This window comes from Phalacrocorax aristotelis, chromosome 2 (assembly GCF_949628215.1).
Source record: "Phalacrocorax aristotelis chromosome 2, bGulAri2.1, whole genome shotgun sequence".
Lineage (NCBI taxonomy): Eukaryota > Metazoa > Chordata > Aves > Suliformes > Phalacrocoracidae > Phalacrocorax > Phalacrocorax aristotelis.
Window position 1 is genome coordinate 17,819,748 of NC_134277.1, and position 71,686 is coordinate 17,891,433.

General features: G+C 45.7%; 1 protein-coding gene and 1 long non-coding RNA gene across 4 annotated transcripts; both read right to left on the reverse strand.

Annotated features, from left to right (window-relative positions):
* Window positions 1–30,740: 30,740 nt before the first annotated feature.
* Window positions 30,741–47,481, reverse strand: LOC142052444 (uncharacterized). 3 transcript variants are annotated; one of them, XR_012658842.1, is made up of 4 exons: window positions 47,112–47,481; window positions 34,176–34,292; window positions 31,200–31,310; window positions 30,741–31,089 (listed from the first exon to the last, which is right to left on the reverse strand). It is a non-coding gene; the product is annotated as an uncharacterized LOC142052444 (long non-coding RNA). The 3 variants fall into 3 exon arrangements; XR_012658841.1 differs by lacking the exon at window positions 47,112–47,481 and adding an exon at window positions 45,462–45,703; XR_012658840.1 differs by lacking the exon at window positions 47,112–47,481 and adding an exon at window positions 43,829–44,912.
* A 2,822-nt stretch (window positions 47,482–50,303) lies between these two features.
* Window positions 50,304–54,978, reverse strand: BAMBI (BMP and activin membrane bound inhibitor). Its single transcript, XM_075082552.1, has 3 exons — window positions 54,642–54,978; window positions 51,553–51,843; window positions 50,304–51,102 (listed from the first exon to the last, which is right to left on the reverse strand). The coding sequence occupies exons 1-3, from the start codon at window positions 54,715–54,717 to the stop codon at window positions 50,684–50,686; spliced, it is 786 nt and encodes a 261-aa protein (XP_074938653.1). The 5' UTR covers window positions 54,718–54,978; the 3' UTR covers window positions 50,304–50,683.
* Window positions 54,979–71,686: the final 16,708 nt, after the last annotated feature.

Below are 71,686 nucleotides of genomic sequence, written 5' to 3' on the forward strand. Positions count from 1 at the left end.
TTTCCCCCTCATCTCTGGGACCTGAGATTCTTGAAGGCCTGTCTTGCTAGTAAAAACTGAGGCAAAGAAGGCATTCAGTATTTCAGCCTTTTCCATGTCCTGCGTAACCAGGTGCCCCATCTTATTCTGCAATGGGCCCACATTTTCCCTAGACTTCATTTTGTCACCTATGTACCTACAGAAGTTCTTCTCATCTTTAGCATCCCTGAGCAGGTTCAATTCCATTTGGGCTTTGGCTTTTCTCACTTCAGCCCTGGACGGTCAGACAATATCTCTGTATTCCTTCCAGGTTACCTGTCCTTGCTTCCACCCTCTGTATGCTTCCTTTGTAATGCAGCAACAAAGGATATTTGTTTTACTCCATGGAATAGTCACTTTCAAAAATGAACCTGAATAAACTCAAGCCATTACTGAGATTGAGAAAATATAAAATGCATTAAGAATTTTTGTAAGAGTAACCACGTTGCTTCTCCAGCCTTCTAGAGAAGGCTAAAAGAGAACTTCAGATGGCCCAGCCCAACCTCCTGTAGGTCAGCATTACACCTGGACTGAAACCAATGTATATACATATACACACATCAAACACATGTATATACACATCAAACTATATAACTAAAACCAAACTATATAATATAAATATCAGGTATTATATAACATCTATAATAAAGGTTTCTCTTTAAAGACTAGTGGGCCCTTTGCTTTGATGACTTAACATATTTCAGAGGGCGTGTATCTGATTCATGATTAAAGCTTATATATTTCTAGCACCAGAAGAAATTAAACCAATTTGCTGATCCTGTAGGTAGTCTGGTGTTATAAAGAACAGTTGTTTCTTTTTACACGGTAAACTCAGTAATCATAGGTGGAGGGGAATCAACCCACATCAAAAAAACAGAACCAGTTTTCCTAAATGAAGTTTTGTAATGTGAAAGAAGTACTTTAAAGAAACTAATGAAGCCTAAATATTGCGTCATAATTTGTCCTACTAATGTTGGTATCATCACTTTAAAATACAGGTTACTATAGATGATATATTTTTCAGACAACCAAAGTAGGGCAAAAGGAGAGTGCCATATAAACCAGACAGGTTTATGTCAGAGTATAATTTCAGCTGCAGCATTTTCTTGCGTAAACCCCAACTTGCAGCATATAGTGCAACTTCTGTGTTTGAAGCTGTCCAACACTGTCAACAAGGCTAATGTAGCCACTTTGATTTTTGTGAAATTCAGAACATACAAGATCAAATACACTCAATAACTGATGCTAAATGTCAATGACATACCAGCAGAAAGGAATTTTTTTCCACATGAATATGGTATGAATGGAATGTGTTGGGAATAATGTCATTGCTCACAACAACAAGCCCTTTACTCAAGAGCACATCTCTTCTAACAAATGTTGAAAGCGGGCAATACAAGGGGCCCCTCTCCCCGTTTCCATGCTTTGCTGCGCAGTCTGTACAGGTACCATCTTTGGGGCATTGGGGTTTTATTTTAGGGCTCTAACACCACAATCCTTCCCTAAAAGCATGTACTAAGTGGTAGGGTTCAGTTCAGAAGGTGCACAGCTCCCAAAAAGACTTGAAGAGAGATCCTAAGTAGCTCCAAAATATGTAAATGTGCCATTCCCATCTACCCATGAATCTGGGACCCAGGTCTTGCCCTCCTTCTCCCTCCAGCCCATGCAGCCTACATCCAGGAGACCTTACCCCACATCATCTCACCACAAATCCCAACCCTGTGCCACCATGCCCTCCACCACCCTTTTATTCCATGTCCCACAGGGCCCTCTGGTGCACTTCACCCTCTTCCAGCACATTGTCTCCTTCCCACACCAAGGGTGCATAAGGAACTGCAGGACAAGTCAGGCACCATGTCTTGTACATCCAGCATTGGATGGATGCAGCTTTTTTAACTTTTTAGAAGTGTAGACCATATTTGACTCCAGCTTGTCCTTCAGACTGATCCTGATATCTAGCACAGCTATCTACAACTTCTCAAATGTATGAGAAAGGCCATTGTCTGTCATTCCTTTCTCATCTGCTCCTGGAAATAACTCTTGACAAAGGTTTTCCAAAGGACTTTATCAACATGCTGCCTGCCCTCACTCTGTGCCAGTGCAGGCCACCTTCACTGTGTGGATGAAGAGAATAGTCAAGAGGAGGTAGAAGAAAGTTCCCCGTTGAATACCCCAAGTTAGTAACCACTCAATAACATGTTTAAGCTTGAAAGAAGTCTGTCATAGATGACAAACTTGCTGTCATTGGTATGTAATCGGTACCTGCTTGCGTTAATGGTTAACAACTTATGTCAAGGTTTTCAAATGCAGTTCGTGATTTTGCATGTTGCTGTTTTCATTTGTTGTGCACAACAGGCTGCTGCTTTGGAAGCCTGCTTTGAAGAACAGTCTCTGAAAAATCAGGCTGACACCAAAAGAAGTGGCTCCCGACATCCTTTTCTGAAAACTTTTGCCTGGCTTTCATAATCCTCACAGGCATCCTGGGCACTTGTGAAAAAAGCTGGAACTGCCTCTTAATAGCCAGGAAGTATTTTAGCATCATTCATCCCTGCCAATACTTGGGTGTGTTTGGAGCAGCAGAAACAGGTCAATGAAATGTGTGCATTGAGCACTGATAGCCAGTGAGGTTTCTAAAAGCATCAGCAGGAAGAACCTGTTCTACAAATGCATGAAGAAAACCAAAAGCCCAACACCACTCACCTCCCATGGGAATTTCACCTATTTACACAGACATTTGGGTCATCTCACTTACAAAGGTACACATCTGACAATGGGCAACAAAATAAGCAGTGAATTTTCAAAGAGAACAACTGCAAGTAAAACTTGCTAGCCGGGGAGATGATTTCTCATCCACTCAGAGTGTTTTTGACAAGAGGAAAAGACCCATCTTCCCCAGACTGCTGCCTCCTTAGTAATCTGACCTGACAGTTACAACCTGCCGCTCAAACCCTCCCGTGTTTTGAATCCAAGCAAAAGCTTTGGCAGCTGTAAACCTAGCACGGGTTCGCTTTAAATGATGAGAGGAAACAGGCTGACAGTGAGCTGATTAGAAAGCTCTTAGAGCCCTCTCGGCTGAGTGGGGAGAAAAGGACAACTTTCTTCATTTGCTGCCAGAGAGGGGACATGGGGGCACCCAGACCCCGGCTTGTACTATCCTCCATGAGATCGTGAGGATGTGGGAAAAGACCGTTTCAGGGAGGCTGAGCTGCCCTCACCAGCCTGTCCCTCCCTGACAGCCTCTGCTCTGAAGATAACGAGGGAGGAAATAACAAAACACTATGGTAAAGACTAGATGAATTTGAAGAGACAACTGCAAGCTGTTTCCTGGCCCCAGCCTTATCTAGAGTCCCAGAAAATAACCCTTTCTTTGTGGTCAATAAATAACCCGTTATGACTGCGGTGAAATATCTGGTTTAATTTCTGCTGCTGTGGGCTGGGTAACAGGACGTGCTTTCCATGAACAGCAGGGCCAACTGTATTTCTAGCTGTGCTTTGGAGCAGAGAGGAAAGGCTCTGTAGAATCCTCTGCCAGGAGCGTGTGAGTTAAGTCAATGCTATTTAAGTCCATTTTAGAAAATGAAGATGCTAGGATGGGAAGAAAGGGTAAAAAGGATGGACTCAAAAAGCCATGTAGAGGTTATTGAATGGACAAAGCAGCAAGCATTAAAAATAATTCAGGCAAAAAATAAAAATAAATACAGGAGGAAATTACTTCATCGCAGCCCACACTTTGTTATCAGTATGAAAGCTCTGGGAGCTGCTTTTCTTTCCAAAACGGCAGCTGATAGCTGATCTAAGCAAAAGGTTGTCAGGGCAGCGAGGGGACAGCTGGGACCCTCAGGGAGAGGACAAACAGAAGATGCACCAGAGCAGCAAGGGTTTAAGGCCACAGACACCCCCGTGGCTGCATGCACTCATCAACAGCACTGACTGTGAGGACAGGTAGCCCCCTTCAATAATCTCTGCAATGAGCCCTTAAAATCCGTCTGAGCTGAAGATGTGTCCTAGCTCAGACATCTTCTCTGACCTGTAGCCCAGCAGTGCCTCTACTTATCGCACTTGAAACTTCAGGGCCCAAACTGCACATTTCACCAGAAAGCCATCACTTGCTGCTCTGCAGCAACGGCCCAGCCGCAGTCCAAGGATGGCAGTTCCCCATGGGCAGCACCTCTAAAGGCTGTGTTTGCACAAACAGGTCAGCAGAGCAGCTTGGTTTCCACTGAAAACTTCTCACAGTTTCAGTTGGTTTTGCATTTTCATTCCGATTTTTATCCAGCTGTAAGAATACAGTGAAACTTGTGTGACAGTCCACCACATTACATCCCTACCTGTCTTAAAGGACCACCCCTAGGGTGCCCTCAAATTTACTAGCTGCAGATCTACTCTATCACTGCAAGAAAACTACATCTGTGAAGCAATCAACATTTTGCTGGTCCCCTGAGCAGTCAAGAAGACAATTTACACTGCAGTTCATTCCTTTTGCTTCATAAAGCAAAAAAAAGAGAAGGAAAAAAATTCTGCTCACTCCCAACTACAAAAACAGTGAGGCAAAATGTAGTTTAGCTGCATGGTGGTACCTATGAAACCAAACATCTTAGATGTAAGTTTGGTTTGGGGTTGGGAATTTTTTTGCCTGTATAGTGAAATAACTGGGAGTAATAGTCATACAATCTTCCTTTGTGTTTCCTGGGGTCTGAAAGACATCTGGGAGGATTATGGGAGGAATACTGTGTGTGGTAACTGTGCTTGGAGCAGCTTCAATTCATGGCTCCATCTGTAACTGCTGCAGTTCATCTGAAGCACATAGTGAAACAGTCCCTGAAGTTGAGTGACACCAATGTTGTGTCTCAGCAGCCAAACTCTATGCTGGGATAGGCTGTGGTCTGCTTTACCTTTCCCTCCCCTTGATCGAGCCCGTCTTAGAATTTCCCAACTCTTTTTATTTATTTGTCCCAGTTAAATTCTGCCTCAGATGGAGACAGCTCTTTCCACACCAGCCCCAAAGCAGAGGGAATCAGGTAAGGAAGGAGTAGGGCTAGGCGCAGCCCCACTAAGATGTCAGCCTCCAAGCCCCACTGTCACCTCCGTGGGACACTGCCAGTGGCTTATTCGCACTCAGGAGCAAAGGTGGCAGCAGCGATGTGCCCTGCTACCAGGCGGTGGGCTGCCCTTTCCAAGACAAGAAGAAGCACTACCAGTCCCTTTTGCAAAGTGTCACAGAGAGGGTGAGCAAGGAAGACACAGCGACACAGCTGTGCCTTGTAGCAGTGATGTGCTTATCCCTTCTCCCAATTTGGCCTTTTCCATATCACAGCCTTACGATACTATTGGAGAAACCTTGTCATAATTTTGTTGAAACACAGCCCTATATCAAGCAGGGATCCTGGAAGAAGTCAAAGAAGGGAAGAAGGATTCACCAGTGTGGACAGACACGTTTTTGCAGAGACAGTGGACCAGTTCTCTACAAAGCATCCAGAGCTTTCTCGGTATTCCTGATCAGCCCCCCTGCCTCCAGCTGACTTCCCATAAAAATGCTGAAGGGTCTTTGATCTCAGGGAACATGTCCTTATGAGAAGGGGAGGGATAAAATCACAGAGGTTGGGCAAACACTTGACAGTAGTTCTTGCAGCTCCTCAAACCCCGGCCAGCCTTTGAGGTCCTGTGCCAGAGATTGCAGATTTGGTTTGATCAGTCATGAGTTGAAAAGGCAGAGCAGAGCTGCACAGGTCAAATCAGATGCTTAACTCTGCTTGCCTTTTGTGATGGGTGGGGAAGTTCAGTAAAAATTAGGATAAGAAAGAAAAACAACAACAAAAAAAGACTAATGAGAAATTCAGTCTCGAAAGCATCAGACTCCCTGTCACACATCGTCTGAGTTTGGATAACAGTTAATGGCTCAGCCAGTTTCCCAACTCAGCCTCATCAAATTCCCTAGAAGTGGCAAAAAATTTAGAAGATAAGTGTTTCATTGGAACACACTATACCCCCAACTTTCCAGCCAACACACACAACACAGTTTTTGCATTTTATAATATATTATTTTTGCTGATGTTAGAACAGAACTCTGACCCTGGAGGGGATAAAACTAGTCCAAATGATAACAGCTTAAATGGCACTAAAAATAAATAAATGTTCAGATACATATTCTTTACTTATGTCTCTGACAGAAATTCCTCTGTGAGAAAAGAATTTCAGGCTGTAACAGAGGAGTCAGACCTTTACTTGTTCCTGCCTTCCCATTGACTCAATGCGTATGGAGCCTTCATGTAATGGTTTTTCCCGCAATGAACCAAACTTACCATAAAATGCCATGGAATCAAAGGGATGGATTCCCCTCCTGCTTACCTCTGCCAGAACACCCCTCATGTTAGCAGCTCTCCGCAGACATACATAAGCAAAAGTAACACAAACTGTCCACTATCAAACCATCCTGCCTGCATGAAAGAGAAAGAGCTTTTCTGTGCATTGGCTCTTGCTATTATCTAAAGCACTGGAGTTATTCTGGAAAAATAAATCAGCTATCAAGAATCTAAGCTGAGGCCTGAATAAATCATTTAAGGCTGATAGGAAGGCAGGGCATGTAAACGGAGAAATGTGTAGTTGAAAAAGTGGTGGCTTGGTTCCCCTCCATCAGCCCGCCTCTCAGGAAGGGTGGGCCAAAATACTGACACTAGGTGCTTAGGAACAAAAGGACAATACTGCATATGGAAACCTGTAGGCAGCAGGTAGCACATAGTAGACTTTATTGTCTATTAGCTAGGAGCCAGAAGAATGTAATGTATAAATAGAAGCAATAACCTGGTGATGGGCAACACCCCAAAAGTTGGGTGGTAATCTCTCCCAAGCAAATATTTCTAGTCAACACAGGCCTTCCCGGGCCGGGCTCTGCAGAAGCCCTGCGAAGGACACATGTCCTATGTCTCAATGCATCTCCTTCCACGGCAAGTGCAGCCCAGGGGCTGATATTCAGCTCTCCATAGAGCCCACCTTGTGGGGAGATGATTCACCATGTGGTTTTTCTGGTAGCTCAGATGAATATGGAAGACAGGGATAAGCTGCTGAGTCTCAGAAAACAGATTAATTTGCAGAAAGGACAAGTAACTATTAACCCCTTTGTTTGAAAGAAGAAATAAAGCAGTAAGCTAGAATGGCGGGGGGCTGTGATGGAGAGGGTGCAACAAAAAATTGCTACAGATTTTATTCACAGGCATCTCTGCTTTATGCGTCCCTGTGTTCTGAGGTGTGGAAATCCTGGGACCATTTGTATGACAGAAGGAAGAAGAGGCAGACAGAGAAGGTGTCATGTTTACTAGGAGGTGCATTTCAGAACCAGTTTGTCAAATATGCTTTGCACCTACATTTAGTCACAGACAAAAGGAAGTCATTCATTCACCAATTTCTGTGGTGAAAACTACTTCAAGATTTATTCCATGCCCATGCGCCAAGCACACTCCTGATACAAACCCACAGTTAAACACCCATGCACACCTCCACACGTGGGGACATCCCATCAGTGACACTAAATAACTTATGAAAATGGTTAGTTATGTTTTATCTGGAACTAAAGCTAAATCTGGAGGTGAAAAGACAATTAAAAAAAAGCCATAATACTGAGACTCCTGGAATAGGAAACATCTGTCTGTGGAGGAGACACTGGGTGCCCTGACGGTGAGCAATGGTAGGAGGAGGTGCGTACCCAAGCCATGGCTCTCTGCAGAGGGCTGGGGACGCAAGTCACCTCACTTGACTTTATATTCTCTCTTCCTTATTGCCCTGGAATACTACATGTGCGTGACTGTATGTACAGTGCTTTACACACTCCACCAGGACTATACACACCCAATAGAAACAGAAAAATGGCTAAAAATGAGAAGGCGCAAGGCAGTTATTCAGGAGTCCCATCAACAAAATCATTATTCAGCACAGAAAAGTGGTTATGGTGTTTGGCCGTGGTGACACATCGGAGCTGGAGGGAGCTGGGGCTTCCAGGTAGGCTACAAAGAAATCTGGTCAGCAATGAATGGATCTTCAGTTTATCACAGGCAAAGGGAGAAATGGTTCAACTGAAGTCCGTAAGGTTTGGAAGGCCGTCAGCTGAAACCGAGGCTTTTCAGAATCTAGTTTTCAGAGGCCCAAAGAACATAAAAGGAAAAAAAAATCATACAGAATAGGCAAAGGAACAAGAACATGATAAAATGAGGGGAGGTTGAAAGCTTAAGCAGAAGGAAATGGGCAAGTTTTATTTTTGGCTGTATGTTTCATTGTAGAAAGCAAACACTACATAACAGGCACACTAGTGCTCAAAAAAACCACATCTCAGAGATACCATTAGCTCAGGACATTCACAGCATATATAAGCTGAAAAAGACAAATATATACTTTGTGTAATCACAGTCCGAGAAAAGACTGCAGAGACCATTACCACACCAAAAGGATAACCCAGCCAACCACAGTCTCATTGGTTATAAAAAACTGCATTCAAGAAAGTCAATTAGGCTCCATAGAGCTCTTGAAATGACAGAAATGACAGGAAAGTGAAAGCATTTCTGAACTGAAGGGCCAAATCCTGTCCCGCCAGTCGCACAACGCAGTGTGAGCTATGCATAATTATCTGAGGACAGAAACATAAAGAACAAGAAAATAATGCTGTTTAAAGCCAGTAATTGTTTCCTATGGCTTCACAGAGCTGTGCTGAATAAAAGGCATTTGTTATAATGACAGTGGGTCACAGAAACCATAGTAAGGGAGGAAAATGCAGGAAGATTATATGTTGCAAGAAGACATAGCTGCAGTAAAGATGGACATAAAAAGCAAAACTGAATAGAGATCTAGAATTTCTAAATTACCCTTGGCCCAAATGTCTGGCTTACCACTGAAATAGTATAATTATAAAGCTGGCATAAAACAGGACATGGATCTAGTTACTAATTTCTTACTAGCAATAGCAGCAAAACAGTTTCTGCCAGTAGCGGGGCTCTTGACAAAAACCTTGTGTCTTCTACGTGATATGACCTATAGGGAAAACTGGTTTTAATCAGGCAAATCTATAAATGGTATGCAGTTGTGGTTGTTTCTCTAAGATGTCAAAAGGAACAAAGGAGAAAGTGGGGGAAAGGGATGGGGGATCTGCACTGTAATTTCTGGTTTAACACTTCTCTTTCTCTGAAATGCAGTGGAATTTGTAAATTTAGGAGATGGCCTTTGTCACACAGGCCAGTGATGGCAGCAGTGTCACCTCATAAGCCAGGTAAAAAAAAAAAAAAAAAACCTCTTCCTAGCAGTATTGTTTTAGCCCCTGTGCTCCACTTAAGTTTTGACTGCAAATACAGGGGTCTTTTCATGGCTGCAGTTCCAAACTCAGTCACTCCGATGTCTGTTCTCCAGCACACACTTTTCCAGCCTAAGCACACAAGCTACACAATTAAAGTCAATGGCACAGCTCCTGTGCCAAGATGTCAAGCATGTGTTCAGGTGTCTCACTGGGTTTGTCCAAAGATCTTGGGCAGGAAATAACCCTAAATAGTTTTCTTTCTCTGTGGTAGGTGTCCATGAAACAGCAATCAGTGGAACGGTGTCAGTGAATTAATATTTAAATGTCTTACACCATATCATAGTATATACACAGTTTAAGGTTGTGTGGAGGTTTTTGTTTAGCCTTTTTACCAGTGAAAAAATGTATTCAACAAAACTGGACTTTTTTGCCATGTTTCTGCTTTGTACTGAGATGTTTGAGCTTTTGACAAAAATCTGAATCCCTGAAAACCTAGCAACTTGGCTGCACTGAGAAGTATACAGATTATGGTTTAAAAAGCTTCTAATCTTCTGATGAAAAGACAAAATTGTGTTCAGAGCCAAATCCCAGTCATTCAACTATTGAGCTGAAGACATTTCCTCAGGCAACACACGGCAACCAGATTACTGTTAGAAAGGCATACCCCCTCTCCCAGCAACCAACCCAGTTTTAACCACAGTTTTGCAAATCTGTGATCTATGCTTGTCTTTAAAATGTTATTTATGTATATGCCTGTATGCATATTGTGCATATATATTTCCCCGTTATTCTGCCTTGGGTATGTTGACGGCCATCCACATGCCCAAGAGCTGCCAGGGTACTTAAGCATTTATGACCTGTGATTCAGAGTGGGTCTGAAGGTCATTAAAGGCTGGGTGAGGAAGCGGTTCATGCAACAGCCAGTTTACCATGATTGATTGTTGTGCTGTAAAATATTATGAAACCTCCCCATTAACTCTTTTTCTCCTCACAGGGCCTACAAGTGGAGGTGAAAGCCATGAGGAGCAGCTGTGCCAGAGCACAGACACAGGCAGCACTTGTCCCTCCAGCTTTTCCAAATGGTTTTCTGAGTAATGTCACAACACTGCTGCAATGTTGGGCACCAAGGGCACCAAGGGCACCAAGGCTGCCAGACAATGACCTTCAAAAGCAAACAAAACCCAGGAGCTGAAAAAATGCTTTTGCTCTCAAAAAAAGCCCACATGCAGCTCCACAGCCATGCAGTAAAAGAGGTCATTGAACTGTGCTTCACTGGGTGATGATCTTGCCAGGTTCATGGACAAAGGTGATCCATGACTACCTTCTCCCTCCTGTGGTGAACAAAACAGACAGAGGGCATTGCAGAGGTTCAGCGGTGATCACCCCATGCTGCCTGCATGTCCCATCCCACTCTGGATAGGGTTATAATTTCGTCAGGACAGATTAATTAATTCCTTCTAGATATTATTGGCAGAGCCTTGCCCCAGTGGTGCCCATGTGCCTGAAGCCTGGGACTGTCCATTTACACTGCATCAAGCCTACTGCCCACTCCATATCATCCTTTCTTCCAAAACCCATGAACCTGTAGCAGGCATGCATCCATAAAACAACAACAACAAAGTAGGTATCTCCCAGCACTCGACACAGATGAGAGAGAGGAATTTGCTTCCATACCTCATCATGAGGCTAGACATAGTATGTCCAGCAATAAAACCTCACACACGTGACCTGTTGCACGTGCCTATTCTCACCACACAACCAGAAGTGCACTGTAATATGATCAAGGGTGTTTGGGTTTTGTTGGCACAATAAATACAGCTGTCTGCATGACCAAGAAAAGGAGGAAGAAGGAAAAAAGGCTCTGGCATAAGTCAAGTACTTCCAAAAGAGAAAGCCCTGCTTGTCTGTTCCTTTCTCGTACCTACCCCAAAATAGAGAAATAGGCAACTCCACGATAACTCCTGAACTGGAGCACAAACAGCAGATCAAGGGCTTGTTTCCTTTATACAGCATCGATCCCTTAATTCTTACTACAATACTCTATCACCAAATCCTGCACACACCTACGATGCAGCAGCCTAACCCTTGACTGGTCCCACTGCAAGTTACTGTCCACCATCAGGCACAGTACTGAAGGAATGAGTGGGTCTACCAAACGAATAAGACCATTTGTGAATAAAAGCAGCAGAATCTAATCTTTAATACAGAGCCCCCAGGTACCATTTTCTCCCTCTCATGAGCTGAATTCTCACGTTTGCAGTCTGTACAAAAAAGGTGTCTTTTCACTCTCTCATTTGTTTGCCAGAGATGTCATTCACATCATCACAAAGACCAGGCTGGGAGTCTTCAAAGGAAAAGGTCTGTTTAAGCAAGAAGACATCTTTTTTTGTCTGATGCCTTCAGAGAAAGTGATTGACATTTTTGGCTTCTGCTTAAAGTGGAACTTCAAATCAGGGAAAAAAGATTATAGAAAACAAACTCAAACCAGTCTGTTTCTAAAAGGTCCTCTTTTTATTTATTAAACAAAGGCAACTTTTTACTTTTACCCAAAACTAATATGGAGTCATTCTGTGTACCAGTAAAACAAATGAGACAAAAAAATACTTTCTGCCAGAGCTGGAAAGTAAATTCAGTTCACCAAGAAAAGTTTGTTTCCACAGGCTTTGAGCCTTTTATAAGTTACATTCAACCTTCCCTCTCCAATTATTATAGACATAAATTACAAGGTGAGCTAAAATATGTAGCCCTTTTTTTAGAGCAAAATGCTGCGGTTAGCTCTCTTGGTTGCTGCTGAAGAATAAATTGTATCATTATAGCCTTCTTCTGGGTCTTGTTATTCTGACTTTTTGACTCTTGCTAGCTGCAGTCTATACAATGCACAACTGTATTTGTTCACAAGGAATGCTTTGGTTCCTTTTGACTTTTTCCTTTCCACTTCCTAATGGTTTACATGTAGAAACAGAGCTTTTGAAAAATTGCCTGACACATACTATGTTTAATGAGTACATTTAAACATACTTTAGCTACAAATCTTATCAGCTGATTACTTAACCTTTGTGGATAGGCTAAATATTTTCTTCGATGCTTAAATAAATATGATACATGGTTCCCGTGGAAAGCCTAATGAGAAGGAAGTTATTGTTAAACTTAAGTCAAGACTTTTCCTTTAATTTATTTTATCAGTATTTTTTCCAAGTGATCAAAGCAAGCAGTTTGTATGGCAAACCTAAGTTGCTAAAAGGAAAATTAAGTACTAAAATATTAATTCTACTGTACTCTATTTGGGGGATGGGAGTTGCATGCCATCTAGAAAGACAGTCAAGGATTTGCTGCATACTATGAAGCACATGGTATGAGGTAAGAAGTCAAAATCCTGCTGTCCCTCAAGGTGGGTTTAAATAATGAAAATTAACTTGTGTGTATGTCTTTCAGATATCAGTAACAATAAAACTTGTATATAAAAAATCCTAGCAGTTGTCCTGGCTCCCATGAATGCCTTATGAACAAAGCCTCACTCAAGAGCATCAGCCTCCATGCATCAGCTTGAGTGGCTGGGAGTGGACAACCAGTGTGCCAGGGTCATGTAAAAGGTACAGGTGCACCTGTGGTCACTCAATAGGCAGAGGCTGCAGCACTTTCAGACACTTCAGATGCAGCGCAGGACCATAGCATCCCTCCTGGTCTGCTGCCCCAGCTTGGAGCAGGGCTCTGGTGCTCCACAGACATGAGAGGCAGGTGCTGCAAGGTGAGGGGCATCCCCTCAGAGCATCCCCTGCCCCACCTCTGAGCATGCCTTGGCAGGGGATGCTCAGACTCAGGTATGTATGACAAATGTGCTCACATATGTACAACACCACATATATCGACATAGTGAATATCCACCTAATGCTCGCAGTAGCAGGAGAGGGGTGGCCCAGGGCTAGCCAGAGAAGGAGGCTCCTTTGGGGCACAGGTCCTTCAGTGGGGGTTCCCAGCCCTGCTCCCCAGTGCACCAGCACAAACTACCAAATCTATCCATGTCATGGATCTTCTTTTCTTCTTGAAATCAAGACACAAGACACAGACAGAAATCACCCAGAAAGTGTGCAGGAGGAAACTTGGGCTTTATTCTGGAATGGAATGAAGGAGAATGTGAAAACTCACTGACATCAAGAAAGAAAGAAGTTGAATAGGTCAAGAAGCAGGGATGTGAGCTTAAGGAAATGGCAAGGCACACAAGAAAAGATAAGGGAGATTGTATAAATAAATAAGCACACAAAAAGGGGCTGAAAGCACAGCGAACAAAGCCTAACTCTTGAGCTCAGGTTCACAGTCCCTTTTCAGCCTGAGAGCCCCTAGAAGATTTCAGAGGAGTGGACCCTTTCAAAAATTTCACATAAGGACGTCGCTGTATAACACCAGCAAACTTGTTTTCCTTTGTTGCCTTTTGCAGATCAAGCAGAGGGGACCTGCAGGCATCCCTGCTCTCTCCCCAGATGCACAGACCCTTGGCTGGAAGGAGTCCTACTTTCATAATCAAAAATTAAAAGAAGCAAAACTGCAAAAAGGAAAATAAATAGTACAAGCAAGTCTGGCTTAACACACCTTTTGTACCCCAATCTGTTAGGAGGAAAGAAAACAGAGGTGACTGAAGTAGTATTAGTTTAGTAAAAGCTAACTGGCAGCTCATGTCACCTCAGCTCAGAAGCTGAAAAATTAATGACTGTACTTACAGTGTTTTAATTACTGTTCTTAACTCCTGAGTGTAAACTTCATCTACCCACAGGGAATCTTCTATTCACTGCTGAAGAGAGCTGTTAGAGGCATGTAATAATCATAGAATAGGTTTGTATGTTTTCCACTGTGGTTGCGTTAATTTGCAGTGACATTTGTTAAATCATGTATTTAGAACCACAATAATTTTTACATCCTGTGTGCCAAAAGCAGATACATACATCGCACCTGAAACTAGGAAGGTAATGCAGGCAGATGTATCCCAGCCACCACTAAGCCTGTATACTCACTGTGTTTTATCATTACACTGAACTTGATCCAAAGAAGTAAATTAGAAGCCAATTCATGTTTATTTATACTGGTCAATTGAAAGACATGGCACAAGAAGAGTCAGCACGGGCTCTACAAACCCACCAGTGCCAGGTGTGTTGGTGGTTTGCTGGGCCATATGTGTGCCTCCACATCTCCTACTCCTTGCATTACCTAAAGTCTGCTCCATGGTCAGTCCAAGGGAAAATACAATATAACAGTCTAATTTGCACTACCCGACTTAGAAAGTATAATGAGGTGCAGAAGTGATTAGTGGGTGGTATTCTGGGCCTTGCATCACTAGTGCTTGATGTTCACCCACATGACAACAGGCCCTTCGTGTGCCTCTGGGAAGAACTGTCAGGCTGGAAACACATACCAAAATTCATTCTGCAATGAGCTTGCAGGCTCCACAGTAGCAATACACTATGGTTCAGGTATATAGAAATCAACATCATGGCCTTAGCAGTGCTGGGATGGGACTCAGGCAGCAGATTTTCATTGCGCCTAATTCGAAACAACCTGAGTTGAAAACCTGTCCCCTTGCAGGCTACAAAAAAGATTATGTGTGCTATAAATGTTTTCCAGGCACCATGGAGTAAATCCCTGGTTTGGAAGTATTTTGAGGGAAGGAACAACTGAAAACATAGAAAGAATCTAAAACTGGAACAAAATGCAGCATAACACTAACAAAGGCAGCTTCTGCCTGTCTACCAGAATACTCTTGTCTGATTTTACAAAGGAGTATGGCGAGATGTCATTTATCTCATTTGATACCCTTCCAGATGGAAACTATTAGTTCAAGTAGAGAAAGTGGGGATTAAGATAAGAATTGCAAAGTGGTTAAGGAATTGGCTAAAGGGGAGGTGACAATGGGTTGAGCTGAAAGGAAGAAAATCACCCACAGAGTTTTGCAAGAGTCAGTGTCAATCCTATTTATTTCTTTAACAATTTTCACACAAAAGTGTGTCTAATGAAACTTTCCGATGACTAAGGTTGGCAGCCTTGTCCATACTGACAAGCAGCAGAATTTTACCTAAGAAAAGCCAAATAGTCCTCAGAAACAATAGACATGTAGTAAAATTTTCCTATATAAGGTAAAAGGGTGTGCACTTAAGAAATCATGAGTAGGAGCTTGTGCTAACCATGTACATGATGACAAGCCAGCAATGTGGTTTGACCACTAGAAAAGGTAAATGTCACCTAGAATGAAGTAAAGAATTTCCACTACAGGAAGGAAAGTATTAATGAAATCAATAAATGCCAGGCACTGACAGGACCTCATCAAGAAGACCATGCCCAGTTTTTGTCACCAAGGCTACGTGTGTGTTACTAAAAGAAAACGTGCCGGGGACTGCTCTCTGGCTCGAAGGCCAAGCAGCATGGCACAGAGCATGGCTAAACCTTAACCCACCTTCTCAAAAGGGTCAGGATCAAACTGCCTTTTATGAATGGTCCCTGGCCTTTGCTAGCTCCAAAACCAAGTCAAGTATTGTCTGGGAGAGTGCTGATTAATACAGGCGAAAACCATGCAGACAGTAAATCATGTTCACATGTCTTTAGCCTAATCCCCTGCTCTGTTTAGTGGACCTACCCCAGTGTGGCCAGGATTTGTGCTGCATTAATGCATGCTGAAGAGGAAGGCTACCAGGATGAGGGGAAAAATGGAGAGCATCTTACAAGAGGATATGAGAAGGACTTGTATAATCTAACAACACAGAGCCTGAGAAGGTAGATGATTGGCATAAATAAGAACTAGGGGAGAAATATTTAAACCAAAAGACAACACTTGCCATGAGTAGATTAAGAGAGGCATAACAAGCTTATCCATTCATCCAGCAGAGCAAAGTGCTGGAGCAGCCTTCCAGAGGAGATAGATTTTAACTTTAAGAAGGAACTTGTAGAGTTTTCTGTGGCAGATATCCAGAGCAATCCAAAGGAATATAAAGGTGTTGCAGCATGTGTCATGATATGTTACAGTCTTGCCTTGCTCCATGGTTTGAACTCTCATTGCCTCTCTCTAATTTTCATACATGCACAAAACAAGTCACCAGTTAGAAATCCTGGTATGTCTCTCAGAGATTGCTGAGACAAGTGAAGGTAAACAAATCCATGTTCGTTCTGCCCAGTTCTGAGTTTGCATCCTTGTACCCATCCCATGCCACTTCTTTACCTAAACACAGACGATTGCAAGCAGAAACACTAGAAAAGAGGTCTTAGCAAGGAGATCCACAAAAGCTTTAGTTGTGACTTGTTGACTTTGTTCAGCTAGTCCAATTTCACTAAAAAGCAATTACATAGGAAGGGGGCCTAGGCCTAGGGAAGCTTATCTTTTTCAGGAAGCATAGCACACATTTTTTTATGACTCTCTCAATGGTAAGTCTAAAACCAGACAAAGATAAAGAGGAGTGGGGGAAGCGGTACCTAATGACTCACACATTAATTCCAGATTTGTCTTGTTTCACTTACATGTAGATACAGCTGCAGAATCTACTCATCAGCTAAGCTGAGCATCTCCTTACATTTCTGGAGGTCATAACCATTAGTTATTCCCCTATCATAATTTAAAGTAGCTGTAAGCTTCTTCTGAGCTGAAATTTGTACATCATCCCCTGCTAAGCTAGCAAACTGACTCTTGGCTTCCAAGTGATGCTCAACCATTCCATGTATGAAAATACATAGAAAAATATAAGGACTACATAATCACCCTGACTGGAAAGCCACAGTCAAAGACCACATGGAGAGCTGGTGGCATATTTTAAGTCTCAGTAGTGTTGTGGTTCCTCAGAAAAACAAAACGTGTGTCATTTCAGCCAGGGGCAGAGCAGGAGACTGGAGCACACTGCCTGGTTGGTCAGCCAGGCATGCACACACAGAGGAACACCTACATCTTAGAGCAGCCACAGGGACTGAGGAAAACCCAGGTACAGCTTCTCTCCCTTCCTCCACCATATCCTGGATGTGTCCTCTCTCTTCAGACTTCTGTGGTGAGAAAATACGTACATAAATCCAGCCTGGAGCTAAAACACTTTCTGCGTTTTCAGAAGTATCACTGAACACAGTATATTCCCATTAAAACAACGTGGTTTCAACAACAACAACAACAAAAGATTCAACAAAAACAAATCCTCTAGCTACTAGACTTTTTTCCATTCACCTATAAAACCCATCAGGGAAAAAAGTTGCTATTTGACATTTAAATAAGAACTCTTCCCCTGTAATGCACTGTGGTGCAGTTACAAGGGCGTAGTCAGACATTTGCTAAGTAGGCTGTAGTTATAATTTTTAATTTCCTAGAGGCAACATTCCCCTTCACCTCCCCCAAACCCAAGTCTCCTATATGGCAGTGTCATGGGCTGTTGCCATGCCACCAGCCGGCCACTGATCTTTTTTGAGAACAAACATGTACTTATTATGAAGATTAAACTGGTGACACCATTTATCCACATGCCAGACACTGAGGGTATAGCATCCCTATGCTGCTTTTGAATGACATTAATCTGACCTGGCCTGACCACACTCTTCACACCAGCACAGTTTCTCCTTAGCCAGAACTGAAGCTCAGATGAATTGCACTTTATTCCCTATAAAGCCTTGAGCCTCCATCTCTCTGCACAGAACTTTCTGAATATTTCCTCTAAGATTACCAAACGTTTCCTTGTTCGCAAGCCACAGAGAAGCTGATGGGAAATGGGGGGGTTGAGGGAATCCCTGTGGCTGCAGCCTCCAGCAGTCTGTAAGGATGACTTCTCACTCTCCTGAGCCTGACTGAAAACATTGCCAGGATGAGAGGTCTCCATCAAGACCAGTGGATTTTGGACCTGCACCTCACAATGTTAACTGTAGAAGAGGAAAGCATTGTTTGACTAACAGAAACAAGCGAAGGAGATAGAAGTGCCCTAACATAAAAAAAAAACATCATCTATAGGAGACCTCATGAGTAGTCTATGTGATGGAGCAGAGCAATGGTTTGAGCAGTTGGCACTCAGGATGAAGTCTCGGGGGGTTAAAACCACCTTTGGAAGGGAGAAAAGACAAGAGATCTGATTATTTTCAGCAGCCCTTCTTGTTCTTGTTCAGTCCTGTTGTCAGGTATGACAACTCCCCACTCCTGGAGGGGAAGCACAAAATCAGAGGCCAGGTGCTCCACTCTCTCCCCTGCCTTCCTGTTGGCCCCTGTCCTCCCCCTCCCCAGCATCCAGCATGTTTCTCCTCGCTGGCATAGGTTTTGCTGGCCACCACCTGGACCTGGTTCCAGTGGCCTCTTTCTCCTTTGTTAGAAGGGCTCCTGGTTCATACCATCTCTTTCTTATCAGCATTTACTGCAACCCATGGGAGACAGAGCAGGAGGAAAAGGGAAGAGGCAACAAGCCAAGTTTTGTAATGCTCAGATGCAGTTTCGTATCCAGGAAATGTGAGATCCTCCAGCCACAGGGATGACAACATCGCAACAGAAGCCATGCATCCTAATACAGATGTTAGACAACATGTTTCTATGACCTAATTTTCCTTCAGTCTTCCCACAAAACCACAAAGAGTAGGGGGAGAAGAGTTAACACAGCCTCTTCTAGATTTCCTTTAACAAATGTGACAACGCATCACTGACTGAGATGCAATTAAAAGTGTGATGAATTGGTCTGAGAAAGCCAGTCCCCGTACCTGTCCTATCTCTACAAGTCCCACAGAGCCTCTCCCATGCTAAAAGCTGTATGGAGAACATTGATTTCCACACAGATCAGAGTCCTGCTAGGCAAACTGGACCTGAAGCGGCAACAGTGGTCCCCAAGTCTGACACTATGTGTCTGCACAAGAATTCACAGGCTAGTTTCTCCTGCCGCCAGGGTGGAAAAGAAGAGACATCTAGCAAAGCCCTGCAGAGAGGAACAATGCGCTCGCCTGGCTGCCCTCCATTGCCTATGCCTTGCCGGAGGAACATGCTTGCTGCCCTCCCCACCAGTCACGTGAAGGAAGGGATGAGCCAGTCCCCAAGGTCCAGCCTTGCATGCAGTATCAACCCCAGGAGTTATTTATAATCCCTTGGGAAGTGACAGGGGACATAGATGTGAATGAGAGGGAGATTCAGACCAGATGTCTGCTGGCCCTTTCCAGCAAGCCTGCATAAATGTGCAGCACAGCTCACAACCAGAGCTGCGTTGTGTCAAACCACTGTGGTTACCCGAGGACCAGTGTGATAGCATCGAGCCGGCAACGAGCAGGGGAAAGGATTCTTGCTTGCTAATTGAATAGGGCCTCAACTGAAGGAGAACAATGCACAGCACTGGGGCGGCAGGGCTGCATTGTGAGAGCCTCTGTGAGGAGCGGCCACTGCTGTCAGTCTCATTGTTCAACACTGTCTCAATCTGCTCCTGGGCCAAAGCTACTCGCTCTTGGCTGGGCTGGCCATACACATCTGTATCCCATAGCTCTGCCAGCCACCTCTACCAAGGGTGGTAAGTCCTCGCCAGTGATGCTGCTGGGCCTGGGTGCTGATGGAGGTAGAGTGCTCCTTCGAGCACAGGATTTGCTCCTTGTGTTTCCGACATCACCAGTGAATCCAAAGTTCTTACCGCAGCCTTATTGTTGCTGTTACTATGAGACCAAGTCCACAATAACTGCATTTTTCCAATGCTGGTTAGAACAGATGCACTTTGCCAGCAAGGGATTTCAGTTTGGTTAAAAAAAAAACACCAACGTTGTATGTGTTAGATTTTGTTCAGTGGAATTAGAGGGAGGCCCTTAGCCGTTGAAATCAGAGTAATGCCACTAAAGTCAACAGAATGCACACTCATTTGAGCAGCTGAATCCTGAACTAGAGTTTTACCAATGGGTGGCTGATCAACATATTAAACCAATCCTAAACTTGAAATCAAGAGACCAGTTCCTTTCTAACAACAGAAAGAAGCAGCATAAAGTAAAAAAGGGAAAGTGGAGGGAGCCAAAGGAGGATAAAGGAGAAGCCTGCTGAAATAGGGGAGCTCGGAACCACTTTCCTAAAACCACCCACAAACAAGGCTAAAGAAACTTCCCTGACATGCAGCTCTATCACTAAGCCCCTTTGCTTTTTTGCTAAATCCTTACCCCTGACCGGTCTCAGCTGGTGAGCATAGGCTCCTTGGGGCTGTCTGGGCTGGCACGAGGTGAGACACAGGATGAAGAGCAATTGCTCAGCTACACTGGCTCAAGACAATGAAGGACTTTATGCACCATTCAGTTACACAAAGCCAGGATCCTGAAGTCTTTTCTAAAGACCTGGCATTTAGCCCATCTGTCACACAGTTTCACGACCTATTGGAAAGCCTAGCACCATGATGAGAGATTCTTCAGATAAAATAAGACATTTAGAAAAATGGAACTGAAAATTCAATAGAATAGGAAATGTTGCAGAGGTTTGGAAAAGTTCCATCTGCTTCATGGTCTTTTCTAAATTTTCATGCAGCTCTGCACTGCCCTGCTAGCCAGATTCAGACACAGAAAAGCCTCCCTAAAAAGGCTAGTTAATTACCAGGAATCTCACAAAGAAATCTGTTTCCCAGCCAGTTTCCAGGTAGTAAAGTTAAATTTCTAAATTTAGTTAGAAATTTATTTAAATTTATGGCAAGGTATGTCTAATTTTGCTTCCTCTTTGAACAAAATAATTTCCTTCCTTAGAGTAGCACTTAACTGTACCCAGGACTAGGCAGATATGACAGTTTTAGCCGAGTCTTGGAATTAATTCAAAGCTCATGTGAAATACAAGAAAGGTCGATAAACAGAGACTAAAAGAATTAAAGAGCTAATGCTCTTTGCAAGGAAGCAACTCTACATTGCAGCCAAAGACTCTGAGGTTCCCCCATCCATACTGGTTATGCAATCTGGTTTGAAGAAACAGACACAGGCTTGGAAGAAGATGGTTTAAATAAAGCAGCCCTTCACTTACAGGTGCTCTTCCTACTCACATTTTGCATCCTCATTACTTAGAGGAAAAGATTGGTTTTGCTGCTGGAGAAACCAAAAGCCCCAGTAGTGCCCAATCCTGTCCCAGCAGGATCAGGAGCAGGTGCCCCCCAGGTGAATGCAGGACTCCTGGGTAGGGGTAACCAGGAGAGAACAGCAGGAGACCCCGCTGCCAGGTGACAGCAAGTCACTCCTTTCACCCCTCATACACGACTGCTCATATTCCTTATTCATTTCCACCCTGACTGTCCAGATCCAAACATTTCCATCCTGGATAGTCTGAGTATCCCCCGGAAAACCTAATCCTCCCGTGTGACCTGCTAGCTCAGCACCTCAGTAATTCCTTAGAGCAGTCAGCTCCATGGGGCCAAGTATCATTTTTGTTCTGAAGCGTTTCCCTATTCATTTTATGGCTGTTGCCCTTTAGTTTAATTGAGTGAAATTGATCTAATGCAAAGAAGCAAAATGGAAGTGAACTAAGAAGGACTCTCAGATTATCTTCTCTACAAATTCATTCTAGTCACCTTTTTGTCTTGTCTTCATTGTTTCACCTCATTTACAAGCAAAAAAGGTAAAAGCCCACGTGTTCCTCTTTCATCCTCTACTCATGTTTAGAAACTGCATTCATCATAATGCTTTGTGAAGTGACCATTCCCATATTCCCTTCCCGCCACCCTCCCCCCCCAGTTGCTTTCTCAGAGGTACATTATACATTCAGGGAATTCAATTACCTTTTTCCTGACTGCCTGTTAGAGCAGTTGTAAACCTAAGTTGTAAAGGGGCACTCTCCAGGCACTGAACCTCAGCCTACTTCGGAGGTGTCACGGACCAAGATGCCACTCCAGGCAGCTCATGCAGCTGCTCCGGGAACCAAGCTGAACTGAGTATGGAGCCAGGGTGGGACGGGCCCATCCGCACCAGCTTGTCAGCTGGGCACAGCTGGCTGAGATGAACAAGCACTATACGTCCAAAAAATGCTGCAAGGGGAACATTTCATCCCAGATTCCTGTTTACTGGTGGTTTACTCCAATCTTTTCCTGACATTACCTCTCTTTTACCTAGCAAATCAAGTAATGAATGGATCTTTCCTGTGTGTAGCCCCATCAGGTATTGCACATCATATACCCTTGTTAAGTTTATTCAGCTTTCCCTTCCGGTCCCATTTGTACTGGTACTTTCCTTCTTGGAATAACAATTATTAAACCACTTGGTGCCTTTCATGGTTAATTATTTCCTTTCCTTAACATAGTCTGCCTTCAAACTGTGGGCTAGGTCTTGAACACACCTCAGCATCCTCATTTTCATTTCCTGTGAGAAATAATGTTGAAGAGTCCTTATTATTGAATTATGGCACCCTTGCATACATTTCTTCTGCAAAGTTTCATCATCTAGTAATTTTTAATGACTGCTATAAGAACATTTTCTGTCTTTTTGACCTGCCTTTCATGCATCTGATGAAGGCAAATTTCCTTGGGCTTGTTACATTTCTCTCATATAAGTTAGTAGGTTACTGGACTGAGTTTCCTGTCATATGACTGAAGCAGGTAGGATAATCCTATTAAAGAAATAACTGCTATGAAATGTGCAAAATTTAAATGTGTTCTTTGGTCCATATTTCATTATTTTTACATATCAAGGACTGTTAAAAACAAACCTGTATTTACAACCCTCCCAAAAGAAGACTATTTTTAAAAGTCTTTACCATATACAGTTTTTCTCTACTTCAAGTCAAAATATTACAAAGAAAAAAACAAATCCTGTCATAAGTTATCTCTGTGAGATACAAGGCAACAGCACATTCCTTAATTTAATAGAATAATATTGATAAGTACTGAGATGGTGTACCTATTTTGTAAAGTTATGCCTAAGGCTTTGTTCCGTTTTAGTTAGATAAAGTGCATTACACTAACATGCTTAAACCAACAGAGCCTGTTTACATTTCCAAGCTGTAGGGAAGAAACTTTAGTAGTGCAGAACACATTTATATAACTGCAGCCCTATTAGTCCCAGAGACACACATAGCACGCTTAAACTAATGCAGAAACTTGTGTAGATGTGACCCGAGCGATCACTACCGCACAAATTTTGACACCAGCATTGCTCTATGTCACAGGAATATAGTGTAAAAGTTACACAGAAAAGCAAAAATTGGGATGAGCCTTTCAGCCCTTGGAAATAACTCTAGATTCTGCTCTAAATTAGCAAGGATGATATGCATATGTTTACTTGCTGCTCTTCATCTTGTTACCTCTTCTCCTGCTGTGTGCTAACATTCGGCTTTCTTCTGTAGGAGCTTCATTTATCACATAAGCCAAGAGGTAATAAGAGCAGAAAAAAAAATGTCCATATAGTCTATAGCCTCTTCAGCAAAACTTCAAGAGACACTGTGCATCATTACCTTTACAAAGAGGAATTTAATGGTATGCTATATCCTTCCCAGGGGATAATCCCATGCCAAGGGCAAAGCTGAAGGTGGCAGAACACCACACCCACCTCTGTTTCTCTGAACAGCAACCACGTGTACTAGCACTTTTCAAAAGGGGGCTGTCTGACAAATGCACTTCTCACCATTGCATTTCTTCAGCTTCTTCATATCAGTATTTCCAAATATGAATTGCAGCTAAAGACTCTCCCAACAGCTACCTCACCTGGCTCCAGGCCTTCACTTGGAAGAAGCTTAGCACCCTTGGGTCCCAGACCCTTCTGACAGTGGACTTTTTTCAGTTTTACTTCACAGACCGTCTCCTTAAAGCCAATGAAAAAAACCCCATGTACTGCACAAAGGACAATGGGATAGGTCAACACAACAGCAGAAAATTCAGCTTTCTTTTCTGAGAGGAAGCAGCTCAAAGAGGTGCCATGTACTGGAGAGGTCATTGGAAAGGAAGGATAAATCTGGCAGTCAGTGTTTGCAGTGATTCTCCACAGTCAAGGGGATGCCTGCCCTTCAAAGGAGGAGGTTGTTTGTAAAGAATCCTGCTAACGACACCTAGGACAATCAGTGCAAACAGGTCTTTCTACTTCTGGGCTCCATGCCACCCGCTCATTCAGCGGTCGGATAGCTGAAGGCAGGGCGCTGGAGGGCGTTGCTGCTTTGGGAGGTTCAGGTGCGAATACACCTCAGGGATAGGAGGGTTTATGCTTAGGGAGAGTGATCCAACCTCTCATTTGAAAAGCATGAATTTAGCAATCCTGGACTCATTGTGGTACTGTATGTTAAGTAATGACTGGCTATAACCCTGAATCCCTTAGGAAGTTTCCCCTCAGACCTCTCTCAATGACAGCTTGCCTGTGTGATAATGAGGTGAAAACTGGATGGTGGTCCACTTCTGCTGCTGAGCTTGTAAAGGCCCAGTGCAATGGGATCCTGACCTGCTTGACTGGCGTTTCCACAACATACGTTCCTGAAAACAGCATCCCTGTCCATGTCCGGTGAGCCTGGTGCTGCACGGATTAGTCACCGTGCTCTCAGCAGGACTGCGTGCTTGTGTGTCTCAAGGGATAGTATTGCCTCCTGATGTTCAGAGCCATGGAATGGTCTCTCCTGTCACTTCATTGCCACTCATATGCCACCTTTTCCTGCTAAATGGTGGGTCTGTGCTGCAGAGTTCAAGTGCTGTTGGTGCCTCATATCAAAGAACTGTATTTGGGCAGCCAAATAAAGGCTTAGAAGACCGACCAGGGATGCTGGTTGTGAGACTTGAGCCTTTGATTTCAGACTCTTAAGGTTGAGGAACTTTGTTTTCGGAGTCAGTAAAGCATTTTGGAGCAAACAGGGCATGGAGCATTTTCCCAATAATGGAGTATAAAGCATCCAAGGTATAGTCATAACAAGAAAGACAAAAGAGTATCTTTGTTAGGATTGGGGTTTTAGGCCTGAATATCAAAATCCTTTGGGGGAAAAAAAGGCAGCATAGCTGCTTTTTGGACCTTCTGGAAGTGTTTTACTGGTGAGAGCAATTCCAGACTCCAGGCTACATCAGAAAATCCTGGCCCTTCAAGTAAGCTAATTGACTTAGTATTTTGGCAATGTGTTTACTCCCCCCTTCCCCTCTTTTACTACCTTTTCTATTTCAGTGCTGTAAAACTCAACTAACTTCTAAAAAACAAATTCACTTTTTTTTCCAGTGTTTGTTAGACCTTCTCCACCTAGTTAATGACTGGCTGGAACAGCAGCAAGGCCAGGAATGCCTCATGCTCTGGGCACTCACTAATTGGGTTGTTAGCAGACTAGAGAGACAGGAGGAGATGGGGGAAAGCACTGCTATTATAAGCCAGGGAGTGTAAAGAAAAAAAAAGTGAAATAAATATAGAATTGTTATGTTAGGGAAATTATGGTTCTTAACGCCCTATTTTTCTAAAAAAAATAGCTCCCTCAGGACATCTTGCAAGCACTGAAAATAAAATAGACCAGAAATATAACTGGCTTTATTTTTTATAGCAAACTCAGAAAAAAAAGATACATTTCCTTTTATAAAACAAATTGTCAGCCCCAACCCTCCTGCCACTTGGCGATGGCAGAGGCCATGAAGACCCTCTTACAGCATCTGGGCTCGGTTTGGGTTAACTGGGAATGCTGACCAGCAGAGCCCTTACAGGTGCAGGTTGTCTGTACACTCTCACCTGTAGTTCAGCATGCTGAGGGACACAATGCAGGGTCCAGCCTGTTATTTTTGTGCTCTTAAGACACAGCAGCATCTTGCAGCTGAAGGACCCATGTTCCTGCATGCTAGCTGCAGCCGCACCAGCATCTGCACATGCAGTTGCAGGAGAAGAGGCTTAAGCTCTTTGAAGAAGGGGCCACAAGAGCCAGCAGAGCAGCAAAAGCCAGAGGTGCAGGGGATGGGTGAGATGGGTGCAAAGCTGCCTTATTTGTGAGCTGCCTGCACAGTCACTGTGGCAGCACATCAGTCACAAGCAGGTGCCATGGGGTCTCTGCTGGCATTTCTGGGGAGACACCAGACAGGACAAGTGTAAAGCTTCAGGATTAAGACGGAGTGACAGACTGGTTCCTGCCAAAAGAAGCACAAGGCACCACGGTGCTGTGGGGCCAGCGGTCGGAGCCACTGAACCCCCTTGCCTGCTGCACCCCCAAGCAAGGGTCTTTCACCCAGAGGGAGCCAGACCTGGGGCAAACCATGCATGGCCACCAAAGCAAAGGCTTCTTCCTCTCCCTCTACTCCTCTTTACCTGGTGCTGGAAGGGCGGTGGGGATCGGGACTTATCTGGTCCCATCCACTCCCCCCAGCCCTCCTGGAGGAGCTGCGTGATGGGCTTTGTGCGCATGTGTCTATAAGCTCATGTGTCTATAGGTGTGTGTGTCTATAGGCTCGTGTGTGTGTATAGGCGTGCGTGTTTATTGCCAGCCCTCCCTGGCCCCTCTACGAGGTGTGAATTTCACCTCAGGTGAATTATTTCTCCAGGGATTACATAACAAAGTGATTGTGAAAATACCATCGGCTGTGTTGTAGAAACTTAACAGAGCCCCTGGAGTCTTTAAATTAAAACATTGCACTCAAGTGCTTTTTGCCGTGTATCTCCTCCTACACACTGCTCATTCTAGTCTGAAAACTAAAAAGGCAGGACAGCTTCCTACAGGCTTTCAAAGAGAAGATCCTACCCTAATTAACTATAATCTTGTTCAGACGGCATTTTCCTTCAAGATTCAAAGACTAGCAGGGGGCTGGGGCTAGGCAGAAAAGGAGATTATTAAAACTTTAATAACATGAGCCTTTGAACCTTCCCAAATTCTTTACAATTTTCTCACATCTCTAACCCAGATGTCTGCATTTAAAAACTGTGCCAACAAACATGAACTTTTTGTTTACACTTTTATATCTTTCAATGAACAGTCTCTTTTAAAACAATAGGAAACATCATGCTTGCAGCTTGCAAAGCAGGATGACAAGGCTAAAGATTAAAAAAAGAGGAAAAAAAAAAAGAAAAAATAAAATACAAAGAGGGTTTCGCAGGCGCTGTTTCCAGAAGGTGAAGCTGTTCCAGGAGGCACGGGCAATGCCTCCACAGAGCTCCAGGCAGAGTTGGAACCGGGTAAGAAATGGTTTTCCTGTTCAGTAAACAATTTTAAGAGTTCAAAAATGTTCTCATGCAGCATCAGAACATAGTTGAGACCTTGGGAAATTTTTCTGAAATAAAAAGTAAAAAAAAACTAACACGAACCTCTGCATACACCCCTTTAAAAAGTGCTTGTAGAAGTTAGCACAGCACAAAGGCTCCTGCGACAAACGTTTCACTGGAGTCATGGTAAGCCCTGAGACGTGATATGGGCAAGTTTCCTTCTCTGTGAGACTTTTATTGCATATCGAGGGAGGAACAGCTTCAACAGCAGAGCTGTAGAGAACCACCTCCAGTGGCCCCAGCATGAAGGACCAGGGCTGCAGCCCCATCCCACCAGGGAGCAATCAGACCCACCCTGTCAGCGGCGTTTCTGCAGAATGACTTTTGTCTGGGCTGGATCTGAGATATTTCCCTGAATAGAATTTAGTCAATATTGGCACACTGCCATCCAAAAGCTTCTGATACAAGGAATAAAAAAGCCCTTCTGCCCAAATGCTCCCCACTGGCTCTGACTGTGGTTCAAGGGAAGGAAAAGATTCTCACTCCAGCTGTAAGGTCCCAAACCTGACCTAATGCTGCAAGATCTTGCCAAACCTTAAAAGAGAAGAGTAAAAATGGCAGTTATCCTGGCAGGCACTGCACTCCCAGCTTTTCCAGAAGCCTGGGAGGGAAAAAAACCTTTTCTTTCTACAAGGATTGCCCTGGGATCCACTAGCCAACAAGTTCAAGTCATCATAATCGCTCCAGCCTTCAAAAATGAGTGGTTGTTCAACACACATATTTGTTACGACTTGCTTCCCAATCCCACAGTAAGAGCAAGGGAATGAGCTATTCAACAGCCCAAAATTCAAGGAAGCCTCTTAACACCATTAGAGCCCTGCTGTTGGGCTGGCTCCAGGTGGCATGGGTCTGCAGGGCTTTGCCGAGAATGTAGCCAACACCTCCAAACCTGGAAAGTGCCTTTTCTTTGGGCCAGGGATGGGAAGTAGGAGCAAGGACCCTGAAACAGGCTCTAAGGACACATCAGGCTGTAGATCCTTCCTGCTTCCCCATGTCCACAGTGGGATGAGCATGGGCAGGCATCCTCCAAACTCCCAACTGGTCACCACACTGCTTCTCTCAGAAACATTTGTTGCTTCACCTTTCATATCTGTTTCTTGTTGTTAGAGGGGCAATGTTTTTAAAACCCATAAGTTCAGAAACGAAAGGGCTCCTTGGCAGAACACATGCCCTGCAGTCACAACTTAATGCCATTTTTGGCCCAGGGAGAGCTGAAATGGCAGAACTTGCCAACACTCCCCCAAAAAAACTTCAAATGGACTTTGAAAAGACCATGCCCACAACCAGACAAACTGTGCGTTCATATATCTCCAGATTGATGATATTTAATCTTTCCTCCCTAACAATCATTTCCCAGCTGTCTCTCTAATCTTAAAGAAGGGAAATTTATTATTTTAACTGTTTCCTTCAGAATATGATTGGTAAAATATATCCGCCAGTTACCTGTAAAAATATCCTTTTGTAATTTCTATGCCAAATAAACCAAACACACTCAGGCTAATCAATGCATCCGAGCAAGACTGAAGTGGCGAAAAAAGGCCACAAGTGTTAACTATGTCCTTTTGGATTTCCTTAAGCAGGTATTATTGAACTGCACATGTACTGGCACCAAGCACTGCAGCAGGGTTTGAAAGAGAAATGTAGTGACTCACATCTCTATGTTTGGACCGTTCTGAGTTCAGATCCCAACATGCAATGCAATAACTCATGGGTGCCAGCTCTAATGTGGAAACACATTTACTAAAACAGTGTCATTGCACTCACCCAGCTACACCCAGGATCCCCAAACCCTGCAGCTCAACTCCTGGCTTCGCTGTGCTGTCCCAAATTGCCCTCCTCAAAGGAGGGATAATAGCACTTCCTTCCTTACGACATGTCTATGAGGATAAAGAAGTTCATGATCCTAATGAAGTGTTCGGTTGCCACAGTGATGGGGCTGTATACATCCCCAAGAGATCATTCTTTCCTTCATGTGCAAGACAAAATATGTTGAGAACCGCAGAACCACCCAGGAGGTCACAGCTGATGAAATGGTCCTTTGTTTATCCACTCACCGCAGGGTTGCCTGCAGTGCAGAGCCAGGTAGCTGGTGCACATGAGGCACAGGGTCCTCGCCACTCTGGTGGTTGCTGAGGTCAGTGGCAGAGGCAGCGTGAAGGTGACCTGAATGATGCTTGAGCTGGAGCCAGCCTGTGAATCAAAGGCAGCCCTTGAGCACAGCAGGGATGGCAGTGTTTGCTCCTGACATAACATGTCCTTTTCTTTTTCACCCCCTGCATCTCCCTTGAATCAAAAGGAGGGAGAATATACCTTTATGCCCATGGCAGGGACGCCAAGCCCCGCTGTTGGTAAAGGACGTGAAGGGCTGGAAAAGTCACAGCAGGAGGATTTGACTGAGAGCAGGAGAAGAGCATTGAAGCAGCCCCTTGTGAAGCCCCTCTGGAGGCATGTGGCCACCCCAGCAGCCTGGGAGCCTGCGAGCTCCCTCAGACCCTTGCCCCACGGGGCAGGAAGGACGGAACTGGGCAACACCCCATGGAGGAGTGCAAGCTAAGGCACCTTTCCATGCACCCACCCAGACAACAGGCCTTAAAGCATGTGGATTTTTTTTTGAGTTTACTGAAGGTAAGGAACTGCCCAAGAAACATTGCTAGAAAGATGTCACTTGGCCTATGTGGCTCTGAGGACATTATATCTGCTTAAAGGAATTCATGGCTGGCAGGGAAAGAAAGGTTTTCCTTTTTTTTCCTTTCTTTTTTTTTTTTATGCTGCTACTGAATATTACATAACTTGGTGCTGAATTTCTTACCTCTGGCTTTCACTTTAAGTGACTCTTCAGGCAACCTCCCAGAAAAAGGAACACTCATTTCTTATATAAAATACATGACCCACTCACACCAGCCTACCCCATTTTGTACCGTATCCCCCTTAGTGTGAGACATTAAGGCATGGACAGGTAATCCAGTCCAAGATTTATTCTGCTCTAATCAGCCCAGGCTTTGAGAATCTCCTTGTGGATTTTAGCCTGTGTTCAGTAGCTTATTGACTGCTGTTTTAATACTGAAGTCTTTCCAACCCAGCTGCAGTAATTACCCCTACGGAGCATGAGGAATCTCAGTTATAAACTAGCTGGCAATCTTGCAAAAATATGTCTCCTAGAGGACTTCAGGAGATTTCTTTCTGAAGTTAACCCTGTTAAATCATTCCTAAGCTGTCTTCAAATAAAGAATGAACCTTCAGAGTAACCCTTGCTTTGGTTTTAAATACTCTTTTTTTCCCTGTAGAAGTCAGCTGATCTTTGGAGCCTCCAAATCTCTCAAAGATCTTTCAGTTAAATACTCTCTAATGTTCTCCTGAAATGATGCAAACATCCAACAGGAAAGCTTAGGAGAGACATTAAGAGCTATTAGACTCTAAGTCAAAGCTTAACACAGTTTGTGCAGAGAATATGTCCTCTTACACTCAGCCAGGCAGAATATTTTCATTCAGTTTATATCAGAGAAGATTTATTGCACAGTAAATATTATATCAAAGCCTTAGCCAGCAGATCCAAATTCAGCTCTTGGCATTCATGTTAGGCCAGAGTTGGTGCAGGTGTACCATTGGGTAGAAATGGCACTGAGCTGTGGAGCCTCTCTGCATTAGCTGCGTAAACCCAGTCTGGCGCAGAAGTGTCTGTGACCCATTTGATGACAACCTAGAAGTAGCTGTAGAAAGGTGTGATGCCTGAAGGGCAAGCAGCCAAGTGACAAAAGCCATGATACAGCTGATACCCTTGTCATCAGAAGAGGGAAAGGGATGGGTGGGGAACACGAACCTGGATGGTAATCTGAGTTGTGCAGTTCTGGAGGCAACTCCGTCCAGGCAACCATTGAAACCCCACTGGTAAGCAAGAGATGATGCTGCCCAAATCTGTGGTGTTCTTTCTCTGCAGAAACAGAGCATTTGGAGTCAAACACTACTTAGAAATGTGCACCAAAGGCCAGCCTGCTGGGGAGATGCAGGACATAAAAGGCAACTAGCGCAGAATATTCCTTCAGCAGTGATTCATACTAATAAGGACTTTTTTAAAAAGTCATTTTTGTTTTGAACAAGTAACTAAAAGTTAAACAGTGTGCCACCTAGTCCCATTGCTGAGTCTAGATCCTGCATGCATGAACTTGGCTAGACTGGGAAGGACCCCTAATCACTCTGGGCTGCGTTCAGGCACCTGGCAGGAGGCAGTGGGGGCTCCAGGGATGCCCATGGAGGGAGAGGCTGCACAGCAGAGGGCTTCACTGCTACAGGCATTCATAAGAATGAGCTGGAGATAAAATGGCTTCTTCCTAGTCAGGCTGCTTTTTAACCTAGTCATGGTGAGTTTGGTCATTTAAGTTTTCAGACTGTCATACAAAGAAATGGAAGCAATTTAAAATTACTCTTTCCATATTTTTCCAAATAAAAAAAAAAAAAAATCTGTATTTTTAAAAACATACCAGTTAGTCACCATTACAGCAAATTCAGTAAGATCAAGACCAAGTAATGTTATTGTCTAATGGGGAGGTAATGTTATTTTCTTTCCCAGTACACTTTCTTAAGCTCAGTTCCACAGCATCCTCCATGAGAACAGCTGCCCTGCCCGAGTTTGGGCAGACTCTGTACGACCTGTGCATTTTTCCCATTGGTGGTGGTGGACTAAATTGAGACCTGTCAGGAAGTCTGCCGATTCTTCCAAAGCAACAAAACTTATCAAACTGCAGGTAAGAGGGATGTAACACTGCAGCCTGAGTACATTCATATCAGTTTCTTTTCATAAGATGGTTGTACTTTAGGTCCATACGGCTCACATCCATTAACTGTGGACTAATAGCACTGAAGGACTAAGAACCATGTGCAAAACCTGGCAACTGCTGTTTCTTTTTCTACCACATTTTAAAAAAAGCATTAGATCACACAGAAAATTAAATTGAAATAAGATAAAAGCTAATCCTAAACTGGCAAAAGCTAGCAAGATGGCTTCGAAGTTGATATGCCATCCTAAACTCCTTATCTTGTGTTAAGCGATTATTCATGTTGCATCTACCAGTGGCGTTAAGCCTAATAAACCTGAACCAGAAATACTATATTTGCATTTGTCCAAAAGGAGCTGAGCTAACCAAGCCAGAGTCCATCCTGCCAGCCCAGGAAGGCACCAGATGTTGCCCTCACACTGAGCACTGTGAGACCAGGACAGCTTTTATCCACCCTGGAGAATGAAGTCAAGGTAGCCCTGGGGCTCCTCACCCCTTGGCTGCCCCACAGGTAGTGCCAGCACCCCATCCTTGGCTCTCAGCAGGGACAGATTAGCTCTTTGGCTCAGTGGGAGAGCTTCGGCCACTGCCAGAGGCCTTGGGAAAAGGAGCAAGCTGTCACAGTACAGCTCTGCTCGTGCTAGAGCCCCCTTCTACCCCACCTGGCAAACTGATTTTGAATCTGGTTTTGAAGTCCATTGGGCTTTTTTGTTGTGTCATGTCAATTTTGAGCCCAGCCTGTTTAGCTGGTTGAGCCGTGGCCTCAGCCCCACAATAACAGGCCAGATCAGCTGGAGCAGGAGCAGAGCTCTGCTCAACCTGCTCTTGGTTTGGTTACATACAAAAGCTGTATATGCTTAAACCAGTCCTCTTCCAGGGATTAAACGGGCAACAGGGACTCTCAGCAAGGGCTGTGGGTAAGAGAGGGGCCCTGCAGAGTTAGACCTTAGTTCCAGCTAGGATGGTCATCATCCCCTGCCATCACCAGGAGGGGATGCAGGAAGGAGTGGACACACAGAGCTCCTGCTCCAGGACAGCCTACCAGCCCCCAGTAATCTGCCACTCACGCGTGTCCTGAGCTGGAGGCAGCGTCCGTTTATTTCAAGGGATTTCTCTTCCACCAGCGTATCTAATCACCGTTTGAGCATGTCTAATCACAACTGTCCCTGCAGCAAGGACCTCCACAGCTTGACTGCTTAATTCATGGAGAACCACCTCCTTGGCCTGCCTTGAACCTGCAGCCTGCTAATGCTAGTACTGGGAGAGACGGGCAGCACCTGGCCATGCTTGTTTCTTCCATGAAAATAAAAAAGAAACCCAGGAAAGCCAAAACCTGAGAGTATTGAAGAGCCTGAGTGTCAGATGAAGAATGCCAAGGGGAATACAAGCCAAAAAGCAGTATCTGGGTTGCTGTTCATGTTGACCCCCTCAGACTGTCAGTCCAGGTCCCAGGGCTGCTTATCTCTACTGGCTGTTGTTCACATGCCTTTCTCCCTCAAAGTGTAGGGAAAATAACACACATATCATAGACCACCACTGAGGGACAGGGCAGCACAGGAGTATTTTTCAGGACCACTAGATCCTGGAATGTTTGAAGGACCGCATGCTTCAGTTATGACCAAGGAGAAATTTCAACATTTTAATAGAAAATGGCCTAATAGCTCTCCTCAGCTGGGAGAGCACACAAGAAAAAATGAAGAACAAATAATAAGGTAGGGTTGATAGAAAAAGGTCCTGAAAGGTGATTAAAGTGTCGTACTTTGTGGGGTGTCCAGCCACAGTTATCAAAGCTCTGTAGCAGGCACTGCTGCTGAGAATATACTAGGGAGGTATGTCACCAAATCAGCCTAGTTAATTATCTTGGCCCTGCAGACGCTTTTCTTCAAAGTCAGGGAGGTTTAATTCAACATGCTAAAAACCCTTTTTATGTCAGAGGACATCTATCCTGACCCGGAGGGATGGTAGGAAGGGCAAAGATATTTTTAAATTAAAAAAAAACCCCACATATACACAAAGGCAAATACCTTCTGAGTGAATTGAGCAGTTCCTAAGAGACATCTTGGAGCAGCAAGGGAGCTGGGTAATCTTTAATAAGGGAATTCTTCAGAGACTGGAGTTTTGCTTTGGTTGCCAGCTGCCTCCTGGGGAGAGAAAACACTACGGAAATGAAATATGACCTTGCATGGTTGTGGCAGAGTATTTCCAGTCCTTTTCCTTGCCCATGTGAGTAACACTTCCTTGTGCAAGGAGCCCCATTTAACGGTTCCGTGTATGCCAGTGCTTCGTCACGGGTGACATTGCTGCGGTCTTTTACTTAACACACACAGACCTGGAAGATCTAACAAAACTATTTATTTTTACCCCTGAGACTTGAAGGTTGCAACAAATCTATAGCATTTGCTCAAGGCATCAGAAATTCTTGCAAGTCTGAATTTTGAGATGACCTTCTGCTGTCTCTCCTCTCCACTCACTCATGGCGTGTCCTCCTAGAGCAAGCATGGAGGGGGAGAAGGGTCTCACCCTGGCCAGCCCATGCCTGTGCCACGGAGCTAACCCAGGCACTGCAGCACACCCTGCCCACCTCTTGCCAGGGCAGCAACGGAACCATGCAGTACCTGGCCCCAGCATGGACAGGAACTCCCACCAGCACACCTCCCTGACTCCCCCCACATGCAGCCATTTGCAGCAATCTGGTTTTCTTTTTTTTCTTTTTTTCAATCATCTTGTCTAAAATAATTAAAGGGGAAAATTATTCCCCAAATAAAAATATCAACAACATCTGAGCTTCCCCACTTTAATCTGCACCCCTCTGCCAGCCAAGACCCTCCTATTAGCACTCTGCCGGTGTGTGATTTTGTTAAATGAATAGCTGATTGTAGAGTAATTACAACCTTCCCTGGGCTGCTGCTTTTTTTACCATTTGTTTTAATTTAAATTCCCACAAATGGTGGGAAGCCCCTTTTTTGTTCCTACGTTGCTCTGCCATGGTCTGTTCATTCCCTGTCACAGTTTTTTTCCCCCTGGTGAAGGGACGGCTGGGTAACTCTTGGGTGTAATCCCTGCCCCAGTCACATGTAATTTGGTACAGAATGAGTAAATGTGCCTGTACGGTCATTTTCATTGCCGTGCAGCAGTCTACCATCGGGATGGCGGCACTGTGATACCGTTACCTGTTTATCTCCTGGAGGTACAAGTACTGCTGGCAAGCCCCTGCCCATAGCTGTTTATATGCAAGGAGCTAATATCATAGCATTACAGTGCCCCTTGGTGAAACTATAATTAGGCAACGGTTTTATTTTACTGCTTGTGAGCACTCCCTGACAGCACAGCCACTGGGTGCTTTCCAAACTGCTACAGTTTCAGGCCCCAACCTGAAATCCTCATTTAGAAGAGGACTTTTACTGCTGCAAATCCCTCAGGTACCTCTCCAAGGCCCTGGCTTGCATGGGGGGTGCCAGGGCACTGTGCTGAACTGGGCAGGCTTGGCAAATGCCAGGGTGAACCTCTCTGCTCCATTGGCTCTGTGATGGCAGGACAAGGCACTGGAGGCATATGGTGATACACGTGGGCTGAGCAGGCAGGGCAGGGGGGTGCAGTGCCCCAGCAGCAGAGGTCCAAGCAGCCTCCTGGCCCCAGGAGTGGTGGGTGCAGAGGCTCAGCATCCAGCAGCACTGGTGTGACGGGTAAGAGCTGCAGGAAAGGACAAGTTGAACAGCAATGCCCTTTTTGTCAGGAAAGCTATTTTAAACCATCTTCTTTGTGGGTAGCCCTTTTGGCTCCCAAGTCTGTCTGAGGCAGAGGTGTAGAAAACGTTGGTGAGCAGAACATCAGAGCAGCACAAAGATGGTCTGTCTGCGTCAGAGCACAGCCTTTCACAGGACTAAGAGGCACACTCATGCTTGCTCATCTAAGACTAAGGGTACAAACACAGCCAAGGCTTCTGCAGCTACCTCAGAGCTCCTGTTATTTAGGGATTTCTTTGGGATTTTTTCTTTTTCCTCCAACACCAGAAACCTCTCTTTTTGCATAGTCTCCATGCAAGCCATGGAAAGCTGCATGGCCCTGGAGGACACCAGCTCACAGGACCCTAATAAAACAGCACTGACTGCTCCAAACAACTGCTTTTAGGGCTACTCCGATGCTAGATGGGCAGACTATAAGCATCTAGGGAGAAGAGTTATTGGCAAGAAGAGAGTCACTAAATCTGTTGTCTACAGTGATAGGGAGAAGGAAAGCCAAGAGCAAGGCAGGGACAGACTGCATCCCCTGGGACCACGGACAGCCCTGTGGTCTCTGGGGTTGCCTAGTCTTGGTGAAGCATTTCTGCATCCTTACTGGGGCTCAAGCCACCAGCTGGGTACCTAACAGCTGCTGGCCAGGGCTGAAGGTCTCTCCTGGCTGGAAGCAAGGGCTGGGAAGTTGGAGGGAAAGGGCAGACCTGAACCCTTGAGCCGCAGGAGGGCTGCAACCCCACAGTGCTGCCCTGGGAGCACAGTTCCCCTCTCCCAGGGGATGCCCACACTTGTCGAACATCTGCTTCCCCATGGCCACACTGGGCACTGTGTGTATTGACACAGGGCTCGGGACCTTCACATGGTTGTTGTCCAGCTTCAGCCACAGTGAACCTTGTGGCAAGCTAACTCCCAGCTTTCAAAAGCCTGCCAGATTGAGTTTCCTTTAAGCATTCACTCGTAGCAGTGACTTACATTTCTGGCATATGGGCAATGTGCCTGGCTGTCCCGATAAAATATGTCTATGCCTTCCCATCTTCAGCAGAGACCAAAGGCATTTTCAGTGTAAGGCAGAGCTGCAGCAACGTCTGCCTAAACTAACATTTCGTTTCCTTGCTACAGCTCACTTCTATTGTCATCACTTTCATGCCTCTAATTAACTTGCATCTGTTTCGTGTTTGAAGTTTATAACACTTGCCCACTTTGGCTACAGTAGTTTATAACCCAACACTAAACATATGTTTATGTTTACTACACACTAGCTCTGAATCCTTTGACTTGGCATTGTATCAGTTCATTATGCTATTAATGGAGAGTCTTTGAGACAGGGCTGAAGTCTTTAGTGGTAATAAATTGGGGAATCATTTGGAGATGGTTGAAGAGAGGTAGCCAGTGAGGACATGCCTGGCCTGATGTCCAGAGGTGTTGAGCACTTGCCACCCACCCTGTAACCACTGGGATTTTTAGCACCTCCAAACGCTTTCAGCAAAACTGTTGTGTGGATCTCAAAGGAAAGACTTAAATCCTGTGCCATCTTGCCTCCAGAGACCCCCAGCACGTCCTACCTACCTTTAAACTAAGTGCCCATTGACTTTGCATTAGGGCTAATGAGATCTTCAAAAGGGCTACAGATGGCCGGGGGGAGGGTGGGTGTTTGTGTAATGTACCATATTACATATATAATGTATAGTATATTGCTGAGTAATACTTAACACCTGCTGTAGCTGTAAGGTAACAGGCTGGTGTCCTGGCACAAGCTGAGGTGAATATTAAGGTCCAGTTGGCAATTTAGACCAGTTTCACATTCATTAGCAACAGCACAGCTACTTGTGTTTTCTACCAGACATGATAAATCATGCCAATGTCTGGGTGAAGTAAGCACACCGCCTCTTCATAGCCTGAGCCATTAAGGTGATGCCTAGATAAATGTGTTTATTTTTCATACAGATAACAGGATGCTCCTTAGAGCTAATAAGTATTTACTTTCTCTTGCATTGCTATTATCTCCCTCATTGAGAACTGTAATTGGCATCACTGATCGTTTGTGTAGTTTGCCTTCTAATTTTTTTGTGTGTGCTATGGTTCACTCAAGCTGCAATGTTCATTAAGTCAATGCAGGAAAAGCTATGTTTGATCTCTGCCTTTATACTGCTTGGACTGATCTACCAGGGAGCTGTGCATAAGCTGCTCCTGTGACACAGCACAATACTTCACATTGTACATACAATTCAAAAGGGACAACCATACATTTTCCATCCAACAAAACACCCTCCCTGCTAATATTATCATCAAATACTTGAATTAGCTGCTCCCACTTCTCTCATGGTTTCATGATGGGGATAGACAGCCAAATCCTGAGGATCTTACTGGGGCAAGCTTCTATCACCAAACCAAAGGGCAGGTGGCATGCAGCTCCTGTCTGGGGACCCAGAGATGAAAGGACCTTCCCCTCTCTCTCCCTCTGCACAGGCACTGCTCTCAAGAGGTGGTTTCACACCAGACATTTTCTGCAAGCATGTGATCTCTGGCTGCCAATTAAAAATGTCACAAGAGTCTTCCTGTTATTGACTCCGTACAGCAAGGATTAAATAAAACCACAGCCATGACACATAAGGAAATGCCTACTCGTAGAGCTTGAGATGCAGAGATTGGTGTTGCCTTGCTGAAGTCAATGCCATAAAGCTGGTTTGCTGCAACACGCATCTGACCAAGCATCTCCAGGACAGCTGTTCTTCCTGTTCAGGAGAAAGCATCAGTTTACATTCATCTGCAGTCATCTACTTTTTTCAGATAGCAAGGGCTGCACAAATAATAGATTTACAATAATAAAATCTGTACAGCAAATTGACCTGGAAAGTAAAATCATTTGCATAGCTTTTATTTTTTTTCTGTCTTCTGTACACCCATATAGGTGTGAGCACACACTGACAGGCACACTGTGAAGAGCCTCTGCTTTCCGAACAGTCTCTGAGGAGAAAAGCCATCCCCAGCACAACAGCCATTGTAGAAGGACCTCAGCACCCTCAGAGTGTGGCTGGAAGGAACATCAGCTCCTTCAGCATCCCCCTGTAGAAAAGGCCATCAAAAATAGGAGACCAGGCCAGCCATGGCATACGTAGCTAAGGATGATCCAACCCAAACCAATGAAGCTTTGCTTCCCCTCTGTACTGGGCTGCGTGTGCCTTACACCTGACTGCTCTTCAGTAAGAAGCAAGCTGGAAGAGAGTCACCCCAGTTTTTGCTATGTCCACCTGCACTACTTCCTAACCTGTTAGAAATCTGGAATAGGGAAATACTCCTTAGTTCTTTTGTTTTGCTTTTCTCTCATCTCGTTGGGTAGGAAATGCCCAGACTCTTCCCCTATTTAGCAGAAAATCAATTCACCTATTCTCAAACCTTCAGAGCAGAGAAGAATCCATTAAGCTCATTTCCATTTGTCCTAGCAACAAATCATTATATGGAGACATGAAGAAAATAATTTTGTATTACTTTTTCCATTATCTAGTTCTCACTTGCTGCCATTTCCCATTTGCCTAGCCTGACTTCTTTATTCTCCTTGTGTCCAGCCCATAGCAATTATCTCAATATCTAGGAAAAAGCATTAGGTTTTAAGATCTCAGGCTCCATTTTGACAAAGGCTTTGCAATCCAGAGACACTAAGGGGAGAGGATTAAACTTCCATCTGTTTGCCTTGAGGGGGCAAAGCAGAGAAATCAGAGAGGTTTCAAAAGATGCTCGCATGATAACATTGCACACTCACTAGGCAGGAAAGTCTCAGGTAGGATGTATCTGCTTGGGAGTCATCCCAGTCACCAACCGGAACAAGTTCTTTAAAATTCACTTTATAGACAGCAGGCTGGAAATACTCCTCCACATGCCTTCCTCCGGAGCGCGTGATTGCTTCTCTAGACCTCTGCCATTTGCAGCTACAATGTTTCAGGCAGGAGTGAGGCAGTGGCCCAATCCTCCACACAGCTGAAGCACGAGTGGAACACCAGCACAGCATCACCCAGAGGGAGCAGAGAGATGCCGGGGAAAAGCAATCCCATCCCTTCATATGGGTGAGCATGCCATAGCACAGCAGGGGCAGGAGGGGTGGTAGGACCTGGTCCCCTGCAGCACCCCAATCCTGGGGCCACTGTCCCCAAGGGGAGAGGTGCAGGAGCTGCCTCAGTCTCAGTCTGGCCGCGAACCAGGTGCTGGCAGAGACCTTTCCAGGGACAGAGCTGAGTGCAGCGTGAATCATCAGCCTCCACTGCCCCACCAGCGGCTGGTGACTAACTGTATTTGCTCCCATTCTTTGTGTTTTGGGGAGAACAAACATAAACAGGCTTAGCAGTAATTGTTGCTATGTCTATACTGTTTCCTCCTTCGGCCGAGTAGGGGTTTTCCCTCACACATGTAGTTTTAGAGCAGCATTTTAAGTCTTTTTTCTTATTTTTAAGAAATAGTGTGAACATTTCTTGGCCGGTGGGAGAAGAAGGAAGGGATCTCCAAGGAGGCATTTCTGATTTGGTGCAGATTCTGGGGAAAACTTTCTGTAACCTGTCTACAGAAGAGGACTGGTCCACCCTGGGCAGCAAGCACTGCCACAACACAAAGCAGATTGTTTCCCAGTGCCCTGGAGAAGTCCCCATTGGCTCTGGAAAGATCAGCTGTAGGGATGACATCTCTAAGGACATAGCCCAGAAACACAGCACCCTTGGAAATACGTCTCCTGGTAGGATCATCAAGCATCTCAAAGGCTGGTCTGGAGAGCCAGCTGCTGCCACACATCCTTGCCTGGGAAGCACTTCTGTGTGTACATGCCCCCATACCTATAGTCCCTTGCACATACTTGTACATATGCAGGTTTCATTGCACATTGATGTATTTAGTGGGAATCTGCAGCTTATGTCTGGAATGGACCTGAAAGTCCTTGAAGCATGAATTCTTCTCCCTACCTGGAGAACATACAGATTGGTGACAGGAAGCAGGGAGAAGAGCAAAGGGTGAATGTGCAGTCAGCTGGACAGGACACTCAGATAACTCAGGTTTTACTATATTATTAATTATATAAAACATTACACAATTATAAAATCAATTATATAGTACCGATATGTAAATTAATTACATAATTCCAGCCTCATCTAGAAGACTTAGACAATTTTATTTATAAGTTTTATAAACACATGTTTTTATGTATTTTAGAATATGTATAACCCAAAACCCAGCAAGTAGAACACTTTCCTGAGAGACAGGAGACCTTCGGTCAAGCTTTCACTTATGCAAAACCCAGAGGACTGTTTAGTGACAGTGCCCTAGCAAGGCAACCTGACCCAGGCTGGCCATGAGCACAGGCTGCCAGCCTCTTCAGCCTGCAGTTAGGCATTTCATTCCAGGTTTAAGCTCAGCTCTGTGTTCTGCCTGCAAGATGGACCATTTAAGGAGCTGAAATCTTGCTGCGAGAAGCCTGCCTGTGCTGGGTAACACCGCAGCTCCTACCACCGTGCAGCCAGCTCTGGTGATGGCTTTGCCCCTCTCTGGGAGCTGGGAGCTTTGGGGGGAGATGCCTGCTGCAGCACCTGTGAAACACTAAGCACCACGAGGCACAAACACACCAATTCCACAGACATTATGTGTGTGTAATACAGCATCATCAAAGAGCTGTATGTAATGAGATGAAGCCCATATGCTTCCTAACGCTGGCTGCAGCCAACTTGTCAGACCCTTGCCCACATGGGTGCAGAAGGCTGGAAGCCAACTCATCCATGCTGGGATGGATTCATCTGTTGCTTTTCCTGTTAATTTTCATAGCATCCAGATAGTCCTGATAACGCTATCCCTCTCTTTACACATCACATCTCAAGGGGCTTACTTATTACTACAGCTACAGTTGGGACTATTTACAGGGAAGAAAATAGATTTTGCATGCTCTGATCTTCCTTTTGTGCCAAATCCTTCCACTTTGGCCCAGGCAAAACCTCCTAGTGACTTTCTCTGGCAGGACTCCACTGTCTTGTTCTAAAACCTAGTGTTTCATGGCAATTACTCTCCAATTACTGCGATTCAACAATAGCTTTTTAGAAAGCTGTTGGAAAAAAAATCCCCAAGATCAAGAAATGGTGGGTTTAAGTATCTGTAAGTCCAGATGGGCAACTTTTACTCAAAGGAGAAAACTGGCTGGTTGCAGAGGAAATCAGAGGGATAAGATACTTAAGTAAAGACTGGAAACGATACCTGTATATTGTATTTCTGATTCATTTTCACTGAATCATATAGGTAGCAGACCCCTGTAATCTTGCTGTTGGATGTTTCTGTCAAATGGTGCTGGGACAAAAATCCACTGAAAGCATCCCCAGCTGTGATTAAGCGTACACCAGGTCATCTGTCCTGCAGCAGCACTTTTCTCAAGAGCAGACAACTCAAGAATCCCAATACTGTCACCTACTTGCTTACAAATTTGTCATATGTAATGAAATACTCTGGAAACTCTTTGTGAGCAAAGAGTTCCTAGGGTATTTCATTACTTATTACAAATTTGCCAATTGTTCATGAATGACCAAATATTAATATGAAGATAGGGAGCAGCATCAGAAGAGATCCACTCTTTCGATAAGAACGTTCATGTTCAAGGGGCACCTATTCAGTGCTGTACACAGGACGGTTACGTCAGGCTCATCAATTGCCATTTAAAAACAGCAAATGTCATTGAATATTTGGCCATGTATTGAAGATTACTAGGCCATTATAATCTGTTTGCTAAGATGCTGATAGGAGAAAGTCGCATGCCTCCTGCATGTGAGGAGGCGCTCTGTGAGTACAAAGAGCTCCTGGAGCCCTTGGGGCAGCGGGTGCACTGGCTCCAGCACGCATGCAGCCCCAAGGTGGAGCAGACTGTTTCTCTGATACCATGTACATAACACTCCACCCAAGCCTCCCTGTGTAAACAGAAAATAAAGTCAAATTATGCCAGTAAAGAGTGGATTACACTGGTCACCAGGAGAGCTTGTGTATGTTCAGCCATAATCTAAGATAAGGTACTTGCCATAAAATATCTCCTGGAAGACGCAAGATGCCAGCAGAATCACCAGCATTTCACGTCACCAGTGAGGACAGCAGGGCTGGGGGACTGAGGAATGGGTCAGAGCTGTTCGGGACCACAGAAGTCCCCAGGGCCGAGGGGAGCCCCTCTCTCTTGCAGGAGAAAGACAGAAGCATTGATTGCCACCAGCAGATAGAAAGGGACGAAGTTCATTTCAAAGAGGTAAAGGGTGACAATCTTTCTACAGAAAAACTGTCCCACAGTCAGTAAAGCACAGCAGTAATTGGCACACAGATAACGGAGCATATAACGAAGGCAGAGATTACAGAACCCTACAACCAATCCATCCTGCAGCAAAAAGCTGCTGTAAAGAAGTTTTAAGGCTAACCTATAAACACAATTAGAAATTTAATGCTTTGGTATAGGATGTTTTTAAGAAGAAAAACTTATGACAAGTTTCATTGGCATTACAATAAACAAAAAAAAATCTGAGCAGGTCCCACATTTGGTGCATTTCTTACAAACAAAAAGCAGAATTTTTTTCTGTCATCTGTTGATGCAGGAAAAAGTGTTGTCAGCTTCTGATATAAAAGCTACATGAAAAATCACTTCCAAGAGAATTAGTTTTATCATTTTTATTTATGAAAAGGAAGACCCTGTCATCCGGACCTGTCCTGTCCCATCCCAAGGTGAGGCTCCTCATAGGTGGAGGCTGGCAGAGGCTGGCTCCACTTGCCCACCCAGGAGCCCACCGTGGGGGGACCATGCTCCTGTCCACCCCCCAGCTGGCAAGCAGGCAAGTGGAATTGGGTCGGAAGAAACTTAGTTGTGGCTGTCCCTTACAGTCCCCGTAGGGAAAAAAAATCAAATAAGGGAAAGGTTATTGCAGACTGATAACAGCTAGGGAGGCTGGGAACAGTACCTGTTGCCAGGGAGAGTTTGCTCCAGCGCAGGCAGGGCCCCCTGTATCTCCGGCCCTGCGGGGAGAGGTCGGGGAAAGGCATCCAGAGGAGGGAGGGAGCTGGAGAGGAGCACGGCCACTAGATGAGGAGCTGAGGAGAGATTGCAGCCAGCCAGACCGGGGGCCCAGGTGGTCAGGGAGTGAGATTTGAGGAGGGGGTTTTGTGGGAAAAACATTGCATGTGTTCATGTAATTAAAACATTCATCATCACACACATGCGCGAAGGAAGAGAATTACGGCTGAACACACAGCTTTGGACACTTGGTAGCCTTTGAGAGCTGGTCTTCTGCAGGTGTAGCAATCATGTTGTGATTTCTTGTGTGCAAAATAATAAAAGACTGTAGGTGATGGAAATTTTTGCAGAGAGAAATGGAAAAGAGCAATCCCTCCAGCAGCAAGATTGCTACAGAAGCACCCGCTCTTCTGCACTTGCTGCTTTATGCTGCTCTTGTTTACTCAGGAGAGAGCACAGGCTCCTGCCTGGAGGGGGCAAATGGAAATGCATCACCCCATGGCTAGAAATAAGTCACATAAAGCCGCAGCTTGGCCCGAGGCTCACGTGCCAGTGAGGTGCCCACAGGCACAGGGCAGGGGTGGTGTGGATTCACTGGGGAGCGTTGGTTTGGGTTTGGGAAGCTAAACCAGGTATGACTTCAAAACCTTTAAAAAGTGCCCCCTCCTGAGCACAGTCTCACGGTGCAGCGGAGCCAGCCCAGCACCCCATGAGCACAGCCATCCTTTCCATCACGCTGTTGGGGTGCTCCTCCCCCCACCATCTGTGGGAAGAGCTGGCTGCAGTCCAGGACAAGGCTCCTGAGCCAGGTGAAAGTCTGCCCCTGACAAATCCATGCTAATTTGGACCCTGGATTGTGTCCAGCTGGGACTTCAATTCCCCATTGCCACCCCAGCCAGGGCAGCCGGACCACCGTTGTGGAGAAAACACCAACCCGATGGCCACAGTTAGTGTGTTTGAACGCTGGCTTTGCTGCATTAACTCTCAAAGCTCCCCACCAGGCTTTAACAAAGCAAATGCCATGGCAGGAGGGACACGCCACCCCCCCCCCACCGAGCCTGGTACAGCCCCCCAGCAAACGGGCCGGCTGCAACTGCAGGTGCCCAGTGTGGAGCTCAACAAACCCCTGCCAGCCCCTGTGACAAAACACCCCCCACCGGGACCGGAGTGAATTATGCGCATCCTTAAGTATGTGCAGGATAGAGGCCTTTTAGTTCACTGGGTTAAAATACCAGAACAATATAAACCACGTCTGCCTCTGGAACCCACTGCACTTCATAAAAATGCTGGGGACCCTGCTGGAGCTAAGCCATTGTTGATAGCCATAAAAAATTGGTTAATAAATCTTCTTCCACTGATGAAATAGCTACTTCACAGCCAGAACTAAACAAATTGAGCATTTCAAAGCAACCTGCTTGACACAAGCCCTGATTTGCACACAAATACAAGCATCCCCACCGCCCAGCCTGGGCAAGACCCTGAGCCCGCACTGTTCCCCCCTCCCTGTTGTCACAGCCGAGCGCCCGGAGGAGATGTACTGCACCAAGATTTTTCTCCCGAGTGACAGGAAGGGGATTTACCTCTGCAGCCTGCAGGCTGTTGGCGTGAAACCATCCCAAACGCAGAGACCAGCCCGGCGCACCGTGGCCACGCTGGCTACCCCACCGGCACTGCCGGGCTGCCGCTCCCCTGCCGCCCGGAGCCTCTGTCGGAGACGGACGCTACAAGTGCATCATGATGCTACCTTTACTTGGTTTTGGTTGCTCTCCTTTTAAAAACGGAAATGTAATTAAAAGTAAGGCAAGCGCTCATCCCCCTGCTGCTCCACAGACACTATCCTGAAAGTTTAATCTAATAGGTAAGAAAGTAATTAGAGATTCCGTTCTTAACAAGCTGTATCAAGTTAGTGTTTTCTAAATGCAGCTGATAGCCAAGGGGAAGGAAATAATACATTTCACTAGCCTTTCCCAACTGCACAGGCGTTGCTGTGTTATAATAATGTGATAACTAGAAAGAGAAAAATACTTTCATGCTCCAGTTTTAATAAAAACTTCTTAAAAAAGAAAGTCCCACTCTAAATTCATGCCAGTGTCTTTCTTTGAGAAGTCAGGGCTGACTTGTTCTCTTTCCTCCTACCTATAGGGAAGAGAGCAGGGCTGGGCTGTGGAGCAGGACCTGCTTCCAGGCAGAAATACTCAGTGAAAAGTTGCATCTAAATATTGATGCTTCGACAGAACTCACTATTTGCTTAACTGGATGTTATATGTATGTCACACTGGGGAAGAAAAAGCACATTTTTAGACCCTTTTAGCAACAATGGATAACTTGGAAACAGTGATAAGCAAATCCTAAATTTTTCAAAGCCGTTTCTTTTGGGGCTCAGATTTCCTGATAACTTGTTAGGATTTGGGTTTGCAAGACAGGTGGCTGGCATTTCTAACTCCCTGCTCCCTTTAGGAGACATCAAACTGAGCGTTAAACTCCGACGGTCTTGAAAGTTCAAGTCAAGGTGGGTTTTGTTTGGCTTTTCCCCCTGAAGGTCAATTCAGGATTGAATCCTTTTGTCAAGGTTGGCTGGAGAGCAGAAGGCTCTGTTAATCCGCAGGCACTGCGGCTCCCTCCTGGCTTCCTTCCCCTGCAGTTTGTTTTACTTTAGGATTCACCGCCTGGGATTGTAAAGGCTGCAGACAAGGGTTAGAGGTGAAACAAAGAAAAAGAGGTTGGTTGTTTATTTAGAGGGAGCCAGAATTCATAATGTTGGAGACACTGAGCCCCTCCCAAGTGATAACTGTAATTTTACAGCACCTCTCCACAACCTTTTTTTTCCCCAGAAATAAAATACAGTGACAGATTCAAAATTACCATTTCCCAGAGTAACTCCTAGAACCAAAACAAGAAAGAGTTTTTTCCTGCAGTGACCAGCCACCAGAACAAAACAAACATGCTTCCTTTGTTCTCCACATGGGAAAGCATCTGAAAAAAGAAATAAAGACAACCTTGCCTCCTTCAGAAATGTGTTTCTTTTACTCATTCAACTCTATCTTATGGTGGAGGTCTTTTTTTTCACCATAGATCTTTTTTCCTTGGGAGATAATCTTATCCCCCTCCTTTTCAATGAGAAGGCCAAATTTTGCTTCCACTTATTTGCTGTGGAACCCCACTGACCAGTAGCTAACAGGCACGTCCCATCCCGCACGGGCAGCCCAGCGATGTATTTTCCCTGTCCATACCTTGTTTTAACGATCATGACAGCAGCCAAGGAAGGTGCAGATGTATCCATTATACCTAAGAAAAACCTTGCTCTTTCCCCAGGCTTTCCTGGGTTTTTGCCCTCCAGGGCAGCATCCGCTTGCAATGAGATGGCTGGATTTACAACAGAGCAAGTGGTTGTACAACAACAAAAACTGGATTCCAGGGTTCCGATAAGAGAAGGTAAGCCGCCCTGCGACCAGACCCTGGCCAGTCACCCAACCACTAATCCAGGGTGAATCTGCTGGCGTCAGTGGCTTTACACTAAACACCCACTGGGGTGAAAAATGAGAGTCACAGCTCGGCTCAGGCAGCCCAGCTCCAGCACTCTGCTACCAGAAGTGGCTGCTTACTTTCAAGCTCTCTGCACAGCCTGTAATCACCCAATATTGAAACCAGATTTACAAGCTCTTTAGAGGAGGAGAAGTTTGTGATTTCCAAAGCAGACACATTTGGTATTTCAGAAAAAGGTCAAGCCCCCTGTGGAGTAAGGGGGTTTTAATAGAATCAGTTCAGTAGGAGTTAAGAGGAGACATACCAACCCAGCGGCTCTCAAAGATGGGAGAAGCACAGACATAAGAAAAGCCACAACCATTATTGTTTTGAGGAAAGAATTGGGGAAAGAGAGAGGCACGGGGGAAGCTAAATTACATCTTGGACGTTTGATTTCATTTATTCTGATCCGAGAGACTTTTTCAGTTAGGAATAGAGAGGGTTGTCCCTCTTATGCTCCAGGGCTTGCAGCAGTTTCAAAGAAAGGAGTGTTTGTTATTGTCTGCAGGGGAAATCTGAGAGCACGTAGCACAATGACAAATCCAGGCTCCTAAGTCAAATGCATTTTAAAAAGATAGCCACTGTCTCACCTCCTCGGCCTCCAGCCTCCAGCCAGGCTCTTCAGCTGTTAATGTTTGTACCCCACCTCACTAGGTTGCATGCAGTGGGTGACTAGGATTGCCTTTTTCCACGCCAGTATGGCACCTGGCAGCTGGGAAACCCTTGGAATATCACTAAGGTCCCTCTTTGTCACGGAAATACAGGTTTTCTAAAAATTGTAACGGACAGCTGGCGTGGCTGAGGTCTGCAGGTAATATAAGCAGCTACCACAGAAATATTTACTAGCGATGGCTACGGCTTGCTCCGACACCCTTCGGACTCTGCAGTCAGCAGTTTCAGTGAAAAGATTTGGGGCTCGTTCCATAACTCACATAGTTGCTGCCAGACAGACACCAGAGCTCATAACAGTTTCCTGAATATATGGGCTTTACAATAAATGGGAAATACAGATTTCATCCTTATAAGACTCACAGCCCAGAAACTTCTAGGCCGTATCAGCTACCACACCTAAACCCTACATACTGCACCAGGTAACAACAGCCCCAGGAGATGGCAGCTGCTAACCCGAGTGCATCCCCAGCGCTCCATGGCCCTGCTCCCAGGACTGCAGGGGAGAGCAAACAATCTCTTTTATTCTTTAAAACATCTCCACAGCAAGGGGCCAATTAGAGTGTCCTGGTCTTAGTAGCCTTTTAACGGCAAGCATAAATAGGCCCTTATGTATTCAAATCAGCAGCAAATGAGTGGTGAAGGACACAGGATGCTTAAAATGACTATACAACATGCTCCCTCGGATTTCTGGAGAAAGCACTTGGAAGGTTTAGCCATCAGATCTTCTAACTCATCTAGTCATCAGAACTACCGGTGCAGCTAAGCCCGACAGTGTTCCAGGTTTGTCCCTTTCAGCACCAGGTTCCCAGCCACTCATTCCCAAAAATAATACGCTTGGCAGAGCAGACAACTGCCCTAGACTTTCAGATCAGTGCAAAGGAAGGGCAGAGCTCTTATAGGAAAGCAGCACTCTGAAAGGTCAGCCAGAAGACCACAGGCCAGATTCCAACAGCATTTGTAGCCACATAATTTCTTAAACTTTAGCAGCAGAAAAAGGTAGAAATCTGAGAACATAGTTCTCTGCATTAAAAGCAACTCTCCTCGCACTTTGAGTAAGAGTCAGCAGCTTGAGGTACAGAGATGAAACGAACCCTTCTAAACTACGCTTCAGTATTGCAAACATGGGCACAGTGGGACCTTGGCATTCCCAATGCACTCAGCCAGTATGAGTGCTTAGCTATACAGCCCAGTTTGCAATATCGATACCTCTGTTTGCACAGCCAAGTGACCAGCTTATCTGCAACAAGCCTACGACATAGTTTAAGTGTACTTTCAGGAACACCAGCCTGTGACCAAGAGGGGCAGGTTTCCCTTGCTTGCATCCCTTTGCATTTCAGGCTGCGTATCCCAAAGCAACCTCCCACAGCAGCATTTTGGACCCATCTTTTGCCATGATGCACCGTCTGCCTTTTAAGCAAATCTATGTCAATTAATGCAAAGTCTAATAAAGCAAAGAAATAGAGTAAGCTCCTTGGATAATCCAGAGATTTTGTTTGGTTTTAGCAACTAGGCATTGAATAAGTAGAATGATCAAGTGAAGCCAACTAGCTGAAGGAGTAAGAAACAACTAAGTACACAAATCCTGGCAGAGAAGAAGTCACTATGCAAGACTAGCATAAAGGAGGAGCCAGAGATGAAAGTGAGTACACTGTTGGTTCTTCAGTCCCACACAAAAAGTAGCAGCATGTGATACCAAATTACACTACAGAAGAGCAAGGCAGATGTTTGCCACTGTGCCCCAAGGGTTATCAGCAGAAGAAAAAAATTTTTATATATATATATAGCAGAACAGATGGTGTGTTTTGGAGGTTCCTTCCTCCCAAAAAAAATTTGAGAGTAAAAGATAGAAAAGGAAAAAAGATCACAGAAAACAAGAACTGTAAAGTGAGGGAGGAAAACTAGCTATAAAGAATTAGGAGCCACTTCATTAACAGAGAGGAAGAAGTAGTTACCACACAAAAGCTGCAGAAGAATTCACCCAGGTTGTAAGCAAAATGCAATAGCCAAGAACTGAGTATGTGGGTTCACTGCCACTTCAAGTGTTAAACAATAAAGCTGCCACCCTTGTTCTGGAATAACCGCCTAATTTCCCTCACAGAGTAGGAAAACAGACTCTTGTTTTCAGAATCTCATTGTTATGCGCAGCATTACCATGCATACCACCCCAATTTGTTTCCCACCACACCCCCCAAAAAAAGCATTTTCCAAAACAAATAGTCACAAGCAAGTTTCAGACAAAATATATATATTTAAAAAATCTTTACAGTAAGTCAGGAAACATAGGAGCTTGCATACAGTTTATTATAACAACTCAGTTCTCAGCTCCCTACAGTTCAGATAACCCTGGTGACAGTGTCTACAACTTCTAATTTTTGCTTTCACAACTTTAAAGCAAACAATACATTTGAGTGTATTTTACTCTGTGCAAATAAGACAACTTTTGGAATCCTTCAGAAGAAATATCCAAGATTCTGTTTGCAGAGGTCCTTTGTTTCTCAAAGTTACTTATGAGAGTTTTTGTTTTAAGATAAAGTGCTCCTGTCCAGCAGAACCCAAAGGCCTTCACGAGTTCAGAGAGTAAGTTTAGCTCAGATTAAAAAATAAATGGTCATACAAATTCCAGCTTCCCATGTCCGCTGTACATTCCCCAGTGGACTAGCGAAAGAATTTTATCATTGCTGAGGTCTGAATGTCTCATTTTATCACAGGTCATGCAGCAGTTCTCGTGACCAGTCACAGGCACCATGCATTCCAAGTCCAATTTTGCCACCTGCCCTTTTTTTGAATGATGTCCATGAAAACTATAGTGCAAACGGGAAAGCATTTGCTGTCGTTGATCTTGCAGTCTCTTGTTTTCACTCCTGAGCATCCGCAAGGCCAGCATGATAAGGAGCACCAGGATTAGCCCACCAGCTATAGGAACAGCAATTACAGCTGCCCTGAACCATAACTCTTTTGAAGAGGTCAATTCCTGTACCTTGGTGATGAGATTCCTGCTGCTGTCATGTTGATATCTGCTCCCTTGTCCTGCAAAGGGGAAAGATGGGAAGCTTATTTCAATATCAACAACTGGCTTTATATATAAGCTACTCCTTTAAACGCCACACTGACAAGTTTAAGGAGCCACAGCTACATGCTCCACAATACTGTAAACTACGGAAAATACTCCTATAAAGAGATAGATAAGTTCCTAAGGCTGTTTATAACATGGAACTTCTTACCCTGATAGCTGACTTAACTAAGAATGCCCCTGACATCACTTCTTAGAAGTGCTGTCAAGTTGGCAAGACAGACCTCTAATATTAATGCAGACAAAAAAAGCTACTCAGCTGAGATGCCCCCCTGCATCCAGTCACCCACTTCCCCCTCTGGCGTCTCTACTCATATTAACAGCTAAATCCATAGCAGACACACAAGGTTGACTGCTACCAGCCTGATGGCCAGAAGAGAAGCTTCACTGAAGCTTCCTTGCCTTACCTGAAGTATCGCCCCTGGAAGGAGACAAAACATCATGTAGTCCTCTGTAATTGCACATATCTTCATGACAGCATTCCAACGTGGACACGGTGGTGGTGCCAGAGTGGTTTTGTGCTTGTTTGGCTTGGCAGATATCAGCTGTGCTTGCAATAGAGTCCAAGCAGCCATGTGTAAGTGGGGAATGTGTATTCTGAGGATCAAGCAGTCTGGAGAAGCAGGCGCTAAGCTCAGATTTGCACATATAGCCAGTTGCAACACAGTGTGCAGCATCACAGTAGCATCTGATTTCACCTAAAATATAAAAATTTTGCAAGAAAGATAAGAATTTGGTCCTTTAAGGACACCTCACTAGGTACTCTTATTAGCCACAAGCATTGCACAACCAAACACAGTGCCCGTTTTGGGGTAGACCGTAAATCCATGAGAGCAGGGGTTGTTTCCTTCCCATCACTGTACAGTGCCTACCTCGTGGTAACCTTAATCCCTGCAAATGCCTTGGGGCACTTGGTTTAATTACTAGTACTATAGTCCCTTGAATTAAAGCAAGAACATTTTGCTGAAACAGGGATTGGGGGAGGGCGAGGAAGGTCACAGTGGCTTTTTTTCACAAGGTAAATAACTAACGACCATTTTATAGCTACTTCCACTCACTTGCAGCAGTTGCATTAAACCACATTTAAAATGAAATCCCACTTTTAAAAGCAACACACACCTTCGGTCCTATAAGGAAGTCACATCTATGTTTTAAATCACTGCTACAGGAATACCTTTCTGTTTTTATAAAGGTAACACTTCGTTTAACTGAACATAAGCACACAACAAAAATCCTAGGTTTAAATATTTGTGTGATGAATGAAAAAAAATCAGAACTGCCAAATTGTTTATTACCTCTCAATACTGTGCCAAAATTTAAAAAGTTTAACTAACACTTTATAAAGCTATTAAGCAGAACCATTACCATCTAAGTCTACCAGTCAGGAAGGTTTTTACTGTGTGAAACTGGGCAGCTATTTGTACTTTCTCCAGAAAAAGAAAAATTCTTTAAGTAGCCACTCATGCAAAAAGGCTTTTTAATCAGTATTATAAAACAGAAACAGTGCAGTTTATAATTATTCTGTTCACCAGAGTCAATGTCTCTCAACTCAAATGTAAAGTTATTAAATGGGGTGAAACTGCAAGGTTAAAAGCTCCCCCTTGCCCCTCCCCAGTTTTGCATGCAATCCAACATGCGGTCAAAAGGGGAAACACTTAGACTGAAAATCCTCTACCAGCTCTGTGAAAAATCTCTCAGGAAACCTCAAAAATTTCTGAAGGAAGCGATAAAAAAAGTTCCCTTCATAAAACTCTTCATTTTGTGCTCTCCAAACTGCTCTGGTACAAATTACACGTGTCCTGTGCTGTAGGGAAAACTTACTCTTTCTAGGCAAGTTGCAACTCAGACATAATTCAATGCACCATCGATCCAGGGTTTAGAAGGAAGCCAGATTTTAGAGCCATCCTTACAAGAGTGGACTTAAAACTACTTCTAATGTGCCTGGTTTAATTCCCATCATAGTGGGACCAAGGCTTTCAAAATCACCCGACTTGTCAGATGCCTTCCTTACTCAGTCTGCACTTCAAAAAAAAAAAAATCCATCTGTAGGCTTCCCTGCCACCACCCCTTCTTATGATGCTTCCAACCACCTCATACCTAAAAAGTATTCTGAAAGATGTTAAAAATCACCCCAAACGAGTTAGCTTCCCCTCTTCAGCCTACCTTAATACTTTCCCCAAAATGCTACTGCAGGATCCAGGCCTTGAAGTTCCCACTGCTCTTTAATAACTCTGCTTAATAGAAGCCAAATGATGGAGTGTCTCACTGTCTCCAGTCCAATTCCCTTGGGCTTCTAGACCAAGTAACCTAATTTTTCGTGAATTCGCACACACACTGTCAATCCAGCATGCTATGGAAAAAAGACTCAATCATCTTCTAAGCATTCTATGGGAGGTCTTCCCCTTACCCTCTCTGAAAAAATAATTTGCATCATTTTCTCACTGTATGGGAGTTAAAAAGTAAGATGCAAACAAGGAACAGCCCCAGAGCTGACAGTCCTTTCATGAGTCTCAGCATAGGAAGAAAGTGAAACAACGCACATACTTCCATTTTAACTGTTTATATAATCACGCTTAAAGTTCTACATTTTATTGACCTAAGACAATCTTATAAACAAAATCTGACAGGCCAGTCATCAAGTTAATTCGACGGCTTTTTAATTAAAGCCACGTTTTCGGTGAAACAGAATGGACTTTGTATTACTGTATTAAAACTCTATTTCTGTCAATTCATAAAGTTTCTTCCTGTGCTATGCAAAAAGGCCAGAAAGGGTATTTAGTATTTTGAAACAGTGAACAATGCCCTTCTGTTCCCTCCTCTTTCTTGTTACTGTATGTAGCTATTAAAGAAAAATGTCTGCTTTTAGTCAAGATGGCTACAGGAGAGACTGCAGGCTTCTCTTAAAGCTTTTGAAGTCAACAGCAGCCAGAAGTCTATGATCCCCTAATTATATCATTATCAGGCACATAGTTTCAGTATCTGCGACTTCACATCACTCAGTCACTCCCTGTTCTGCCCGCTTTGATGGGGCCAGCGGGCTCTCCCCCCGCACGCTGCAAGGGCTGTTATTTAGGGTTAATTACAGCCTTCCTTCCAAAATAAATAAATACCGTCGCACACCATCGCGGCGCTGAGGTACCCCTTCGCCGCCTCCCGCGGCACGGCGGCTGCCGGAGGGTCGCCCCGGCCCCGGGAGGGCGCTCCGTGCCCGGGCGGCCGGCGGGGGACGGGCCGGGCCGGGCCGGGGCAGGGCTCGCCCAGTGCTGCCCCTCGCCCGGGGCCGCCGCTCCCGCTGTGACAACGGCGGCTCCCCGCGCTCCCACTGACCGGCGGCCGTGCGGGACAGGGCGGGAGGGCGCAGCCCCGGCAGCTCCCCCCGCCGCCAACAACGGCCCGGTTCCCCTCAGCCGCGGGTCCCCGCAGGCACCAGGTCGCCTCAGCCGACCCCGCGTCCCCTCCAGCTGCCCCGTCCGCAGCTCCCCTGCCGCGCCCTCACCTCTGGTGAGCAGGACGGCCATGGCGCACAGCTCCAGTTGCAGCCAGATGAAGATGTAGCTGGAATGGCGATCCATTTACCCGCCCGCCCGACCCGCGGCGCGGCGCCGCTCGCCACAGCCCGCAGCGCAGGCACGGCCGAGCCGCCGCCGGCAGCCCCGGCACCGAGAAGCCGCTCCCCTGCGGACACAGCCGTTGCGCGGCCACCGCTGCGGCGGGCAGGGGGACGGCTGGGGCTCTCTACCTCACCCCGCCGCGGCGGCGGGAGGCCCCGTCCCCAGAGCGGCAGCGGGCGCGGCGCTGGGTCCCCGCGGCGCGGCAGGCGCTGCCTCACTGACACGGCGGCGGCGCCTCCCGCCCTGTAAATACCGCCGGCGCCGGGCGCGGGCCGACCCGCCGCGCCCCGCCCCCTGTCCCGCCCCGCCGCGCCCCATTGGCCGCGCCCATCCAATGTGGGCGGTGTAGGAGGTGCCCCGCCCCTTCTCCCGCCCCCCCCGGCGGCTGCGGGCTCGGCCCCGCGGCGCGACGCGCGCTCCCGCCCTCGGTGCCCCGGGCGGCGGCGGCGGCTCCGGCTCCGGCTGGGCTGTTAACCCCGCTTAATTCAATGATGGGCACTAAGTGCAGGTCCCGGGCTCCCCGGGGCTCTGCCGAGATAGCGATCGCTGGCGGCGCGGAGCGCCTTCGCTCCCCGCGTTAGTTTCGGGGCCCGCCGGGAGCGGGAGGGCGGGCTGCGCGGAGGAGCCTCGAAATAACCCCCTTACGGGGGCAGCAACGCCGAGTATCATAAGCAAATGTAATGGCTCTGGCGGCGAGCTGGGCAGAGCCATGTTTAATGAATAAACAGCGCTGCAAACCCCTTGCTTCGTGATGAAAGGCAGAGTCGAAAGGAAGCGAGGGCGAGCCCTCCCCGGCTGCGCCTGCTGCCCCGCGCCCGGGGCGCTGCCGCCGGCCCCTCAGCACCGAACGGCTGCCAGCCCGGCCCCCTGCTATTCTGCCTCTGGCACGCAAGGCTGTACGAGGATGCAAAAGTGTTGCAACACCCGGGATGCCAGAAGTTTCACTGCAGCCGGCTTTATTTTTCCAAGGTTATGAAGAACCTACGTTTGGGCTTGATGTGGCACGGAGCTAACAGCAAGTCGGCTGAAACCAGGGTGCGGCTGCAGACCCCGTCCCACCGGGTCCACGCCACGCTCCTGGCCTGGATGCGCCTCCCGCTTGGCCCCGCAGCGTCTTCCCGGCTGCTGTCATGTCCAGCAGCAACGGCAGGCCCGTGGCCCAGAGCCGTTAGCAAATACACCCCGCGGTAGCTCCACTCTGCTTCCAATGTTTCTGTCCGAAAAACAGCTGTTGGGGATGGAAGCACGTGGGGATGGAAGCACAAGGAGATGTTCCACCACCAGGCTCTGACACAGCTCCTGTGGGTCATGTTCAGCTTGGACAGTTTCCTTTCACATGTTGGTCCTGAAAATAATGCACCCCATAGTTAAAATCTCTTTGCTAGCCTAGTTTTCTCCTTTCTCTTCTCATTACATTTTATAAGCCTTGATTTCTACATCATTTGCACACCGACTGTTTCCCGTTTATGGGCAGAATGCTTTAAATATTTGGATCTGCAGCTAGTGTTAAAGCTGTTGGATAATGTGTAAATAATAAGTTAATAGCAAAAATTACTTTAGAATTTTAATTTGAAATGTTTTGTGAGTCTTTAAAGACATTTTTGATTCAGGACATAACACCTTGTGACACAGACATTCCTCCCCTGAAAAAGAAAGGAGGAAATATGAGGCCTGAGACTGTGATAACTCCAGTTTACTTTGGCAGCGAGGAACAGACTGGATCTCAGGCTAATTAATGCTGATGCCATCACACGTTATAATGGTTTTACTGCGAGTCTATCCTTTGCATATGTATAAGATAGATAGACGTGTGCTGCACCGCAGTCTTTACACTTATACAGATTTGCACTCCACCACAAAGTAATTTTCTAATTCTTGTTTCTGTTTAGAAATTACAAAACCAGGAAGATCAGCCAAGCCATATCTCCCACTCAGGCACCGGCTATCAGACACTCATTTGCAAACATACGAAAATATCATTCATTATAACTTAGAATCATTACAGCAGCATGTGCAATTCTGTTTCTTCTGTTCCTACCACTGGTGACAAGCGCGTTTAGCAGATCTCATTTGTTACATGCGATACGGACAGACTGGAAATGGCTTTTATTCATGGAGCCACATTACTGCACTAAGTAACATGAGAGACTCCCTGAATATTATAAACATCCTGACCAAGGGAGCATGGACAGACTAACCAGAAGGCAATGTGCTCAAGATCAGTTTTGAGCAGCAAAATTTCATTGACAGCTGTCAAAGTTTGAATTGTGAGCTACAATATACTGTAAAAAATTGCTAATTCTGTATGCTACAGGCGTGCTTCAAGTGCCACAAGTGACGTAAGGGCTGCAGAGATCACTCCCCAGCCTTGGTTTCCCCCCAAAGCAACTAATTCAGAGACCCTTTTGGGAACCTATGGATCAAGCCAGGGTGTCAGAAGAGTTTGACCAACCTACCATGCCGCCTCATTCGCTGGTACTCTGCTTAGGGAGCTGCACAAGGATTGCGTGGGGTCCTCTGACAGACCATAACATAAACAAAATAATTCAGCTTCTGCAGCACTAATTTGCTTTTGTTTTAGAGGCAAGAGCAAACAGGGCCAGATTAGCCTGTAAAAAGGGACAGAAGACAGACCCAGCACAAAGCAATAATAACAACATGTTCTGCAACCAGAAGGAATGTGGGATAATGACTAGAAGGAACCGTCAAGGAAAGCATCAGGAGCCTGAGGCCACATGACGTGTCTGCAGCAGCCATGGGAGAGCAGCCTGGAGCCTCCATTGGTATGGACTGCCCAGCCCGGCAGAGCACAGGGCTGCTCCCTCCCACCAGCTATGGCAAAGCCCTTTGAAACCAACACAAACGAAGGACCTGGTTGCAAAATCGGCCTCTGGGCACCACAGGGAAAGGGACTGCTTTGGGAAGCATCTCACAAGAGCACGTTCCCCTCTGCATCAGCTCAAGATTGTGTTCTTGAGCTGATGTGAAATTTTATATTTAAGAAGATGAAATTCCCAACCAAAAGAAGAGATCCATCCAGAGAGGCTTCGCAGGCCACTCAAATGCTGGTTTGGATGTTTTATTTCATTTCACAAGAAATAGTTGCAGTACCAAGTTCAAGCCAGGAGGACCTAAGAACTGATGAGTCCTTTTTAAAGACTAATTCAAACGAGCATCCAAGGTCCTGAACTATTCCAGAGCAGAGCTTCTCCTATCAGGCAAGAAACTGCTCAGCACAGGGCCTGCTTTCCCCTGCAGTGACACTCAAGAAAAGGCCCTCTATTTTCCACCAGGAGCATGTGAGCAGTGCAGCCATTCAAGAGGCTCCCCCTCAACATCAGCTGGTGAAATCCCTGCAATGAAATCCCAAACCACATCCACCACATTCACCATCTTCTCCAGAAGCTCCATGTGCTTGAAAGCCCCTGGCACAGGCACGACAGGATGACTGGCATGAGGGGTTTAGGTCTTTCCTAGATCAAGGAGGAAAATAAGACAAGCCAAGACAGAGGCCAAGCTGGCAGCACTTTCTGAGTACATTACTTTGAACAAGAGAAAAGCTCCATTCTGACCCTGGGGAAAAAAAAAAAAACCAACAGCCTCCTCCCTTTGTATTGCTTCTTTCATATATTCCCTTTCCCTTTTTCACATGAATTGGCAACAACACCTATCCTTGCTGCTCCTGCTTACCGTGTACATGCCGTCAGCAGCCGTGTGCCTGCAAAAATGACTAAAAGGAGTTGAAACCTCAGCCTGCAGGTGCCCCTGATTTAAGCAACTAGCTCTAGAAAAACGGTTTGCAGTGAAAAGTAATTCCTTCTACTGGCAGCTTTGAACATTATCACGAATTCCTCACCCTTCTATAAACTTGCCTGGCATGCTGGCATCTGGCCACCACTTCCCCCAAATGTTTGGATGTAACCCTTCAGTCTACCTCTCACAACAACCATGTTAACAGTGTTCTCTGCTTGTTTGAACCCTTACACCAACCTCCTCCCCCCTCAAAAAAAAAAAAAAAAAAGGCAACAGAAATGGATAACAACTGCAGTTTGGAAATCCATCCAAGTTCACAGCAGCCCTGTCTTGGGGAAACCCACATTCCTCGGGGAGCTGAGGATTTGCATACTGCTGGATTTGCATGTGCATGCTGGCATTTGCCAGTACTGCCACATAAGATGCTGATTTCACTAGCAAGGAAAGGTTAGTGCTGCTACACTGCAGTCATTTCAAATTGGTATCAAAAGCAATGTTTGTGCACCATATCCATTCTTTTTGCACTTTGCAATTATGATTTGGCTGGGAATTTCTCATTTGGAAACGATATGAAGTAAAAAGCATTGGGACTGTTTAAAGCATCTTTGGAGCAACATTAATCACAGTAGTATTTTTTAACTGCTCGATAAACCAACAAACAACTTTCTTTTCCCAGTTATTTTGCTAGCATTTTGGATATAATACACACAAGCTAATTCTACTGAATTACCTTTATTTATGCTGATTATTGCCTTTAAAAAGTAATTAAGGCTTAAGCTAGCATAGCTATGCTATATGTAAAGCCCAGGGGGCAGGGAACATAATATGACTATGCAATTTCTTCGGCTTCCCGCTTCTGGGTCTGTCCATGGATTTATTGAATCAAGTAGCCATTTCAGGAGGTAAGACTACGCAGAGCCCAAAACCTGGCTCCCTCCCCAGCCGCTCCCCTGTGACAGACAGGCTGCCGAGCAGGTTCCCACAGGTGAATAACTTCCAGGGAGCTTTATCCCCCGTAACTGGGGCAGTTCAAAGGGGCGGATGGAGACCTGCACACTACACGCCTTCTCACTTTCAGCAGCAATTAGCATGTCCCCAGTGAAACTGCAAACTGGAGGAGGAGAGCTGTGTTCCAGAGATGCTCAGTGATACCTGTTCACATAAAATAAATAGGAAACAAGGCTAGTGTCTGCTTCGCAGCATCCACCTCTCCATGCGTGTGTGGTATATCACTCAGGTGGCACCAATATGCACCTCCCCCCGGTTACACAGATACCGGACATGATAAAAAGAGATATGTTTTAAGGGGCCCAGAGAGCGAAGCATTTCCTGCCATGCTCATCAGTTGACTTTTTTTCATTTAAAACTAATCCTCCCTCCCCCAAACGAGCTGCACTCCTGCTCCTCCGAATCAATAGGACGATTTGCATTTATCCTCCTGGAGGCATCGCTCCTAGGACCGGGGCCAGAGCGATCCAATCGATAGGGGGAAGCTGGAGCAAGGCTGGAAAAGAAGCAGCAGAGAGATTCCCCCAGGGAGAAATGCAAAACACTGGAGAGAGGCAACAATTATTGTAATTGAAGGTAATGAGGCCGAGGCGCCAGCTCCAGCTCTGCTTAACATCATTCAATACAAAGTGAGACACACATGAAGGAGACAGCCTGGGCCCGGCTTGCCCCGCCGCAGCCCAGCCCGGCTCCCCGCCTGCAGCCCGCAGCCAGCCCTGCCCTTTGCCACAGCCGCGGCGAGGCCTGGTCTCCCGAGCGCAGCCTCCTCGGCTGCAGCCCCCGGCCTGCTGCAGCACGGATGCTCCCGGGACGGTGATAGCTCGGCAGCACTGGAGGTGATGCATTTGGGAGAGTCGTTCTAGATCTGACCGCTCTGGCGGTCACGGAGTCCTTTTCCTTTCCATAGGAGACTCCAGCGTCTGTAGCATCTTCGGTGCATTTACCCTCACTGTGCACTGAAAGTCAGACACTGAGCACCAAATCACTCAGCCAAGGAAAGATGTTGTCCCATCCCATGGCGGGGCGACAAATTCAGCCCCAGCCCCGTAACCTTCATCCCCCCTCTGCACACACCCCTTTCTGCCACCCCAGCCCCTCTCCTCTGCAGCTTCTCCGCAAGGAGGGGGGGGAAGCAGGCTCCCCTGGAGAGAGGGATGCTGGAGAGGAGCTTCTGCTGCCCTGTGCCTTTCCCCTGTGACCCCGCCTGGGCACGGTATAGGTGTTCCTATATCTCTAGCCTTGTAGCTGGCCTGCACATGTAGTGGTTTTAGCGCAGAGCTCACACAGCTTTTGGCAGGGTCTTTACAAGAGACACAACTGCATTTTCGCCTTTGATTCCTTATGCACAGAGACCCTATCGCAGCTTCAGTTGCGGGGGGGGAGGGGGAGGGGCGGTTCAGTAAGCCGCCAGCACCGTGACGGGCTCATTGAAGCCTCCCCTATATTAAGGCAGCCGGGGCCGGAACGGTGGCCCCCGAGCCCGCGAGGCGGTGAGGCGGGAGCGCGCCCGGCTCCCCGGGCCGGCGGCTGCGGGCTCACCGCGGGCACGTCTTGCCCTCTGCTGGCAAAGCCAGCCCTAGCAGGGAGCTGCCGGAGCCCTCTCGTACAGCCGGCCTTGTCCCGTGCAACTGCAGGGCTAAAAGGTGCTAGTAGCGCTACAGCCGCTTTTTGAACAGGAGGGTGCAGCTGCCTGCAGGCATAGCAGTAAGTAATGCCATCGCCGGAATATTTCCGTGCGGGACCCGGTGGTACACCGGGGCTCACATCAGCTCCTACCCCCTGGCCGCATCCTGCATGCAGGAGTTAAAGTCTAGGATTCAGCCATCGCCTTGTGAAGCATCCACATAAAGGTGTCACATGTCAAAATTCATAAACTGTACCTAAAAAGTCAAGCATCACCTATCTGATCTGAGTTATCAGGTGTCTGGAGATAAGGTATGGCAAATATTAGGAATTCACTTTAGAGCCCAAGCTCGAGAAACCATTAGTTATGTCCTGACACAGCCTGGTATGCACATGGGAGAGTAAAGGTAGCGCTGGAGTCATGACATGGCCACAAAAACCTGGAAATTGAATATCACTGTAACAGGATGGAACACACTGTTCAAGTAATGTGCCTTACAGAAAGCTACAGTTTGGATATAGGACATCTAGTGAAACAGTCATGCAGGCCTGTCAAAGCAGAGCCTCTTCTGAAAAAAAGAACCTGTTGCCTTTTTAAGAAGGCATCTCAGGCTTACATTTGCACATGCAAGATAGACTGTCTACAAGGTCTGATCAGGAGATGTTCACAGATGTCAGTTCCTTGGAGGTCTTATACCCAGCAGTCAAGGCCCAGGAGGCCCTGCAGGGCCTGCTCTGAAGGGACTCGTGCCTGTGGGAGGCTGTTCTCTGCTCTTGCAAATAATTATTGTCAGCAGTCCCTCCACAACGGCAGCTCTAAAAGCTTTTGATGCAGATAAAGAAACTCTGCAGTGATACGTTACTCAGTATTAGTCAATATTTATTGCTCAATTTTCTGAGCCGCATATTTCAGAGCCAAATGCCAGAGACAAGGCAGTCAATGCTAGTCGGGAAAGCCTATACACATTATAATAGACTGGAGTCTCAGCTACTTAAGTAAGCAGCACTCAGTCAGTTTACTCCGAGCTCCAGTTCTGACAGGCATTTGCAAACCCAATAGAAAAGGCCAGAGGCAGAGCTAGATCTCAGGGCAAGGACCGGCAGCTTCAAGAAGATAGATATGCATCTCAGTAAGACCGTAATAATTCAGCTACAGAAAGCTGGTGTTTGTCAGCGGGACATCTAAGCACAGATGTGCAATAAGAATAAAACCTTGATTCTCACTTTACCACAAAAGGCAGAAGGGACAAGAGTATTTGTGAGAGAGGGGACTTGAGGAGCTGTGAGTCAGTAAAGGCTGTGGGCTAGCTTAAATTCTAGCAGTATATGGTGGTGTGCTCTGGGCTGGCCAGGGAGGCCACAAAGGGAGATACTGGAGCATTCCCTCCTCTGGCACTAGGGCAGAGACATCTTGTAATTCTGATAACTGGGAGTCAGAAAAATTGTAAAAATGGGAAATAATAGGGCAAAAGGAGCTGCAGTGAGCTTTGGCAGGCATACAACAGGCTGAAGGCATTGAATGCCCCAGCTGCTGGGCAGGGCAGCATCTGAAGACCCAAACCCACCATTTCTGGTGGGTTTAACCAGGGAGGGTGAAGGCTGTCATATCCACAGCTTTCTGCCAGTCCTCCCTGAGGGGCTCCCACTCTTGTGGCAGAGAGGCAGAAGGGATCACCCTTCCTTGTCATCCACAGCCTGGCACTGAAGCACCCAAAGAACACAGGTCTGAGTGCTGTCCTGTCTCTCTCCAATGGAGAGGATAATCTCATGCAGAGGAGGATACACAGCTCTTGCCAGTAACATCTTGAGGTGTCACAGGGCTTCATCTGTAGGAGCACTGTGAGATCAAAGGCGGATTAGACAGAGAGAAGGATGGATGGAGGGAAGGAGAGTGTTGGCAGAAAGTGATACCAAGTGGAACAGAAACTCAAATTCCTCACAGTCCAGGGCTGAGAGGCAACGAGGGGGCTGGGGAGATGAGTTGAGGGAGCTGATAATCCTGGAAGGGGGAAGAAGTGTGGCCTCTATGTTTTCATAACCACTAAAGGGACGAGTGCAAGTCACGTGAGTTTTACACAGGACTAAAACCAAAATTAAGAAGCCCCAGAGTAAGAAAGCAGTCCTGATTATTCTTAGAGCACCCTTTATAATGCAGAGTATTACATAGCAGAGAGGGACATTAAGCTGAGGTCCTCCCCACAGGTAAGGATTTGCAAAGCAGTAGTGAAACATGGCAGTTAAACACGCTGGAGGTGGGGAGTGGGAAAGTGCCTCCCAGAACCGCAGAGCCAGTGCTGCCAGGCAGCCACCACCAAGTTTTGCCTGCAACCTCCGTCATCCCATCTCTGCACTGCACAACATGACTGGTGCTTGCCTCCTCCAGGCTGCTGTTGCCTTCCTCTCTCATACCTCAAACGTGCTGCTCTTCCACTTTTTTGTGTTCACTACTGTCACACATTTAGGGAGGGAACAGTTTTCCTTCACTTATTATGCCTTCTTTTCATGTAGAGACACAAAGAAGGTATAAAAAGGAGGTAGTGAGAGCAGCTTTCTTGCAGTCTGAGAGCCAAAGTGAACTGGGCTGTGAGGATAAAGTCCCTACCTACCAAAGCAATGAAGAGGATGAATTATGACCTTCATCAAACATACCAGCCTACCATGGCCTGTGAACATGCTGGCTAACTGCTTTTTCTTATCTTCTTTGCCTTTGGTACTGATGGTAGGTAGCACTGTGCTGCCTGTGCCTGCTGCAACCCTGTCTGCTGCACACCCCTACCCTGGCAGGCAGGACCATGTGCTTCAGACGGTGCATCTATGACCGCCTCATTTTTCAAACAGTTCAATTATAATTTAGTTCTCACTTTTATTTGCTCTATCAGAGTCCTAATGAAACAAAACTATGCCAATCTCTTTAAAGACACATTCAGCCTGATATTAAGCATGTGTCTTTAGCTCTGCTTGGAGAGCCTGGCAGGAAGACTGATAACACACAGAAAACTGCCCTTTTCCCTCCAAAGAGCAGATTTTGAACTCATCTTGTTCTAACCATGGGAGTAACAGAAGGGTGGGTATTAGAAGCCCAATTAAGGGAAACTGCTGCTGAACACTTAGCGACTGGCTATCAGTGTGACAAAAATCAGACACGACAATTTGCATTAATTAGTATCCCTGTTGTTAGCAAGCACCAGCTGAAGATGCTCAGGGGCTGCGGGTGAGAGGCTGGGCATCCTGCCAGGTGAGCCTTCCTCCGGAGCACCGCACGCCTCCTCCTCCTCCCGCCACTCTCCAGGAGTTTGCAGACCACTCCACATTTCATCCCTTATGTTAAGTGATTTACTGTGCAACTACTCCTTCTCCCCTGGCCTTGACACCTCCCTCCCCACCTCATTCTCTCTGGAGAAATGCATTGAATATGTATATTGGGACTCTTGTGCCAGCTGTGAAGCTGTGTCACATAAAACTGCATGTTTCAGGCTGCTTTTCTGTCACAGACACACTGGCTGGCACAGGCATGCTGGGCAGCAGCATGGCTTCGGGGCTTTGCATGGCTCCACGGCTGCTCTTTGCTTAGTGCCAGCCTTGTGCTCGGAGTGAGGCTGAGGTTATTCTCCTCACCCTCAGCAGAGGGGCTGGGGAAAGTGATGAAAATATTGCAATGGTGGCAAATGGTGAGGAGCTGAGAATATGAGCAGATATTTGCACCAGAAACATCACTCATGGTAGGAAGCTTTCTCAAGGATGCCAGCATGCAGCGTGGCCTGTGAACAGTCGCACTGAACTCATCTGATCTCAACTGGATGCTTTTGCTGCAGAGCCAAGAAGGCCTTTTTCCTTTCTTCTGAGCTCTAGTCTGGCCTTTGTGAAGACTTTGTACCATAGGCACTGCAGCTAACCAGGGAAGAGGACAGGTCATAGATTAAAAGTTGACCTCAAGTGTTACTAGGGCTCCTGCTTCTTGCAGGGTTAAAAGCCCACCCAAACAATGCTGGCTGCTCCAAATCCCAGGTGCTGCATGAAGCCATCTGTCTTCCCGGCTTTGAACTGTTTTCCATTGCAGGACACATTGCAGTGACTAAACTGTCCACCCCTTTCCCTGTGCTGGTGGGCTCCCAGGTAAATCTCTGTTCTTTGCGTATGGTCAGCACCAAAGGAGCTCAAGGTCATCCCTGCTGACATGCTTTTCAGCCCTCTCCCCAAAATCCTGAACTCACCTTTGCGTCTCCTCTTGCTCGCTCTATTTTAACCTGTATTTACACACGAAGCTAGAAAGTAGCAATGGGAAGACGTACTAAGCAGTTCAACAAGGTGAAGCAGAGTGAAAACAAGCCAAAAGGAAGAAGAGCCCAAAAATTAGCAGGGAGAAAGAACAAGAAATGAGCCACCAGAGCAAAAAGTAGCGAGTGGATCAGAGCGTGAACCCCACAGTGAGAAAAGCTGGCCCCCACACCGTGCTGGAGGAGCAAGGCAAAATGTGCCAGGAAAAAGGGGTGCGGTAATGAAGTCTAAGGACATGCTGACTGACAGGCACTGGCACCACCAAACATCCACATGTGAGCAATTGTCCTCGCAGTCCTCTTTACTGGTTTGCAACTTGACAAGCTGACGAGCCCAGCTGGCACTACAGAGGTGCTGGAGAGAACTGGGGATGAGGGGCAGGTGCAGAGGGAGCGCAAACAAGCTGAGATGCACTTGAAATCTGAGGAGCAGATGTTTGGCTGGTGGCAGGAGGGCAGGAGCCTTGCAGGGACACCCCCTGTGCAGGACAGACCTGTCAGGGTTCCTTTTATCTGAGGAAAGGGGCCCTCTGCACCCTTCTTGGCAATTCTGCAACAGCACTCATACTTTTGTTCCCAAAACATGATACTTTGCTCCAAAACCAGATCATTATTTCCAGCATGCCAAGCTCAGGATTTTTCACTGTGCCCAGAAAACAAGTCTCCCTGTGGCCCACTCCATCCCTGACCATCCTGCAGGAACACTTGGATGAAGAATATCTCACCATGGCTGACTGAGATTTTTCCTTTCTGATTTCAATGACATAATTAGGAAAGCACAAATGACGTGGCTTTTTCAGAAAGCATGCTCCTTCCCTCTTTGCTGGCACATCTAGAGCAGTCCTTCTCACTACATTTGTGTCAGAGATTTACTTCATTTGTGTTGAAAGAAGGGGTTGTCAGAAATCTGGAAATGGAACCTGTGCCAGGGTCCTACCTTAATCCTTAAAACTACACAGCTGCCTCAGACTCCGTCAGCACAGATTGCTTAAAAATGCAGTGGTTTGCAATGACTTCCCATCAGCAACCAGTGGTAATTGGCAGATCATATGTCAGGAGATACCCTCTGTTTATAAAGCATGCTCCTCCAGAAGATCCCCAAAGCCCAGTGCAGAAAACAGTCAAAATTATTAATTATTGTGGTATTTGATTAAAAGACCTGCACCTTCTCAGCTGTGGTGTGGGTGACAATCCTGACTAGAAATGCATGTGCCAACTCTGAAGCAAGTTAAATAAATGGCAATTGGTTCTCTATAAATTGTGAAACACATACTTCTGTCACCAGCCCCCACGGCTCTTATCACAATATTAAACTTCACTGGCCCATTACCAGGAACAATCCTACAGCTGATTCAGAAAGCACAGTAACTCGTTCACAAGCATCTCATTTCTTCCAAACTTAACAATTAGGACTGGGATTCTTCAGGGGAATTTAATGGTGCTAAGCTCCCTTTTGCCACAGAAACACTCTTATATATTACCAAAGAGTGATGATCACAAACCAGGTCCAAACGTGGCAGACATGAGAAGCAGAGTAAGTTGTCGGTAAAAGCCGTGCAGCACCTACAGCCGGAACGAGTTGGTGAATTTGCATGCCCAGCAGCAACACTCATGAAAGCATCCCCGTTGGAAAAATCACACTTACTTCAACAGAGGTTTTCCTTCAGCAGAAGGCAGTATACTGTGGACAGAGCACTATACTGCAGGAGTCTAGTAGACCTCAATATACACAAGACCTTCTCTTGTCCTGGCTTTCTCTTGAACAGTGCCCTTACTAGAAAAGCATTAGGAAGAACAAGCCATATCCCTGTGGAAGTCATCAGATACCATCTTGTTTGACCCCTTAAGAATAGAGGAAAGGAACAGAAACGAACTGTATTTCTCAATCCAGCTTCAGAAAGCATTCAATTATACAAAGTGCTGCCCTGCCCCACGCTGGATTTCTGCTCCAGTACATAAAATAACGTAAGACTTGTTCAGCATCCAAAATTGAAGCCATCAAGTTCTACAGATGTTGGAAGTTCATTTATAATCATCCAGAAATGACAAGGAAAGAGCTGCAGGCAGCAATAAAGGATCCTGGCATACATTGTCACTTCAGAACGAAGGAAAAATAAAAGTAATGGTTGATTTAAAACAAAACAAAACAAAAAAAATCCTTAACAGAGAAATAGGGCTAGGAAGAAATCAAGGCCATTTGCTTTGGCCAGAGCAGGATCATGTCTCCCTACAGCTGATACTCATCCCACATGCTTTTCACTGGCATCCAATGCAAGGGCCCCACAGCTTTCTGGGGCAGCTCTTCCCAACTCTTTGCTTACTGTATCTTATTATAAACAGCAACCCAAGCCTTCCTTGGTGCAGGCTAAGCCACTTATTCCTTGTACTAGCTGCCAAGGACACAGAATACATTTTCCTTCTTACAGCAGCCCTCTATATATTTGAAGATTTGCATATTGCATATTCCCCTCTTTCCTCCTTAGGCTTCCCCAGGCTAAACTATCCTCATTTTTTTAAGCCCTCTCCGGCAGGTTATGTTTTGGAGATCACTGTCCTTGCTCTCCTTCAGGCTCTTTCCAAACCGCAGTCTACAAATATGGACATCATGCTACACCTCAGCAAGGAAATCTCTTTGCCTGATTTTGTGTATCTTGCAAACTAGAACATGGTTTATACCTCTGAGCTTGCTGCTTTTCTGCAACAGCAACACACTGGGACATACCCTGAAAACCATTCCCTAACAAAGACATTAATCTCCCTGTTGCAAACACAGAGGCTACTCTAGAAGTTGTTTCAGAGTAGTTGGTTAGCTAAGGTGGTCCAAATTTCTTTGTAGGAAGAGGCTCTGCTGCCTAGAGAGGGAGTTAGGGAAGATGGGCAACACTAGGCAAGCTGTGTTTGACAAGATAGGCCACCAGTGACCACATTCAGGTCATGATCCAGAGGACAGGCTCTGAGAGAATCTGCAATGTACTTTCTGCAGGCTGCTGCCCCAGCAGCTGCTCCCCAGCCATGTTCCTGCAGTGGGCTTTCCTGAATGAATGTGCACGTCTTTTTCTTTTCACCAGTGAGTTTCATCCCATGTTTTTCCAGAAACCTACTTTTCAATTTTGGTACACTCCTACCTCCTGAAAGAAGAGATCACATTTCAGCCAGTATTGCCTCTTACCGCTTTTTCTGTTGTTCATCCATGCTGGAACCACATTTTTGGTGCTTTTAACACTTTTAAAAATTATTATTTAAAGGAATTACTGGTTTTGCTTAACTCCTTTTTGTTTTAGGCTTCCTCCCTAAAATTACCTGCTAATACTGATTTTACTCAAGACTTTTGTCTTTAGCTTGCTCTTCTCTCACTTTGAATTTCTGAAGAGTACAAACACGACTTTTCATCTTCACGCTCAACCTGTTTTGCTCCACTGGTTAGACTCAAACCTAGAATTTCTTTCTTAATAAGTTTTTATGTATGAAACTCATGGCAACAAGCGCTGGAATTTCTTGCCCCTCTGCATCCCGCTCATCCTTTCCCAGCAGGTGTGCAGATGATAATAGCCTTGCAGACACGTACAGCCAGAGCACCCCTTCTCCCCCTCTTTTTCATCACTGATAAAGTCAGTTACCCCCATGAAAGCAGCAGAGGAGCTCCCAGCTCCACCCTGTGTATCTTCTTCGGTGTAATAGCCACAAATTGCACAGAGGTTAAGGTGTGTGGTGTTTCCTTCCATGCCAATGACGTTTGGTCCTCATTTTGTGTTCAGGCAATGATCTAGTCAATCTTCCCTACTAAGGAGCAGGTCACTAAAGCAGTGACTGCTCTTTCTTTGCAGAGCAGCATTTCCTCTCCTGTTAGTGCTGTCGCTGCAAACCACCACCTTCCTAGTTTTTTCATTTGGAGGCCTCTACACCCACCCTATCTTGGTCTTTGGGATGATGGACCTATCTCCATCTGCCTTTTCCTTGCCCAGCTCTTGCAGTCTGCTTCCACATAAATTTCCCCAGCACTACCCTCCACACTGGAGGATGTTGTTCTCCTCACCCTCACCAGCAGAAAAACGTGAAGTTCAGCCCTTGGTTACCCAGGCCAGGATCCAGGAGGAAGCACGGCATGTTTGTAGTGACTATGGGGGCCTGGCCTTCACGGCTGCAGGTCAAGAAAGATCTTGGCTCCAGCAGCCCTGTGTGTCATCGTTCCTGCCTTGCAGACTGTGACCTAGCCCCAGCCATTAGCTGTGTGAAACTCCCCCTTGTTGCCCCCTATTCACTCACAGCTGCTGGGGCTGAGGGTTCACAGACCCTCCCCCAGCCTACTGCATCCTGCTCTCTTATTAGGCTGCAGAAAGAGGACAGAGATGTTACCTCTCATTAAACTGACGCAGCTGGAGAAGCAGCAGCAGATGGCTCTGGCTGGAGGGATTATGTGGCTGTGCTGTGATTCCCCATAAACTTGGCTCAGTCAAACCGGTTTACTCATGATCTGGAAAGATTAAAACAGAAAGAGTCTTAAAGCAGGTGAAAAGGAGGAGCATTAGAGCCACAACAAAGATCCTTCATCTGTTTCTGAGCAGGGGTATTAATTCTGGCTGCCAGTGCAAGCTTGTCTCACAACAATAGAAATTAGGCTAACTGCATTAATCCTAGAGATCAGCTCTTCAGTACAAGATTGTTTTGCCAGAAAGAGAGCTGAGATTCACCTAGGTGAGCTGGTCTCTCCTTTAAGGAGACACCTGCATATGGGTAAGTGAAGCCCAACATTTCAGAGAGACTTTTTTTTTCCTCTGTATGCACACCACTGGTTTTGTTAGCTGTCAGTCGGTATGTTAGGCATTAAAAACTCTAACATTCAAAAGGAGGCAGGTAAAAGTTTTCATCTGTGTTATTTTAACTATTTTTCTTATCTGGTTGAACACATATTGTCTATTTTCAATATATCTGAAAACATAATGACGTTGGCTCTTTCTGTGTGGAACATTATGAAAGAGACAGTAATTATGTCTCCCTGTTTATTTACAGTCAGTTCTTCAGACAGTCCATGTTTTGACCCACCTGGGGCCACCAGATTTCTCCAATTTCAGAGGAAAAGGGTTAAGATCAAGGTTATATCTCCCTAGCCCAAATGTGGACAGGTGACCAAGTGTCAGGCTTACCAAAACATGTCCATTTCCAAACTGTGTTCATCAGTTGATGCTTTAAAATCATTGCCAAAGAAACAGGAATAAATGACTAGAGTTTGTGTCTCAATGTCATCTCAACATTGAAAGCAGTGTTCCTACATATTTAAGTCAAGAGACTTCTGTCAAGTCTTCACATTTTTTGACATCTGCAGAAACTGGGTTTTTTGTATTGTTTTGTTTGGGTTTTTTTGACTTGAATATACCACGAAAAATATTTGTAATGGGCATCTATACTTCTCCATGGTACCCAACAGTGCTGGTTTTGTACCTCTGCTGCAGGACCTGGGGCCTCAGAAGTGCTGAGCTCTCAGAGGGAGGGATTGCTGGGGCATGTGGGTGGGATAGGAAAGTGAAGGGAGTTTGTACAGATGCCACTGATGGGTAACTTACATAAAGCTGCATGGGCATGTGGGGTCAACATGCTTAGATTAGGAAATCTACCCCAACATTAATGACTTAGATACATGCTCTGCTGTTCCCTTGAAGAAGCGAACGATAGAGGGAAATTTAGAAAAGCTGAATAATCTAATGTGCTACGTTGTTGCAGGTACAGGCTCAAACTGAATAATAATCAAGCTAAGATACCTGCTTATCACAGTACCTTCCTCCTTCCTTCCTTTCCCAGTACTTTCAGTGGCTGCCAGTGCATCTTGTTTTATAGCAGGCTGGGCTCTGCAGAATGAGGGCCATTTCCTAATTTCTGAAATGCCCCAAATCCTTTTTGAGACTCAGAAGCAATTATTTTTCTGTTCTCAACTAAAATTCTGAGGACATTCCCATAATTCCTCCCAAGCCCAGGTGAGTTTTTACTCAGCCTGATCACTAATCAACTTTTGGCACAACCCAAAGTCACAGAAGACCCTTGTGACCCTTCCAGCTGCTATGGCATGGCTATATTTGACCCATGAATGAACAGGTAATGGGCAGGATCTCCACCCAGGTCACACAAGGAAAATGTTTTCTTAATGCTAGACATGGGTTTATGGTACAGAGGAGGTATTTTGGCAGAAAGGCGAGCCTGTGTCCAAGCAGATTTGGGAAGTCAAACATAGAGGAGCCAAGTCTCGGTTCTCACATTAAAATCAATCAATTAGACTTCTTAAT

Bases quoted from the DNA above. Each gene is read 5' to 3' on its own strand.
- BAMBI (XM_075082552.1), bottom strand. From the start codon at position 54,717: ATGGATCGCCATTCCAGCTACATCTTCATCTGGCTGCAACTGGAGCTG. The intron at 51,844-54,641 runs GTGAGGGCGCGG...TTTATATTTTAG, and splicing joins GGCCGTCCTGCTCACCAGAG to GTGAAATCAGATGCTACTGT. The intron at 51,103-51,552 runs GTAAGGCAAGGA...TCCCCTTTGCAG, and splicing joins TTCCAGGGGCGATACTTCAG to GACAAGGGAGCAGATATCAA.